The 61,675-nt window shown below is 34.1% G+C and overlaps 7 protein-coding genes across 10 annotated transcripts; 4 read left to right on the forward strand and 3 right to left on the reverse strand.

Moving 5' to 3' along the window:
- The first annotated feature begins 5,562 nt into the window (after window positions 1–5,562).
- On the forward strand, window positions 5,563–8,579 carry LOC133293021 (uncharacterized). The gene is made up of 6 exons (XM_061491535.1): window positions 5,563–5,636; window positions 5,746–5,870; window positions 6,232–6,328; window positions 6,436–6,545; window positions 7,618–7,692; window positions 8,331–8,579. The coding sequence occupies exons 1-6, from the start codon at window positions 5,567–5,569 to the stop codon at window positions 8,379–8,381; spliced, it is 528 nt and encodes a 175-aa protein (XP_061347519.1). The 5' UTR covers window positions 5,563–5,566; the 3' UTR covers window positions 8,382–8,579.
- Window positions 8,580–11,177: 2,598 nt separating this feature from the next.
- LOC133293035 (uncharacterized) lies at window positions 11,178–12,581 on the forward strand. Its single transcript, XM_061491549.1, has one exon. The coding sequence runs from the start codon at window positions 11,178–11,180 to the stop codon at window positions 12,579–12,581; it is 1,404 nt and encodes a 467-aa protein (XP_061347533.1).
- A 6,183-nt stretch (window positions 12,582–18,764) lies between these two features.
- Window positions 18,765–21,947, reverse strand: LOC133293036 (putative leucine-rich repeat receptor-like serine/threonine-protein kinase At2g24130). Its single transcript, XM_061491550.1, has 2 exons — window positions 19,439–21,947; window positions 18,765–19,198 (listed from the first exon to the last, which is right to left on the reverse strand). Exons 1-2 carry the CDS (start codon window positions 21,945–21,947, stop codon window positions 18,765–18,767), a joined length of 2,943 nt encoding a protein of 980 aa, XP_061347534.1.
- A 2,348-nt stretch (window positions 21,948–24,295) lies between these two features.
- On the forward strand, window positions 24,296–37,747 carry LOC133292967 (DNA-directed RNA polymerase 3B, chloroplastic). 3 transcript variants are annotated; one of them, XM_061491463.1, is made up of 20 exons: window positions 24,296–25,074; window positions 26,054–26,257; window positions 26,341–26,474; window positions 27,596–27,665; window positions 28,183–28,241; window positions 28,573–28,690; window positions 29,367–29,480; window positions 29,728–29,859; window positions 30,126–30,542; window positions 30,892–30,942; window positions 31,820–31,890; window positions 32,241–32,325; window positions 32,436–32,588; window positions 32,948–33,022; window positions 33,179–33,268; window positions 34,154–34,201; window positions 34,282–34,396; window positions 36,274–36,377; window positions 37,180–37,260; window positions 37,351–37,747. In XM_061491463.1, the coding sequence occupies exons 1-20, from the start codon at window positions 24,370–24,372 to the stop codon at window positions 37,366–37,368; spliced, it is 2,844 nt and encodes a 947-aa protein (XP_061347447.1). In that variant the 5' UTR covers window positions 24,296–24,369; the 3' UTR covers window positions 37,369–37,747. The 3 variants fall into 3 exon arrangements, 2 of the variants coding, with proteins under 2 accessions (XP_061347447.1, XP_061347446.1); XM_061491462.1 differs by having other exon boundaries at window positions 37,180–37,747; XR_009748999.1 differs by lacking the exons at window positions 34,154–34,201; window positions 34,282–34,396; window positions 36,274–36,377; window positions 37,180–37,260; window positions 37,351–37,747 and having other exon boundaries at window positions 32,436–32,620; window positions 33,179–33,223.
- An 8,406-nt stretch (window positions 37,748–46,153) lies between these two features.
- LOC133293037 (photosystem II protein D1) lies at window positions 46,154–46,825 on the reverse strand. Its single transcript, XM_061491552.1, has one exon. The coding sequence runs from the start codon at window positions 46,823–46,825 to the stop codon at window positions 46,154–46,156; it is 672 nt and encodes a 223-aa protein (XP_061347536.1).
- A 404-nt stretch (window positions 46,826–47,229) lies between these two features.
- LOC133293018 (autophagy-related protein 11) lies at window positions 47,230–53,996 on the forward strand. Of its 2 annotated transcripts, none has more exons than XM_061491532.1 (5): window positions 47,230–49,194; window positions 49,695–51,381; window positions 52,270–52,490; window positions 52,990–53,203; window positions 53,581–53,797. In XM_061491532.1, exons 1-5 carry the CDS (start codon window positions 48,251–48,253, stop codon window positions 53,644–53,646), a joined length of 3,132 nt encoding a protein of 1,043 aa, XP_061347516.1. In that variant the 5' UTR covers window positions 47,230–48,250; the 3' UTR covers window positions 53,647–53,797. The 2 variants fall into 2 exon arrangements, with proteins under 2 accessions (XP_061347516.1, XP_061347515.1); XM_061491531.1 differs by having other exon boundaries at window positions 47,236–49,194; window positions 53,436–53,996.
- Window positions 53,997–55,144: 1,148 nt separating this feature from the next.
- Window positions 55,145–59,371, reverse strand: LOC133293038 (uncharacterized). The gene is made up of 6 exons (XM_061491553.1): window positions 59,248–59,371; window positions 57,896–58,128; window positions 57,634–57,807; window positions 57,402–57,508; window positions 56,632–56,966; window positions 55,145–55,581 (listed from the first exon to the last, which is right to left on the reverse strand). Exons 1-6 carry the CDS (start codon window positions 59,369–59,371, stop codon window positions 55,145–55,147), a joined length of 1,410 nt encoding a protein of 469 aa, XP_061347537.1.
- Window positions 59,372–61,675: the final 2,304 nt, after the last annotated feature.

Here is a 61,675-nt window from a genome sequence, read left to right on the forward strand (position 1 = left end):
TAAATTGTTGAGTGAGACTATACTAATAATTTTATATATATCTAACACAGTCCAACAATTCGGAGAAAATATTATAGGTGTGCTCCCCCTGACAATAATCCCACAAAAACTCACCACTCAATATGGACTTTCAGATAGCCCGGAGAATGTGGAACCAATACAACCTTACATATAAAAAAAGAAGATAAGTAGCATGTTTCAAGATATTATGGGTAGTTATATAAACGTTTTACAGAAGTGGCGGTCAACTGAACTTGTTGTAAGTTCCTTAAGAATAAGAATATAGCTAGCTTGGACAGTATTCCTAACTTTGGGCTAGGCCTTGTGTCAGGCGGGGCAAAGGGAGCCCATAAGGGGACCATCATCAATGAGATAAGTTAAACTAATTACATTAAGTGGATCCGACACCATTTCTCAACCTAAAATCTTAAGACATTGAGTTTATGAGTCATTTCACTTATATAGACTTTACTTATCCTGTTACCAACCAATGTGTGAAACTTGATCACACTTGAATAACCCAACAATCTCTCCCTCAAGTGTGAAATCTCACATTGATATGCTCCCCATCAACCGAGTACCCCAGACTCAAGTACTCAACCCTCCTCTAGACAAATACCTGGCTAGCTAGCCCGAGCTCAACCCGGCTCTGATACCATTGCTAGGCAGGCTAGGAAGAGCCCATGGCTGGGGACTACGACCAATGGGCTAAGCTATTCCAACTACAACAAATGGATCCGACACCATGTCTCAACCTAAAACCTTAAGGCATTGGATTCATGGGTTCTCCTACTTTTTATGGTCTTCTCTTAGCCTATTACCAACAAATGTGAAACTCCTCCGCATTTAAATAACACTACAATCCCTCCCTCAAGTATGAAACCCACATTGATATACTTTCCCTCTTTCTGTGTACCCCTGGCTCAAGTACTTAACTCGCCTCCAGCCAAACACTTGGCTAGCCCGAGCCCAACTCAACTTTAATACCATTGTCAAGTGGGCCAAAAGGGGCTATGGCGGGGACCACCATTGTCTAAGCTAAACCAATCACACCAAGTGGTTCCAACACCATGTATCAATCCAAAATCTTAAGACATTGAGTTTATGGGTCCTTCCACTTATATAGACCACACTTAGCTCATTACCAACCAATGTGGAACTTTACCACACTTAAATAACCCAACACCTAGTAAATGAAAGGTGTGTCTAATAAATAAATGTGATCAGAGGCTTCAATATGGAGAAGTATTAAGGTCTCTTTTGTATGAGAGAAGTGTCATGCAAGCTCGGAGAGTAGGGAATTACCATAACAGGTTAAGCTAGCTAGCCGAATATTAATAAGTGGATTTGACATCATATTTTAACCCAAAACCTTTATATTATTGGGCTTATGGGTCCTCCTACTTATATGAATTTCACTTTGTCAATTACTAATGAATATGAGATTTAATCACACTTGAATATCCTAAAATGGAAGCCTATCTGTATACCCCATGCCTTAGTACTTAAGTTGGCTCTAAATACCACTTAGGAGAGCCTATGGCGGGGGGTCATCATCAATGGAATAAACTACACCCATCGTACAAAGGGAATTTGATATCGACCATGTCTTAACCTAAAACTTGTTCTAACTTAAAACACGTTCGGTATATCTCATCAATGGCGGAGCCACGTTGGCTACAGCTCGTGCCTTGGCCCCGATTGATTTTTAAAAGTTAGCCACATTTTAGACATAGCTAAACAACTGTAGCTAGCAACGTTTCAAAAATTTAGTGTTTGACACTGACTACATTTTTTGGCCCTTACTTAGTTACTTTGCTGGCTCCACCATTGTCAAGGGTTTCAAGATCGCGTTTAAGATCGTAGGATCATACAATCCTATGATTTTTTTTCTATCCTAGCAATCCAAATCACTAGTGAGATTGTCCTCCGCTAAGATCGTGTGAGATCGACGGTAAAACTGTCCAATCGATGGAATTGCTCGATCCCACCATTTTAACGATTATGAAAAAATCCCCACGATCAGAATCTAACGACTAGAGATGGGAGAAAAATATCCACAGATAAGACCTTGAAAAGTGAAGAACAAGAGGAAACTTTGCAAGATGGGGATGGAGAGGAGAGCTTCCAGGACTTGAACATAGCTCACACCAGTCTATCACCATCTTCTCTCTGACAAGCTACTACCTGAAACTAGGGCCGGCAAAACGGGCTCGGCTCGGCTCGGCTCGGCGGGCCAACCCCGTCCCGCCCCGCCTAGGCTAATTCATTTTTTGGCGGGTTAATAGTGGGTCGGGCCGGCTCTCCCACTTTGCCACCTCTACCCGAAACAAAAACAACATAGATCCATAATTGAAAACTCCAACAAAATCATTTTTTTTTGCATTCTGAGCCGAAATCATGTAAGAAAAGTGAAACCCCATTAAACAAAAATGGCAACAAAGACAACACAAAGCAGGAGAGATATGGTACCTTGTAAAAGGACAGTGTGAAAAAGGTTTTTGGAGAAACTCCGAGAAGTGGAATTAGAGATGGAAGCAGAGGAAAAAAAAGAGGAAGTGAGGGAAATGTTCCTCATTTTGGAGAGAAAGGTAAGCCATGAGCATGAAACTGCTGCCATTGCTGTGTGTGTGTGAGCACAAAGCTCTTCAGTTTGATGAGTCTCTCTTTTTTTTTGGGGTAAAGGACGAGTGTCTTTATTCGTTGAGGTGAGGGTATGATGAACATGAACACTTATTTATTAATATTATTTAATTATTTTTTTTATAGAATTCACTCTAAGTATAATAATTTATAATAATATTGATTTAATTTTTTTCCAGGTAAACATATTGATTTAAGTTTAACTATATAATAATAGTATATTAAAAATAATAAAATTGTAACAATGGAAGAATATATATTTTTATACTTAACTAGAAAATTAAAAAATTATCAATTAAGGATTATGTGATAAATTATTTTTTACTTTAAATAAAAAGCTCAATATAATGTGATTACATGATGAATAATTTGATCATTCATATGATTTTAATATTTTATATGCATAAGTACGATCTTACTATCCGTATTAAATTTTTGATTTACGATTTTTTACCCCCTCACAAATTTATTGATCTTAACGACATTGGTCACTATGGCTTATACTTCGTAGTTAGATGATACATGACTAACTATCATTGCTTAGAATTTCTAAACGTGTTTATATTCTCCTGATAAATAGAGTCTGTGAATATAGTGAAATATGGCTAATATAGCTCACATTTGTTGAACCAAATCTATGTCTTCATCCCTTCTTCCCTTCTTTTTATGGCTAATATGGCTAATATAGTGAAATCAAACAAGCACTTAGTACTCCCATGTGAAAAATAAATTATCACGGATACCAAACCAGAAAAATGGAATTTCAGAAACCCTATTGAGATCAAACAGCCCTTGAAGTCATATAAATGGTAGAATCTGCTAAGCGGGGTGCAAATCATGGTCTTGTTATCTGGGTGGGCCGAGGCTCAAAAATCAGAAAAGAGAATTACTTGCACTGATTGTCATTTTAAATTTTATACCTGAATTGGTACTTTCTAATTATTAACTGATATGAAATCTTGCAACTTGTGCTTAGTTAGTGTCCACAATTTTATCAGATTGCTTGCACTGTATGACTATAAGTATGCGGTCTTACTGCGCTTAACACAACGTACACACCGTCATGAAATGGTAGTTTGTACTTTTTTTTTTTTTTGTAAATTGTGGTAGTTTGTACTTTGCAGCTATATTGACATTAATACGGAATACGAAAAGATACGTCATACGTTAATATACATTTTAATATTAAATAATATTTTTAAGGGTTTGATGTTTATCATTTTAAATGACATAAGTTATGTCATTTTAGAAAAGAGATAGACACAAAGAATAAAAAATCATGGAGGAAAAAATGAATGATTTTTTTAATTTAAGTTTTAAATAAAAAATTTTATTTTGTGTCTATTTCTATCTTAAAATGACCTAACTTTATGTCATTTTAAATGACAAACACTTTTTCCTATTTTTAATATATATAATATAGCTTATATTTAATATATATAGCAGCTCATAATAAATTATATAACTAACCAAATATTAAAATTCCATAACATAAATATAAAACAAAAATAAATTTTCATATATTGTTAATTTTTCATGTCAAATTTTATAATAAATTTTTTTAATTTATAAATTAATTTTTCATATTTAGTTAAAAAGATAAAACTAAATAAAATTTGGATCTTAAAAAAAAATTTGCCGAAAAACATTGATCACTTGTTAGAGCGTTGATCGCGTATCAAAAAAATATTGACCATGTGTCAAACAAACGTATGTCGAAAATGTCAATGTCCGACACACATTCCCCCCCCCCCCCAAAAAAAACACGTGTTGGTGCTTCCTTAGTTTGTAGTGTAGTTTATAATCCATCAAATGTCATGACTATGCACGATGGATAAATACCAAGCTACGGAATAGATCATCTTATGTTAAAATTGGAAATAGATTCTCTAACGTGGAAAAGTGGTCACGTAGTCATGTTATTTGATTACAACCACTCATTTAAAAATTACACATTTTTCTCTCTTATCTCATTATCAATGAGTGGTTGTGATCAAATAACATGATCACATGACCATTTTTCCACATGAGAGGATCCATTCTTGTTAAAATTTCACATGACCGGTTCATATGAAATTTTTCTGTCTATTTCGAAAATAGACCCTCTCATATTTTAATTAACATGATCATATCATGTAGAGGAATTTTAACCATATCAAGGAGAATTAATAGTGATGATTTTGTAATTACTAATCTTCATATTTTTTTCTCTCTTTTCTTTCATCATCGTCGATCCATCTTTATATAATCATATTAATTAACATATAACAGGATCCATTCTCATTTATCTCTTTCTTTACATATATTAAATAAGTGAGATGTAATTATCATTATTAAAGAAAGAGATAACAAAAAGAGTGGACCCACACCAACAAAGTCCAGCACAGTTGGTAGATGCCTTGAGAAACCAAAAAAGAAGAAGAGAGGACACACAAATTTTATATGAGGTCGTGTGAAATTTAGGATCCACTCCCACCGGGCTATGCTTTAACATAAGGAAAAAGTATTTGTCATTTTAAATGACATAAAATTATGTCATTTTAAGAGAGAAATAAACACAAAATAATTTTTTTATTTAAAAATTAAATTTAAAAAATCACACACTTTCTCTCTCCCATAATTTTTATTTTTTGTATCTATCTCTCTCCTAAAATAATATAACTTATGTCATTTAAAATCACAAAACACCAAACCCTTAATATAATTACTTCTTGAACAAAAGTTTTTTAAATGGCTGCTAGTAAAATAAGTTTGCACCCAATTTACAATAAGGGAGGGGCATGCGAGCCGAGCCAAAAGGGCAAAATGGACCTTTTGATTCATTGATGTGAGCGTAGAAAGTGGTTGGCGGTTGGCGAATGGCACAATGCATAACTCGTTTCATTTCCTTGTATTGTGTCTGAGTTGAATCTTGTTGGTGGCGATGGGCAACACATCCTCAATGCTGACCCAGTACGACATCGAAGAGGTCCAGGAACATTGCAAACACGCATGTAATTCTAAACTTAACATCGTTCCTACTTGTACTTGTACTTGTTCATTTCATTTCATTTTCATTTTCATTTTTATTTTTTTGTTTTGATCGGCGTGTATGTACTGTAGTCACGCAGCAGGAGATTGTTTCTCTATACAATCGGTTCTGTCAGCTCGATCGTAATAACTGTGGTTTCATTCCTTCCGATGAATTCCTCACCATCCCCGAATTCGCCGTTAACCCTCTCTCTCAGGTCTCTCTCCCTCTTTTTCATTCTTGTCAGAGATACATAAAAAACCATTTAAGTAACCTCACTCTACTGCTTAAACTTTTGGTTTAACTGGTTATTTACATGATATTAAAAGTTTAGTGTCGCCCCTTATTTAATTAATAGTTAATTAAATCATGTGGAGTTTGTTACGAGCATGTGTATTATCTACCTTTTTAAATTCAATGGACTCTTATGTAAGGGCGCATACTAGAGAAATATATAATTCATTATATAAAATTATTGATGTTCCTTGGTTTAATTGTTTAAATAATGAATGCCAACAATTCTCTCTGGAAATTAGAATGCCAATGAGTGATTCAATTGAGTGTTAATCATATGACAGAGCTTGTTGAGGATGCTGGATGGCTTGAACTTCAAGGAATTCGTGGCCTTCTTGTCCGCCTTCAGTCCCCGTGCCACTCTTCAACACAAAATTCAATGTAATATATTTAATATCCAATATGAAATGCCTTTTTTTTTTTTCTCTTAAATTCATTCGATGCCTGCAGAAACAAAAATCAATAGGGTTGTGGTGCTTGTTTTGTAGTCATTTTCAAGGTATATGATACGGACTGCAATGGAAAAGTAACTTTCCATGACATGTTGAGGGCTTTAAGAGATTTGACTGGACAATTTATGTCTGAACAACAGAGAGAGGTCACATTAAATTACAACTCTCTTCTGCTTCTGCTATGTTGTAATTTTCTATTTGTTCTCTGCATTCTATATAGGAATTCAGCCTTTCAACAGAATACACATGTTCTCATTTATTATTTTGCCCACGTAACATTACATCAAGGGAAATGCTTGAACTTTTACTGTCTAATTTTGTTCCATTGAAAGCGATTTTGGGAATTTGATTATTCAAGGGATCAACAATGCCAGTAATAAGACTGGATATAAGAAGAGTGTGGACCAATTTATGAAATCATATGTAAAGAACCTTGAGGTCACCACCCCAAAAGCTAGCTCAAGGGGTAGGAGTGCCCAAGGCCTTATAAAGGCCATATTAATTGTCTATCTAATCAATGTGGGACTATATATCTCAACACGCCCCCTCACGCAAGAGCCCTTTAGGCTAGAAGCGTGGAAATTGCACAGGCCCATTTCTGGTTTACCTTTTTGTGCTTTTTTTTTTTTATTTTAATTCCACTTTTTTAAAGCGGGGGGACGGTGAGGCTCTGATACCATGTAAAGAACCTTGAGGTCACCACCCCAAAAGCTAGCTCAAGGGGTAGGAGTGCCCAAGGCCTTATAAAGGCCATATTAATTGTCTATCTAATCAATGTGGGACTATATATCTCAACATCATACTCCGATAATCTGGAAAACTAAGCAAAAGACAATATGTTATCTCAAGGAACTAATTGCACTTTTAGGTCTAATTGCACTTTTCATCCCTTAAAAATATAAGGCAAAGGGTGTTTCCTAGCTTGCAAATTGCATGTATTACCAGGATAAAGAAATTTTCATCAATTATTTTCTTATAAAAAAAAGCATAGAATTGTATGCTTTCTTAACCAAGAAAAGTATTTATATGAAACGTATTATCTGTGTATATATTTGTATTTGAAAATATGTAAATGAAAGATGGGAACAGACATTTTGTTGGAGAATATCAGTTTTGTTGATATTATTTCCTCACACTTCAATTGCCAATGCTAATGAAGGATGATTTGCAATCTGCTTATAACGCCTCTGATGTATTCTGTTTCCTTCGAACATACAGGAAGTTCTGACACAGGTTCTTGAGGAAGCTGGCTATGAAAAGGATTCTTTTTTAGTCTTGTCTGACTTCATGAAGGTACTGAAACAACTAATATCTAGCATGACTTTCTGCGCTGGAATTCTTAAGTTTAATTTAGATAAACATTTTAATAGGAAAGTGGCAACTAAGGGATAGTGCATTGAATCTTTCATTTTATTATTTTTGTTATTTCCCTTTCATATCTATTATGATCGTAATCAATTCCTTCAATGCCTAAAACCATTAATGAACAGAGTTTTGAGGAAGGAAAGTAAGTATTGATATAATGATGAATTAATGATGTCAAATTGGAGCTCTATTATGATGATTTATCCTGATAATTAGCAGGTAAAGTTGTCTATATGATTGCATAATACATTAGCTTGCAGTGGCAAGGTCACTGACTATCTTTACTGTCAATGTGTTAAACCAACGTTAGTATCTTCATTTGAAACATAGGTCATAATTAGCAAAAAACTTATTCTTGTCTTTGACAATGAGCATTGCTTTTTCACATTCATGACTTTTTGAGGGTCTTACAACTGAATTCACGCTCATAATTGTTTGAGGGTCATGCATCTTCACACTCATGCTGGTTTTATACCATGCATCACTAAACACTGCTATCTGCTTGATATTTGTTAGTGTGCCATCTTTCATATGAGAAATGCATGACCGTCCCTTTTTGTTGATAGATTCTTGGCAATTCGGGTTTGAAGATGGAAGTTGAGGTTCATGTGGATTAGAATGAGGATAAAAATTGCCCTAGAGTATAATATACAAAAAAAGGAACTCGCTGTCCTGCTTTCCTTTGAGTTTGATGAAGGAGATTATTGATTCTGGTATTTAGTTCTTCCTCTTATTGCGTGTTTGGATTAGCTTCCTGAGAGAGCTTTTCAAAGAAAAAACGATTATTTTCCCAGAATTAATCTTTCCCAAACACACACTTAGTGGATGATAGATTATATTTTGAGAGTTTAATTACTTCAAAACAAAATTATGGATGATATAATTGTTAACAAGTTGCATTCAGCATTGGTTATTTCTTTTTGGAAATAATGTTTTAAGTAAATATGAGCTTTTTTGTTGTTGTTGTTGGTGGAGCACAGAAAGGATATGTATTTCCTTTTCCAAAATAGAAAAAAGAGGATATAAAAGGAAATACCTATAAAGGTAGGAGTAGTGTAAATATGTTATTTTTTTTCATATTTAATAAACGATGTACCGAATGTTCGGTACATCTGTATTAACGAAAATATTTTCTTGTTGGTGGGTCAACTATTAAAGGTCTGTTTGATTGTGTTCTGGTTTTTTTGTTCTTAAAACTATTTTGTAGAATAGTTATGGAAACAAGTGTTTTCTGTATTTTTTTTGTTTTGAAAGTTAAATGTCAAAACACAAAACAAAAACGTCTAAAACATGTTTTCTAAATATAATTCTAAAAACCAAAAAAGAGTTACAATTTTTATTTTTATTTTACAAAATAGATTTTATCAAACAATTTTTTTTGTTCTGAAAATTAAAAAACTGTTTTTAGAAACAGAATTCAAACAGGGCCTAGGTTTGCTGTGAAGTTTTAATGTTTGATAATTTATACTTTTTTGAACTGGATTTGGAAGGTTGTATTTCATGTAACTCACTTGGATTTTTTTAAATAAATTCCCACGTTTCCTTTTCCCTCTCAGATTACAGATACCCAGAGCACCTATCAGGACAAATTTTGCCATGCAAGACTTTACGATACAAACATCAATGTGATAGTTACTACATAATTCGCTTTTCAGAGCATTCGATAAAATTAGAAACGATATTTATAACGAGCTACATAATTTTCAATAACGTTACACTTTTAACAGGTTAGTTATGTTTGCTTTAGGCTTATTGAAGTCCAAACTTTACTGAAGTATTTAGTAAGTGGTTGCACATTGTTCAATTTAAATAAAAAGGTGCATGTCTTAAATTTATATTTTTGGTTTACAAATAGATAACTCCTTTTTTTTTCTAATTAAGAAGGAAAAACCTCCCTAGCATGTCCCTGCCTAGAATACACAGTGCAACCAAAGTATATATTAAAGTATTACGATAAGAATTTAAGATAATATAATGAGAATATCACCTGTCTCTGGTCAAAGGATAAGATAAAACTGAGCACTTGAATTTCTTTGTAATAATGGATTGGAAATAATATAAAATAGCTGAAGCGAATGAAATATTTTAAAAAACGTGTCATTGTTACCTAGAATGCAATCTTTATTTATATTTAGAGATAGAAAGAAATACATTTATGATCAAACTTATATAAAGTTTTTTGTGATGTTATTTTTCAATAAAATATAATAAATTTATTATTTTTTCATCACCTCATTTTTGTTAAAAATTTTCATAATTTAATTATAAAAAAGTTCACATATGATATTTTGATTAAAGAATATTACTAGATTTCTAAAATTTTCCATTTAAATTTTATCGTAATGATTCTGTTTGAAGCATGAGGAGTGCAACAGCATGAGGGGTCATCCATGCGCGTGTTGGAGTTGACTTGACAGAATTAATACACTCCAAATGAGGTGGTCGTGGCTGTGCCTCATTGACTCATTGTAGCCGTTGGAAACGATGCTTTTGACTCGAAAAAACGACTTTTTGAAACCCCAAAATGAAAATTATTTAAAAAAAAAAAAGAATCGAAAAGAAGGGACTACCTACGAGTAACAAGCACTTGCGGGAAAAGAGAAGAGACATGGGCCCTACAACGAAAGGATGAATCAGCGCCTGATTGAGAGAATTTAATAGAATAATAATAACAAGACATAAACGTTAATGGATTATGATTTTGTCTAATAACTGTACATAACGAAAGTCGCTCTCTGTTCTTCTCCTTGTAATCCGGGTCAGGGGTGCGTCCTCTAACTGAAAAAAAAAAAAAAAACTGAAAACCCAGCACAAAAAAAAAGGTTTCATTTCTTCTTTTTTCTTTTTCTTGGTTGTGTTCTGTAACCTTGCTAGGTAGATTTATTTTCAATATATTTGATTGTTTTGTATAGTTATGTAACATGTCGCTGTGCATACTAAGCCACCCTTTTCTTACGTTTTCTCATTTTTATTTTTTTTTCACCAAACACCTATCTGCTTCATGACTTAGGTGAGATGCATCTGTGTTTCTTGAAGGGTAAGCTCTTTTTACCTTTTCTGGTAAAAACAAAAGTTTTCCCTTTGAGATTTTCTATTTGCCTCAATTTGTTTGTGATCACCAGATAGGTAGATAGATAGATAGATAACCTTGTTCTCATTTACTTTCGGTTGTGAAACGCCATTCCTCTTTAGTGCGCAGTTTCATTAAGGTAAAATATCAATGACTTGTATCTGAAAAACTTGATTTCTTTTTCACATTCATCATTAGAGCCATCCTGTTCATTTATTAATGAAATTGATCTCATTCTTGGGGGGCAAAAAAAAAAAAAAAGGGAATAAGATTGCTACTTTCTGTGTTCAGGAATAAGTGAGTGCTTAATAATTCAATCAACTGTGGCATGGTAGAAACCAGCATGGCTGAAAGGGATATAATAGCCATGAAGGATACACTTCGTGCCCAACAACAACTTCTGCAGAAGCTGTATGCGGAGCTGGATCAGGAAAGAGAAGCCTCGGCAACTGCAGCAAGTGAAGCTATGGACATGATACTGCGCTTGCAAGGAGAAAAGGCTGCGGTGAAGATGGAGGCGAGTCACTATAAGAGAATGGCAGAGGAGAAGATCGATCATGCTGAAGCCACTCTTGAAATTTTTGAAGACCTTATGTATCAGAAGGAAATGGAAATTGCTTCTCTCGAGTTTCAAGTCCTGGCTTACAAACACAAACTTCTGAGCTTGGGGTGTGATTTCAATGCAAGTGAGTTTGAATTTCCTGAAGACCTGCTGGTGGTTACAAATGATCAAAACAATGAAGAAAATGGTCAAAGTAGCACTGTAAGAAGGCTAAGTTCATTGCCTCCAATTCAGTTTAAGAATACCTTGAGAGCTCCCAGAAAGAGAGAAAGATCATCTAGTCCCATTCCAGTTCCAGTTCCAGATGTCATTCCAAGAATGGTGGATAGCAGTGACCAGGAAGTTACTTCCACAAGCTTGGATTTGCCAAGAAAGTCCATAGACTATGAGTATGGAACCCTTGATTCATACTGGAACCAGATCAAAAGGTTAGATGAAAAAGTGAAAGTGATTTCAGATTGTAAAGAATCAGGAGGAGAAAAATGTGCAAACCTGAGAAGTAGAAGAGGGGTTTCATGTTCACTATTTTCACAAGCAAGCATTGAGATAGCCTGTGACCAAACAGATAGACTACCCCCTAGAAATTCAGATAAACTAAATCATCGTGAAGGTACACAGGATAGAGTTCCCTCCGGCTCGGTTAATGTCCATGATGTATTTGAAGTCCCACAAACTAGTGAAAAGCATAAAGTCAGTGAACATGGGAAAAAAAGACTTGAGAAATGGATTTCAGATGCAGATAACAGGTTAACAAAACCAGACTCGGTGTCTGTGGAAATCATAGAATCACATGTTAAACATGACATGGACAAGATAAAGAGCAAGCTTAGCACACATCATGAAAGCAAATTACCTAGTCCCAAAGATATGAAGACCATTGTTTGGCAGAAAAAAGAAGGGATGGATGTGGATTGCAATACTCAAGCTGAGTTTCGGAAGTTGCATCAAAGAATTGATCGGCTTGAGAGGGAGAGAGTTAGTTCAAGGCAAGAGATTACGCATGAAGGGGATGGGGAAGAGCATTTGAGGTTGTTGAAGGACATACACAATGAAATCAAATCAATACAATCAGAGATGAGGAGCTGGAAAACCAAAAATGCTGCAACTAAGGAGGATATTCCTTTGGGTCCTCTTCAAGAGGTAATGTATACACTGGTGCTTTTGCCTTCTCTTTTGAGAAAATAATTTCCTGTTGCCTGCAAATTTCTCCTTTCCTTGATTTTCCCATATTGATGCTAGTTATTGTTGGATAATATTTTACATGTGGGGTTCAGGGTATGGGAAATTTCGTTAATGCTACGAGAGTACCTAACTCGGTACTCCCTTTTACCAAAAAAGGAAAAAAAATTCAATTTTAACTCTTGCTTTTCTTTATAATTTCCTTTATGTTCTAAAAATTCCCCCCTTTTAGTATTGGATGTACCTGCAATAGTTGTACTTGTACCGAAGGTTTTCTTCAGGGTATGGGATAATTGGGACGAGCTTTTGTTTCTTGAATTATTTGTGTTCTTCACCTACCTTTGAAATAAGAGATTTCAATTTTCTATGAACAGGCAATGTTAAGCTTTTGGATTTGATCAAGTAATTACAGAATGACCATCTCAGACAACCGATTAATTAACTCAGTGCACCATGTGGAGGTATGTATGCTTTGTCCAAAAAGAAGATTGTGTGTGCGGTAAAGGCAGGTAGAATAGATCTTCTGAGCTCAATTTTAGTTACTGAAGAATGTATACCTTTACATAATTCCATATTATACAATGGGCACTAGTATGATGGTGATTTGAAATTTGTGTGGTTAAATATGGTGATTTGTACACATGACTCGGTGGATTAACAATGTCTTGCAAAATCGATGTTATATGGTGTTTTTATTTTTATTTTTTGGCCCTTATATTTGAACTTAAAGGAAATAAATGTTTCATGAGCTATTCCTTGATTTTCTTTCTAATAGTAGAACCTTAATGCTTATTCTATTTTTCTAACTTGACAATGCTGGTTATATCACTAGTAAGAGAAAATTCACGAGATTTGTCATTATAGATTCACAGCTCCTTTTGCTAATTCTTTGCCTGAGAAATGCCATAACACTGACTTTTGATTGTGCCTTCAGTTGATGAAGAAAGTTTTGCTTAACGGATACACAATAAACACAGATTTAAAGGCTATTTCGCCAATCATCTCCAATAAATACTTCGTTATACATATCTTGCTCTGTTTCCTTCTCTCTCTCTCTTTTATTTTTTGGAAACGGATGATAATGCCAACTGAATGCGTCAATAGAAAATAGAAAATATTGTAGTGGATCCAAATTTTTTATTTGGATTCATTCCTAGTTGTCTGGGTAAAGTCTGGGATATTTGAAGGATGCTATTATGTTTCCATAAGATTCTCAGAAAGCCCAATCCAGTTGTTTCTGCACTGGAGTCCAAGCCCATTTTCCTTAACGTCCCATGTTTCCTGCTCTTTCTATGCTTCTTTTTGTTAAGTACATTAGATTAGAGTTGTATGCTGCTATTGTAAAGTTCCTTAGTTTTATTTGCTGCTTGGAATGTTTTAACCATTGAATTAACATTGGTAATTGAGTTCACCATCGTTTAAAGACATAACATTTTCCCATCCTCATTTAAAAAAGTCTCAAAATATCATATCTTGATTATATCTTAAATAGTTTAGATTACACTGGAGGATTTCTTAGGATTAGTTTCTTTACTTATATATATTTCATGATTTATTTTCTTATTTTAGAAGTCTACAATTTAGTATAAATAGAACTTACTATTTTGTCTTTTAATTCACTTCTTATCACATCAATCACTTTGTATTATATTGCAAAGAACCAATTTAACCCAAAAGTTTAAGCTCCCGACTCGTGCGGATCTTAGACCGGACGAAACACTGCCACACTTTGCCTCCTGAGTTCGAGGGTAGATGACACAGTAGGGGCTCGAGGGAGGGCTTCAACCTCCTTCCTCTAAGGGTTCCAAATCCAGGGACACCCAAACGTTGCCCAAAAGGGTAACAATCATAGCACTCAAAGGAGCTTAGGACTGAAAAGTCTTAAGTTACTTACTTCTGGGTTCCGCTTAGGGCCCTGAATCAGGAACCCCTAGAGGAAGGAGGCTTCACTCGAGCCCCCATTGCGTCATTTACCCTCGGACTCGGAGGCAGAGTGTGGCAGTGTTTTGTTCGGTCTAAGATTTGGACGAGTTAGGAGCTTAAACTTTTGGGTTGGATTGGTTCTTTACATGGTACCAGAGCCTCGACATCATGGGTTCGATTCTCATTTCCCCCATTTAATTAATAATTAATCAAGTCTTGTGGAGTTTCTTAGCATAGGTAGGAGGTCCTGTGCATTATCCACCCTTCAAGTCCTGTGGGTTCTCATGTGTGGGGGTGTGCTAGAATAGTATAAACCATTAAAAATGCCATCACTTAATAGCTTAAGCTTTTGGGTTGAATTGCTTCTTTACATGGTATTAGAGTCTCGGTGTCACAAGCTCGATCCTCACCACCTCATTTAATTAATAATTAATTAAGTCTTGTGGAGTTTCTTAGCACATGTAGGTGGACCTGTGCATTATTCACCCTTTAAGCCCAATGGGCTCTCGTATGAGGGAGCGTGTTAGAGAAGTATAAAAACAATTAATGTAGCCCCACTTAACAGCTTAAGTTTTTAGGTGATGGTCTTTTTAATGGTTTGTATTATACTTTAACATATCCCTTCACACGAAAGCACACTGCACAAGCCCGCCTATCTGTGCTAAAAAATTCCACCAGACTTGATTAATTATTAATTAAATGGGGGGAGATAAGGATCGAACTCGTGACATAGAGGCTCTGATACCATGTAAAGAACCAATTCAACCCAAAAGCTTAAGTTCCCGACTCATTCGGTTATTAGACCAGACGAAACACTGCCACACTCTGCCTCCGAGTCCGAGGGTAGATGACGTAGTGGGGGACTCGAGGGAGGGAGTCAACCTCCTTCCTCTAGGGGTTCCCGATTCAGGGCCCTAAGCGGAACCCAAAAGTAAGTAACTTAAGACCTTTTAGTCCCAAGCTCCTTTGAGTGCTACGGTTGTTACCTTTGGATTGGGAACCCTAAAGGAAGGAGGTTGAAGCCCTCCCTCGAGCCCCCACTGTGTCATCTACCCTCAGACTCGGAGGCAGTGTGACAGTGTTTCGTCCGGTCTAAGATCTGGACGAGTCGAGAACTTAGCTTTTGGGTTGAATTGGTTCTTAACATGGTAGCAGAGCCCAGGTTCGATCCTCACCCCTCATTTAATTAATAATTAATCAAGTCTTGTGGAGTTTTTTAGCATAGGTAAGTGGACTTGTGTATTATCCATCCTTCAAGCTCAGTGAACTCTCGTGTGAGGAGGCATGTTAGAATAGTATAAATCATTAATGTAGCTTCACCTAACAACTTAAATTTTTGGTTTGAATTGATTCTTTACTTATATCAAGATACAAATACAATATTATCGAGTCTCTATTTTTTTCCACCTGTACCTAAACCCCTATAACTTCAACATCATACACAAAAGATGAGAACTTTGTTTTGCTATCATCTGGCCCCACATGAAAACTGCCGCCAGTATCCTTCTATTGTACACGAGTCCAGTTTATGTCTTTTGTCTGTAATTTGTTTCTTTAGGAGAAAATTAAAGCAATAGCTTATGATAACATTTAGCATATCATTCAACTGTTTATCATGTTACATGAAGGAAGATACTGTCACAGTTAACCTTATTATTTCCTCCTTTGGCAGTTATGGTCCTGCTAACATGATAGGAGATAATATTTTTACACAAACTATATCATGTGCATAGATACCTAACTCAGTCTCTAACTCTCTATTGATAAGATTTTCTAGCAGCATGAAGATCAAGAGCCGCTAGGTGCGGGTGCATGTACCTAGCCTTGTTTATTTTATTTATTTATTAGGGTTCTGCACTATTTTATAAAATACTAGTATTGAAGAACACGCTGAAGGAAATTGTTGCATCATATACCTCTATCGCTAATAAATCAACCTGTCATTACTCAAAATGGTAGCGGATTATAAATAATGCTTCAATTCATGAATTCAATAAATGGTACTCTCTTGGAAAATCCCAATGATGATTTCAAACCACGATATGAAATGTCCATAGAAGATGCGTGATGCACTTGGATTGGGATGAAATGGCAAGGATTCAATAAAGTTGTTAAACAATTTATGATAAAGCTAATATGAACTTCAATTATTGGAATTTTACCAGATAGATTTATGTAGAAATATCTCGTATCTATCTATCTATCTACATTAGGAAGGTTGTATACTTCTGCTACGAAATTATTATTTTCTATTTTGCGTAAATTACGTATGTATTATTGATTTGCCCTGCTTTAGTTTATCTTGGTAACCTGGACACTAAAAGCAACCCGAGTTTGAAGTTGATAGAAGTAAAAGGTTACTTCATTTTGCAATTTGCACTATGTCAGCAAGTGGCCCTGGTGGGTAAAACAGTGTTCTTGGATTAGCAATTTTTATTCTTCTCAAAAGGAAATCTCTTTTGGCATGGTTCAAATTTATTCTTTCTGTAGCTTTTGCTCAATTATAAGGTTTCTGGGATGCTTATTGATCAAAAGACCTGCTAAACATCTTCGCCCACTACTCAAAAAAGATTTTTATGGGCATGACGTAATTAAACGTTGTAAAGATAGCAGACCCTTGAGGGCCTTTAGGCAGCATATATTTTATTTTTGTGCGCTCTTAATTCTGGCTTTTCAAGTGGAGAATGATTAAGAAACAGTGGAGACTTTTTGTAAGGAACATCCTATGTTCCTAGTTTTCATCTAAGACAAAACTTGAGAAATCAGAAACCCTAGTCCCACCCCCCCACGACCTAAAAGTAGTAGTTTATGGTGTTTTTATGACTAAATAAATCTATTTCCACACCATTTTCACCTACCTCTATGCTTGCTATACTAAGAATTATAATTGTTTATTTATATCATGCGAGCTGAGATGGTAACTTTGCTCGTTAATACTCGAGATTACTAATTAAGCTGAAAACACAATTTCTTAGAAGTTCCACATGTTTGGTGGTTAAAAATAATAATTAAAAATTGAATTATATAATAACTTGAATAACAAATGAGCAACCAAATGATGGTAGCTTAGTTGATGCATGAGAGTTGAGCAGGTGGGGTGAAAATATGTATTCGATCATTTCCATTACTATCTTTGGAAGGAGTTTAAAGCTTTAATCCTAGAGCTGCCCTCAACAGGATTGACTCCCGTGAATGATACTTGTGGTTTATCTTTAAAAAAAAACAATTAAGCATAATTCTAGACTAATAAATAGCAGAGGAATTAGAATTCTGCATAACATGGACATTTGCAACACCATATCTTAATTTAAAGATTAAATATCATTTTTGGTCCTCAACAAAATTCAAAAAAAATGCTCGCTTTAGTTCCTAGCAAATAAAAAGACTATTTGTGGTCCCTAAGAAATTCAAAATTGACCTGTTTAGTTGAAATCGTGATCCCTTACAAATTCAAAAAAACCCACATTAGTCCCTTAAAAGGACTAAAATAGATCCACTTTGAATTTCTTTTTTTTCTTTTTTTTGAATAACCACTTTAAATTTCTTAGAGACCACGAATACACTTTTTATTTAATAAAAACTAAAACGGATAACGTAAAATTTGCTTCATCACCGAAAATGGTATTTACTATCAGATAAAATAAAAGCGAGAGATTCACTCTTAAACCAACGTGAAACATAAATTCCTAATAATACCTCCCTTTGACTTTCATTGTATCACCGCAATGCCTAATAGCACAACATGGCTTAAAGAAAGTATAAAGATAGAGGTTTGGATATAGCATTGCTTTGACCTCAACTTGCACAATGGAATGAGAAACTTGTCAGGGGTAACGATTCTTTATTTTTTTTCCTTGCTTTGAATCTCGTGTCACAACTCACAGTGCTTTGATACCCAACTCCTATGTGAGTGTTGCAGAAAGACAACAGAAATCGTTATGCCAATTGGCTTTTAAGTTTTTACTTAACGCACGGTGACATTCACTGTAATATAATAATCTGAGTCAAGCATCACTGTCTCTAACTTTATGTTAATTGAAGGTTGATATCTGGCATACCAAGTGATAAGCATTCATTACGTAATCTTGCTTTTGATCTCTGCCAAGGACAAATTTACCTACTGAAGCTAGCAACCAATCATGGTATAGCGGTTTTCTCAAAGTGATAAAAATGTTCAACCGCATGTTTCACTCACATTAGAACACAATCATTTCAACGCATACTCAACCAAAAAAAAAAAAACTTGGGACTTTTTTAATTAACTATTTACTTTTCAACTAAATTATCTTCACTGCAGAAAGAATTAATCTTGGAATCATCTTCAATGAGAAGAAAGGTTGAATTAGTGAGGTAGTCCTTCAACATCCCCATTTCTTGGGCTACATCCAACATGCTTGGTCTTGTTGAAGGATTGTGCTGTGTGCAGAGTAGCCCCAGCTCAACGAGTTCCAATATAACATCTTGCAAAATTTTGTTATGATGGCTTGGCACCCCAGAAGGAGAAAACCTTTGCAGTGCTTGTTCAACAATGTTTTCAAGCTTGTGTGAGTTTGAGTATTGTCTCTTAACCCACTCATGCAAGCTAGAGCCTTCATGGATGAGAACATCTGTGGGGCGTCTACCTGTCACTATTTCTAACACAAGTACTCCAAAACTGTAAACATCACCCTCAGTTGAAGCATGTTTTCCCATTCCATATTCTGTCACATCCAAGAAAAACAAGTGAGAGAATAGTGAGTTCTAAAGCACAAAACTGTTTGATAAATAGCAGAGAGACTAAAAGTTACTTCGGAATCATATTCATTGCCTAATAAGTAGTGTCTCATAAAAAATATTTGTCAATAAATTCTATATTCAAGTTTCTGAAAAGTATCATTAATAAATAACAATACTGACCGTAGTATTAAAAAATATTGGATCACAATTCGTAGAGTGCATACCAGGAGCTATATAGCCAAGGGAGCCACACAAGAAGCCATTTGTTGAACTGAAAGATGCTGTGTCACTGATGGAAGTACTCTCATCACTTTTTAGAAGCCTTGCAATTCCAAAATCAGTAACCAAAGCTGTGAGATCATCATCAAGGAGTATATTGCTCGGCTTAAGATCACAGTGTACTACTTTGAACGGAGAGAAATGGTGCAGATAGGACATTCCCTCAGCTACATCACTGCAAATCTTCACTAATTGAACCATATCCAACCTCTGGCTTAACTCATCGCTTGGATAAAGGTGCCTCTCAAGGCTACCATTTGACATCAGTGGAAGAACAAGAGCCTTAAATTCTGGCTTACTGCAAATTGTGATGATCCTTATTAAATTTCTGTGCCTGATCTTCTTCAAGATTTGACATTCCCTTCTAAAGCTCCTTGAAATCTCACTAGCTGTTGTATCTAGTACCTTCACTGCTACTCTTGTATTATCTAACAAGACTCCTTTGTACACTCTTCCAAACCGTCCTGAACCAATTAGGCTTGAAGCACTGAAGCCTCCAGTGGCTTCTCTAAGTTGTGTATATGAAATTCTTGGGAACTTGAGCTCTTTTGTTTCCTCTTCTTCTTCATCTTCCAAGTCACTTCTGCTGCTAACAATTGCCAATCGCTTCCTCACCATGGAGTATTTAACCATGCACAGCAAAGGGGTGCCAAATAGTAACACAGGTAATAACAGGAACACCAAATGATAACTGAGTTTCTTATTATGACAGCGTTGCATGCCTTTTATTGGGCCACAAAGACCATCGTTTCCAAGGAAAGAGTCTATGGTAAAAGACGAAAATGCTCCCTTGTTTGAGACATTCCCTGAGAATTTGTTGAAAGAGAAATTGAGTTTCTTGAGAGAGGAAGACAACTGAAGGGAACCTGGTATTATCCCTGTCAATTGATTTGAAGACACATCAAGTGCTTGAATATAGAGCAATTGGCCTAATGAATCAGGGAGAGGGCCTTCTAAGGAGTTACCAGAAAGGTTGAGGTACTCCAGTGCAATGCAACTTTCAAGTTGTGGCGGGATTCTGCCAGAGAGATTGTTCTTGGATACATCAATAGCTAGCACCATGTCCATTTTGCTGAGTTCAAATGGTAAAGGCCCATGTAAGTCATTGCTTGATAAATTCAGGTAAAGTTTCAAGCTAGTCAAGGCTGCAACTTCTGCAGGAATCATCCCTGTGATCTTGTTGTGAGATAAATCTAAAATCTCCAAATTGACACATTTTCCAAGACTAGGTGGGATTGTTCCAGAAAGCTGGTTGTCGTAAAGTAAAAGCCTTCTTAACTGCGGAAGGTTTGCAAAACTATCTGGTATTGAACCAGAAAGCTTGTTTCTTGACAAATCTAGAAGACCAAGATGCTGGATGTCACCAAGGGTCGAAGGAATCTCACCATGTAGTGAATTATTTGACAAATAAATTCTCTCTAGCCTACCCATCTGGCATAGGCCGGGAGGGATTGATCCATTTATTAAGTTACTGGACAACTTCAAGAATGTTAGGTTGACAAGGTTGGAAATGTGCTGGGGTATAGAGCCATATATGAGATTTTCTTCTAGGTGAAGTTGTTGCAAGCTAGTAGGAAGATTGCCAATAATATGAGGCAGTTTCCCTCCAAGATTGTTTCCCGCCAATTCGAGTACTTGAAGGTTAGATAAATTCATTAAGGAAGCAAAGAATGGTTCAAGGTTGGTGTTGTCATCATGGCTAACAAAGTCATTATATGAAAAATAAAGGAATTGTAATTGTGGCCAATTATGTACAATCTCAGATGGCAGCGTTCCACTCAACATATTTGACTCCAAATCAAGCCATTTAAGTTTGGTGGAGTTTGAAAGAGCTAAAGGAACTTGGCCTACAAGCTGGTTAGACCAAAGTAAGAGGAACCTAAGCTCTTTAAGGATGCACTCATTGTTCAAGGGGATTTGTCCCCCTAAGGAATTGTTTGAAAGGTCTATGTAACTCAATGATGTCACATTGCAGAAAAGTGATGGGGGAATCTCTCCCTTAAGCTGATTGCTTCCCATGTCAAGGTAGTACAAGTTCTGAAGTGAACCAAACTCGGAGGGAATGTTCCCTTCAAGAAAATTCCCAGACAAACTTAGTTGTCCAAGCTGAACTAAATATCCTAGTTCTTTTGGAATGTGACCCACAAAAAAATTCCCAGAAAGATCAAGAATTTGTAAGGAAGAGAGGTTAGCAAGAGCAGGGGAAATGGTGCCTCCCAGTGACTTTCCACTGAGATCAAGCTCTATGATCCTGTCACTTGCATTGTTGCATCTCACACCTGACCAATCACAAACATAAACACCCGTTGACTTCCAACTCTCTAGAGCGTTTTCAGGATCAGAAACAATGCCTGACATGAATGATATAAGTGAACTTTTACCATTTATAAGGCCAGCATTTTCTTCCCCATAAACTCTAGAATGAACGATGTCTATGTAGAAACATAGAAACATTGTAATAAGTCTAAAGAAACACATCATGAATCAATATTTTTTGTTTTCAATCTGAAAATAAAAGGAAAATTAATGAAGGAAAGGTTGAAAACCAGAGAAAGGATATGAAGGAATTCGGGTATCAAATTAGGTTCAATGTAGCTCAATAAAAGGAGGAGCACACTAAGAATTTGAAGGCACAAGGAAGCAGCAATGATGGAAAAATTATGAACCTTGTGCCTAACTGCCGTTGAAGCACCAAACGTACGTTTGGTGCCTACGATGTTTGACTTTAAAATTTACGTATCTAAACATGTGACACATGAGCAACATTATGCGCTGTTTAGAAATCGTGATGTACTTGTCAGCATAACAGGCCTAACTTTCAATTTTTTTATTAATGAAACATTATGCACATTTGCTTCTTAGATTGAGTTCAAGTAGTGGATGCTGTGCTGTTAACAAGGATAATCTTGGTTAATGGGCACGCTTATAAGGGACTGTGATTGTGTGTTGACAATGTTAATGTTGATATTTTTGTCGGATGCAGTGATATACTTGGTTCGCTTTGAGCATTATTGGTTTATTGATGTCAATTGAAGAGTATATATGATGTGTGAAAGGATAACGCCTTTGAGTATATATGGCTAAAAATTAGCCTGAATGCTTACTGGTTTATAACTAATCATGCAAGTTATCCTCTATATGTGAAGGATAATTCATAAAAAGAGAAGTTCAATACTAGAAAATGTGCTGTCCTTTTACTTTTGGTAGGGCAGAAGTGGATGAAAATATACTAATTAAATTAGCATGTAAACATGTTTGGCAAAGATTCAATGAATTTATCCATAAGAAATTAGGTTGAGCAAATGCTAGCTCACAAACATAATCAATTAGTATTTTTAAATTGCAAAGTAACTGGGCAATCTTATTATATGGCCTAACTCAGTTCACCCAAAAAAATTATGTTTGGGTTTAAAGTCAAGCTGCATAATCAAAGAAAGGATGAGTCGCACCCTCGGGTTATTGGGTTGGACATGTTTTTGAAACAAAAGTTAGACGAGGGAAAATGGGTTTGATGTTTTATCTCCTACACATATATAAAAATATGTAGAGCTCATGTGAGACCATGTAAAAAAAAGAGAGGGAACAAAAATATAAGCCATACATTCTTTTATGTGTATATAAGAAATAATTTTATTTTTTACAATAAGAGAAATATTAAAATTGGGGTAGACATGTTCTCAAAGTAGCTTCTTGTCCTAAAACTGGGGCAGACACTTTCTCTAATAAGTAATAACTCTAAGCAATGGGCTGGACACATAATAGTGACAGTGGTGGCAAGTATGTTAATATGCTAATGTAGGATGATACATGAATATTATAGTTATGTGAATTTTTTTTGTTTAATTATGAAATACAAAATATAAAATAAAATAAATACGTTATTGTGCCAGCTTGATTGGCGCAAGGCCAACAAAATTGGATTGACAAATTGTGAGTGTGCAAAAGAATATTAACAGACCTCAGCCCAAATAAAAAATGCCATGATTCACAAAGGACAAGCCCGAATAGATTGAGCCCACGACAGCTCTAAGTGTTCAGAGACTGTTATTTTATTTTTTTGTAAACAATTTTATTTTGTTTACATAAAAATGGAACTTAATCAGATCCTAATCCCACAATTTCATTTTTTTAGCTTATTACTATAATTTTCTCCACTAGCTAGGCATCTATATTCTCATTTTTTTTTCAAAAATGAATGAATTTAATTAAGGTAGCGTTTGGTTCAGGGTTTCTAAATATTTTCCTATGCATTTGAGGTTGGGAAACGGTGCAAGTCATGTTTGGTGGAGAAAATTGTTTTCTCACAACACCACATTTGCATAGCATTTGAAATTTGCTTGCAAAAAACATTGTTTAGAAAGATAATTTCGAGATAGTATTTGTGGTTGTCTGGAGCAAAAAGGGGAAGTATATTCACATTAAAATATCCAACAGTAATTCACATTCAAAAAGTAAAAAAAAAAAAAAAAGGTATTTTAGTATTTTTAATCAATTTTCTCATCAATATTTTAACTACAATCAAATACACACTCAGAAAATTTAACTTAATTTCTTCAGTAATATTTTCGCGTACCAAATAACTTTTTTTAAACTTTTCTACTAAAATCATTTTCCAACAATTTTTTTAATAATTTTATTTTCCTAGTGAAATTTTTTTTCTCCGAACCAAACACGACCTTGAGAAGAAACAAAAATAAAACTTCGAATAAAGACATGAAGAGTAGTAGAGAGGTTTAAGGTTTTATGATACATCCTCTTCCTTCGAAGGTTTCTCTCTCTCTCTCTCTCTCTCTCTCTCTCTCTCTCTGTCTCTCCACCCATAACAAGGAACTGATTGGTGATGCTCATAGCCATATAGAATAGTTTTGCATTCACAATGACATTGAGCTCTCAGCTTCACAACACTAGTACTAGGGGAATCCATTTTCCCATTCAAAGAAAATCCCAATCTCATAAAAACCTTCACTTTCTCTTTCTCCCAAGTACCTCCACTTGTTCTTTTCCACTCACCACCAACTCCCCGAAAACTAAATTTCATCTTCTCTCAGACTCAATCAATGATAATTTCGTCCAAGACCTCGAGATTTGTCATGCACCCGTTAATGGGGTTCATCAAATAGAGGCCCCTAAACCACCCCAGAATATTCTCATCCAGGACCCACCTTGGATGCAAGAATGTAGATTGGTATTGGAGGATATTGAGAAGAACAAGTACAATTTGCTGAGGAGGAGGCAGATTAAAGAGGAGACTGAAGCGTGGGAGAGGATGGTAGAGGAGTATAGAGAACTAGAAAGAGAAATGCGTGAGAAGAACTTGGCTCCCAATTTGCCTCATGTCAAGGCTCTTTTTTTGGGGTGGTTTGAGCCCTTTAAGGAAGCTATAGAAGCGGAGCAGAAGTCACTGAGGTCCAAGAAGCACAAAGCAGCATTTGCGCCCCATATTGATATGTTGCCTGCAGCTAAAATGGCTGTTATTGTCATGCATAAGATGATGGGATTGGTGGCTTTTGAGCATTCCCACGCTGGCTGTGTTTTGCTTGTTAATGCTGCAGTTCAGATTGGTATGGCTGTAGAACAAGAGGTACATGATATAAGAATCTCCTCTTTCTGGAGTTATCTACTCATTTTATTGTTTCATTTATGGTAAACAAGGTGCTCTATTAGTATCTGTTGGGCATATGTGTTTTTGACCTAGTTTCTAGTCTATGTGTAGTAGTGCTGAGGGGCTTTAATGAATTTTATTTTAACCTTATTCAAGTTTTTTTTTTTTTAATGGAAAAAGGGAAATGGGTGAGTTTTAGCTTATCATGAGTGCCAAATCTTATTCTTCATCCTGTTCGGACAAAGAATAGTAAAAAGATAAGCAGTGAGGGATTTCTGAATGGCCTATATGCATGTTTACAACATGTGGCCCAAAACTTAAATGTTAACTAATGGTTTTGCCAATGCATTTTGAGTGGTGCCTTGCATTGAATTTTCATTACTGTTTTCTCCCAGTAAAAAGATACTGGCAGGAATTTCTGTTTTGTTGAAGTTTCCTTCTATGTCTCGTAGTTATCAAATGCGGATTGCGGCATATCGCGGCTAACCCCGAAAAACGCTATAGCGTTATAGCGTGTTGCGGAAATAGCGGAATAGATATATGACAGAAATAATGACAAAAAGAAACATTTTTTAAAGGCAGAGATAACATAAGTGACAGATAGAGATGCGGATAAACTAAAAAACCCTTAATTTTTTTTCTGTTACACATTTAAATTTAGGACAAAATTGACATTTTGCCTTATGACAGCAATATGGCCGCAAATGCGATCGCAATGGCCGCTATTGCGTTCCGGTGCGGCATGGTTTCTTGCGGCGAGGCACCGCAACGCCCTTGCGACGCGGCTCGCGACGCTGGTGCGGCGCAATTAACTACTATGCTATGTCTTTGCATCACTTTTCTTGGTTGTTGTCGTTGTAATGTAGCGTTGATAGTGATGTAAGATAAGAAGTGCATCCTTCCTCTACTGGTTTCATTTCATTTATATATCTGTTGTAATTATCTTATTGTATTTCAGGTTAGAATTCATAAGCTCCTGGAAAAAACTAGAAGTCACCGGAGTAAGAAAACAGAGGCTGGTGGTGAAGACGGTTTGAATAATGATAAACAAAAACTAAGGAAACACATTAATGGTTTGATTAAAAGAAAAACACTGAAACCAGTCCAGATTCTATTGAAAAAAGAAGGATTTAGCCCTTGGGGTCGTGATACCCAGGCTAAGGTTGGTTTGAATGTCTATGTGTAATTGTTTTCTATTATTTTTATAAATGGAATTTAATGAATGAACTCTATGAAACTATGCAGCTGGGAAGTCGATTAATAGAATTATTAATTGAAACAGCATATGTACAATCTCCAGTTAATCAGTCTGCTGATACTCCACCTGATATTCGGCCGGCATTCATGCATAGATTTAAAGCTGTATCAAAGAATCCTGGGTGAGGCTTCACTTCTTTTTTTTCTTTTTTCTTTTTAGGTTTAATCAATATATTTATTACTTTAGGACCTTGATCCCTGACAACTAAATGACAGTGTCAGATTAGAGAAATTAGTGATTGGCTGTTTATTGAGGTAGGAGATTATTTGAATATTATGATGCTTTAATTCAATAATTATTACTTTAGGGCCTCCCGTAATATGATGCTTATATTCTTCTTTCCTTTTATTGCTCTCTCTCTCTCTCTCTCTCTCTCTGACACACACATACACATAGACATGGAAGCGCACATGCATACTCACTGACAGACAGATGCCGTTTACCTTCAGTTTAGAAGGTATTGTGATGGAGTATGACCGGATCTTTGCTTAAGGAAAATCAACATCAACAATACCTTTATCTCAATCTAATTGGGGTTGGTGGTAGATGAAACCAAATGAAAGATACAAAGGGATAAAAATAAAAATAAATAAAATAATAATATATATAGAGAGAAACATAGTAGTTAATTGCGCCGAATAGCGCTAAGAGCCGCTCCGTACGGGCGTTGCGGTGCCTTGCCACACCGGAACGCAATAACGGCTATTTCGATCGCATTTGAGGCCAAATCATGGCCATATTGCTGTCATAAGGCAAAATGTCAATTTTGTCCTAAATTTAAATGTGTAGCATAAATTTCTTTAGGGGTTTTTTAGTCTATCTGCGTCTCTCTCTGTCACTTCTGCTATCTCTGCCTTTTCTTTTTGTCATTATTTCTGTCATATATATATTCCGCTATTTCCGCAACCGCAACCCGCTATAGAGCAATAGCGTTTTTTGGGGTTGGCCGCGACATGCCACAATCCGCATTTGATAACTTTGAGAAATATAAAAGTAAAAAAAAGCGGTTAAAAATAAAATAAAAATAAGAAATAAATAAATAAGTAAGAGAAAAAAAAAGATGGGGATAAAAGCCCCACATTTAAGAGAGGCATAATATTTCAAATGTCTGTATGGTAGATCTTTTAAAGCGTGAACAACTAAATATCTCCAAAGATTCAGTGTTTAATGTTTTGATGAAAGTGCCTTCATTTCACACTCATGTTTTTATTATTATTTTAAATAACTGTTTGGTACTTGTAGGCAAAAGATTTTGAAGAATTATGGCGTTATAGAATGTGATCCCTTAGTCCTTGCTGGGATGGATAAATCTGTAAGTTGAGAAATCTTTCCCCCCACCCCCCCTTTGTTTTAAAAATTTAAAATAAAATATTATGGCCACTTGAAGTTGTTCTGCAAAGTTGTAAAGGTTTTCACTGTAGCCCACCAAGCATGATAGTAAAGTAAATCCATTATTATCTCTTTTGAACATTTTGTTACTCCCCTCCTCCTACCCTTCCCCAAAAGAACTTGCATTTAGGTGGAGGTAGGTAGATGAGGATCTTAAAACCTTCTCATTGCTTTGCTTAAACATCTTGCTGAAGATTTTGTGCTTTAAAGAACTTCCTTGTGTTTTCCTACTAGTGCTGGATAAAGACATGAAAATTTTGGGTGAAATCATTAAACTTCCACATACTATTCTTTTATTTTAATATGTTTGTTTTTAAGCATGCCATTAGGTCTATTCAATTAGATACTTCTTATCCTTTCATGATTATTAGCATGCACTACCTGAAATGGATGTATCTTGAGTTGCTTACTTACTAATCAATGCATTTGTTTTTTTGCAGGCTAAGCATATGTTAATACCTTACATGCCAATGTTAGTACCTCCTAAAAAATGGAAAGGGTATGGCATATGGAGTGGGTCATACTGGTATTGCATGTTGATAAGCCTGCATTTGGTTAGATTTTATGTGACTATAGCATGATTTATTATGCTATGTTCCTGCCCTTCTCAAAACTGAAGAGGGAGGAGGGCAATTAATCTGAACTGAAGAATGAACTCTTAGCTATTTCTTTTGAATATGGTAACTAACTTGAATGTCGGAACAATATGGATGGTAGTAGAGGGTGCAAGTTCACTTTCTTCTCTACAATCCTTAATGTTTGTAGCTCTTCGCTGCCTCTCTCTCCTTGCTTGTGTGTGTATGTCTAATATCTTATGACGATCTGTCCAGGTATGACAAGGGTGGGCACTTGTTCCTACCATCTTATATCATGCGTACTCATGGATCCAAGATGCAGGAAGATGTAATGAAGAATGTTAAAAGGACACAAATGCAAAAAGTTTTTGAGGTATTATATGTATATTTTCATTTCCCTTTTTCATTACCTAGAAAGGAGTGTGGCAATATTCCATAAGATCTAATAAAAAATTTGATGCAATATTGTTTGCATGATATCAAAGTAGTGACTCCAAGTTTCTTCTTATTAAACATTAAAGTTAATTTATCTTAACTTTCAATATTTGTAGTCCTCTACATTTAAAGGTGCTTCAAATTTTGAAGTTTGAATTGTATCTAAAATCTTAAGGCATCATTCTTTCTAATTTTCCTTGTAAAAAGGCATAATTCTATTGGCACTATTGTTTCTTGTTTCTTTAGTCCGAATTTGTTATTGTTCGAGATGTAATACAAAAACCATTAATATGTTATCACCTAACATCTTAAGCTTTTGGAATAGTTGGTTTATGACATGTATCAGAGCCTCTATGACCAAATAGTCTGGAGTTCAATTCTTGTCACCCTATTCTTTAATAAAAAAGTCGAATTTCAGCATAGGGTAGGTGGCCTGTACATTGCCCGTGCTACAAACCCAAAAGGTATCTTGCATGAGGGAGTGTGTTAAAGATGTAATATAGAACCTTTCATGAGTCTTCACCTAATAAGCTTAAGCTTTTCAAAGAGTTGGTTCATGACAATTACTATGCATCTGGTAATAAGTTGGAAGCTTTTTAATGATACATTTGCAGGCCTTGGATATACTTGGCAACACCAAATGGCGAGTAAATAGAAGATTACTTAGTGTTGTGGAGTCCATCTGGGCTGGAGGAGGTAACATTGCAGGCCTGATTAATCGTAAAGATGTAAGCACAAACTGATAAACAACTTTTGAAGACATATTCATATTGGATATTTTCCTATTTACCTATTGCTTTTGAAAATTAGACTGCAAAGTTAAATGAAAAATGGCTTTTACATGAAGTAATTATATTCACCTCTATATTTCCACCCTTTTCCGTTAAGCTTGAAATGTGATGAGTTCTCAACATTACCCATTTTTATGTAATTCATCTTTCATCTTGCCTACATATATTCTTAATTGACTTGTAGGTTCCTATACCAGAGAGGCCACCTGTAGAGGATTCAAAACAAATTCTGAAGTGGAAATGGAGAGTAAGGAAGGCAAAGAAAATTAATCTGGAGAGGCATTCTCTAAGATGTGACACTGAACTTAAGCTTTCTGTAAGGTCTCCCCTTCCATTGACAAATATCTTTCTATGCTATATTTGAACCATTAAAAATTCCAATTTTACTTGCCACTTAAAGACCTATTGTCTTGCCTTTGTCTTGCAGAATAGAATGTTGGTCAATGTAACCATAGTTAGACATTTATATTGGTTCCATTTGATCATGAGTTACATAATATCAACTAACTTTTGTATAATCGTGTTCAAATATATCCCATGTTTCACTAAATGAAAAATAATTACAAAATACATCGGAAACAGGTTGCTCGAAACATGAAAGATGAGGAAGGCTTTTATTATCCCCACAATCTTGACTTTCGTGGCAGAGCATATCCCATGCATTCTCATTTGAATCATTTAAGTTGTGATCTTTGTCGAGGATTACTTGAGTTTGCTGAAGGGCGGCCTTTGGGAAAGTCTGGACTACAGTGGCTGAAGATCCACTTAGCGAATTTGTATGCAGGTGGTATTGAAAAGCTTTCTTATGATTGTCGCCTAGCTTTTGTAGAGAATCATCTTCATGATATATTTGACTCTGCTGATAACCCAATTAATGGAAATCGTTGGTGGTTAATGGCTGAGGATCCTTTCCAGTGCCTTGCTGCTTGTATTAATCTGTCAGAAGCCTTAAGAAGCTCATCACCAAATTCTGTTATCTCACATCTGCCTATTCATCAGGTAAATGCTTCATTGGAAGCGTAAATGAGCTGTTGTTATAACTTTTGCAGAGTTCTTTTACAAGTATCCCAATTGTCTCCAAGCTCTCCTATAGACCTGTTCGTAGAAAATTTTGTTAGATCTTAAGTAAAAATTATACTCTATCTAAATGGTAACATACAATCATAAGAAAAATCGAACAAGGAAAGAAAACTTGAAATTTGGTACCAGAACACTAGAAATGATACCACTATAGGTTCTTCATATTGCAAATTTCTCTATCATATTTATTCATCTTTCAATTTAAATGTTTTCTTTATCTAATATTTAAACAAAAATTGTTAGTAACACTGCCTGATGGAATTTTTAGGATGGTTCCTGTAATGGCTTACAGCACTATGCTGCTTTGGGAAGAGACACTGTAGGTTTACTTATATCTCATTTCTTTAATTTTCAATCACTTATCACTTTAATATAATATGTGTTTTCTTTATTAGATTAATATACTTCCTAGATTTAGTCATCATTTGAGTATGATTTAATTTTTTATAGCTTTCTTCATTATTTTTCCTTGAGTCACTACATTTGGAAATATCAGTATTATTCTGATGTATTGAGATAACTTCTTTCTATTACTCCCACAGCATCATATTAGCACTGCTTCTTCAATATATGGAAAATGTTCTCCTTATTGTTTGAATTGTTTTGGGTGCTTTCAGCAGCTTTGTTACCTTCATATCTCCATGTTTTGGTAAATTATTCAATAGTACGACTTGTAATTTTACAAGTTATGGCACTCTTATCTTTATAACAAATTAATTGCTTTCCCATTCTCCCAATTTTCTATTATTAATTTTAATGTCAATGTGCACCGGACCAGCCTTCTGGCTTATTATGTTGTGGGGGATTAATCTTTCTTTTTCCTCTCTGGCGTGTGTATTTAAAGTTAGATGTGCTTTATATTGATGTTCTATTTTCCTGACATGTGAGTCAGTGATCTCTATCTCCAGAACTAACAGATGATTACAATACTTAATAGCTAACTATATTTCTACAGCAATTAAAGGGTTTGTTAGCAGTTAGCACAAAGTCATTCTAAAATGGCTAACAAAGCAAAGTCAGTGCAGAGTTCATTAACCTGTACTTCTAACTACTCATGTGCTCCCTTAGAAAGATTGAATCTATTGCCTTCTGTAACAAGGGTAGTTTAATTGATAAGTTATTCCACAATATCTTCTGTTGCTGATAAATTTCGTTGGCGTTATTCTCACTTTACTGGAATAAATGTGATTTATCAGCTAGAGGCTGCTGCAGTTAACTTGGTCACCGGAGACAAACCTGCTGATGTTTACTCAGAGATTGCTGTTAGGTATGTTAAATACATTATCAGCAATTTCTTTGTTTTGCATTCGAACTTCTGTTTCGTGCTATATTATTTTGAGCTCAAAGCCTTTCACCCCATTATATTATTGCCTTGCTGAAGTCTGAATGCAAAATGCATTGCTTTCATAGAAATTAGTGCATTTTCTGTATTTATCAGTTATAGTTAACTTTTTGGTTAAATTCTGTTACATGATGACCTACTTTGTTTAAGTATATTATCTGACAGATGGAATTTCATGATCCATCACCCCATAGTGCTAGGCGTACAATTGACCTTGTCCACTTCACTATGCATAATTAATATTTTATTTTCATTTGACTTGTATATATGGGCAGGGTTCGTGATATTATGAGAAGGGATAGCAACCGAGACCCAGCTACTTATCCAAATGCTTTGTTAGCAAAGGTTTTGATTGATCAGGTCAATGTCGATTTTAAAGTTTCAAAGTTGTGTTAAATGATAAAATTTATGCTCCAGCAGTTGTCTATAATCTCTTTTTCTTAACTTACCTAAGTCTTGGAAGTTTCCAGATTGATAGGAAACTCGTCAAACAGACAGTGATGACTTCAGTTTATGGTGTTACTTTTGTTGGGGCACGGGAGCAAATAAAGAAAAGATTAGAGGAGAAAGGCCTTATAACTGATGAAAAACTTTTATTTACTGCAGCTTGCTATGCTGCTAAAGTAAGTATCAGCTTCAGCTACGTTATATGGAGGTATTTTGCCTGTTAGAGGCTGCAATGGATGATTTGATGTGTATTTCTTATCATTGCATCATGAGATCATTCCCTGTTGGAATACTTGATAGTACCCAAAAATATTCTTTGTAAAATATTATTTTTAAGACCTAATCACCCAGATAAAGTGAATTTAAGATGGAGTCACTTATTTCACATTATAGTTTATTTAGTTGACTATCCAAGTGTCCCGTTCCTAATGGGTTTGGTTTGATCAAATATAGCAGTAATATATGAGTGAAAATACATCTGAACCAACATTCTAAGATACAATTTACATTACACTTGTACATTATCATTATGTAGGTGACATTAACTGCCCTTGGAGAAATTTTTGGATCTGCACGTGTGATTATGGGTTGGCTTGGTGATTGTGCAAAGGTTAGGTCTCATCCCATGATGGACTTTAAATGATACTGAAATCCTATTGGTTTTGGCACTCTTGCACGTGAGAATAAGCCTATGTATCTGTGCTTGCCTGCATGTTTGCATGTTTTCTTTCTTTTCCTGAATGGTGGGGTCTGGAGCTTTCTATAGGTGATCACTTCTGAAAACCAGCCTGTTCGTTGGACCACTCCTCTTGGTCTTCCAGTTGTACAACCATACAGTAAAACTGAACGTCATCTGGTAAGTGTATTTATATACAAATGTTTTTTCCCCTTTCCTTTGGTTTTACAGTTATTAATTTATTTAACAGTGACAGGTAAAAAGTAATGTACTAAATGTACAATGTAAGATAGCCACCTAAATGGTTAAAAGGATGACTTTTGTAAAAGCCCACTAAAATAAGTAGGTAACTTTGTGACTAGATGCAATAGATTGATGCATTTACAAATTAACGTGGATCGTTCTTTAACATGTTGCTGCTATCATTTGGCTGCAACTCCTCTTGTCCTCCTCCTGGTCCACCACCTCTCACCTGTAACAGGTCTATCGCAATCTTCAAATCTTCCAAAAGCTTAAGTTGGTAGGTGAAGAGACATAAATGATTTTATATAATATATCTTGAACAGTCTCTATAGATGAAATGTTTCTTATATCACATCCTTTTCGGTGGCTTATTAGAGGAGTGCAAAACATTGTGATGTTTGGTGATTATTTTATCCAAAAATAGCTCAATTGTGAGACACCCAAAAAAGTTCTTCGATTAGGCAATACAATGGAGATAGATAAGTCAGTTAACTCCAGAATATGTAATAATAAATTAAGGATGGGGATGTCAGACTCCATTGCATTTGGAATTATTTGGATATTTGACCACCTGATATTTCCTCGTAAATGTCTAGACCATTATAATATTTTGTGCTTGACTACTTCTCATAGCACAGCACAAAGATTGAGAAACACTAGTTTTCAGCAAAATAGATTTCTAAGGGTTGTGTATTTCATTCATAGAATTGGCAGTAGAAACCCATGACAGATACCAATAGTTATACATTTGAATCAAATTATATAGTTCTTAAAGTTTTTGACCCATGTCAAAACATGAACAAATCTAACCATTGACTGCAGATCAGAACATCTCTTCAGTTTTTGGCTCTGAGGCGGGAGGGTGATGCAGTAAGTGTATATAATTCTCTTTTCTCCAGCTTCCCTTTCATTCTGAACTACTTTCATTATTTAAACTATCTGTATTCCAGGTAGATGCCAAGAAACAGAGAACTGCATTTCCTCCCAACTTTGTACATTCTCTGGATGGTTCACACATGATGATGACTGCTCTTGGCTGCAGGGATGCTGGCTTATGTTTTGCAGGTTTTAAGACATCATTTCACCCACAAAGTCATAAACATATGCAAAACTTCCATCTAAAGTCAAAAAGATATACAACATAGATTAATATTTTTTTGGTTCCAAGGGAGGCAGCGTAGACCTATAGGAAATGGGGGAAGGGGGGTCAGAAGTTCATGTCTGGGATCAAACCCATGTCCGGTGCTACATGAGCTCTTAGCTCTTTGACCAGTTTATTGGTCTTTTAAGTGCATAGGAATTGTCTATTTTGATAGGCTCCATTTTTCTCTTTGGAATCTTTGCTTAATTGTTTCTGGAACTGGAAGGTGTAGGGATGGAGTTAGAAGCACTTACTCTAAAATTGTGAAAGATTATCACAATTTTAAGGGAAAGTGCAGTTCAGTGATGTATAAAAAGGCTGTGCTGAGGCCCCGTAGTCTTACATCCTGGGTCCTGTCCAATGCAAAGATGCAATGCATCCTGCAGCCTTGAGGCGCTTATTCCCCTCAGCAAAATCTTATATAAAATCACTGATGTTCTTTGGAGTCCTCGGTGAATTTTGGATTTGTCCTGAGTTTGGAGCAGTTTTTATTGATTAGTTTTTGAGGCTCTGGTTTGAGCAAGGGAGGCAAAGCCTTCTAAAGGTGTGTTATATAGGCATCTATTTGGTATATTTAGCTGGGGCTTAATGATTTTCTGCCCATATCTTCAAGACAGATTTCTGTCTTTTCCAAATTTTGACTTATATTGATCTTTTTGGCTTCTCTTCGGTGTTCAACTCTTTGGTGTTTTGAAGAGTTTTCCTTGTCAGACTTGGAAAGAGATTGAAGAGCTTTACTATTTTGATGTGTTATTTTGCTTCTGTCAGTTTTCCTTGTTAACTTGCTTAGGATGATTTTTTACTTTTCACACTTAGTAGTCTTGGTTTCTATCTTTGGTTCCTTGCTATTTCCTGCCCTAATCTTTTAGTGCGATTCCATTTTCCTGCTTGATCTTTGTATTTGAGCACATTATCCAATAATTTGTTTGTATTATTTTCTTTAATAAAAAAGAACCGGATAATTCTTGCTTGCTATTCTGGTTGATTTTTTAATTAGGGAAACCAATAGAATTGCTTATTTGCAAAATTCTTCTTTGATTCTTAAAATTACTTCTAGAATTGCTTTTTTGGTTTTTCACTCATTGAAGCTTTAATTTAGCAAATGTGGGGTGGGATTGGTTCTAAATTTATTATTTTTTCGTAGTTTGTAGAGTTGAAATGTTATTCTCCTTTTTTCATTTTGGGGTTACATTAGAAGTGAAAGCTCCTGGATAGAAGAGGGGGAAAGGTTGCCTAATGGAGGAGCTAACTTCCAACATCAACGTCACCCATCTTTTTTCATTTTCTACATCCCAAACCACTCAATTTGTCATATGCCAGTTGTGGGTGTTAGCTCAATTGGTAGGGATTGAGCTGTGTATGATGCAAACGTTCTTTGCTTCAATTCCTGCTGGTAATCTTATTAGGCATCCACTGATTGCAGTGTGTGCCTAGCCTTTGGTTGTGGAGCAACCTATCCACGTCCTAAATTTTTATCTACCAAAAAAATGTCATATCATGTTTGTGACATTTTCCGTAGAATCTTGCTTTGGATCAATTTGCATTTATATTTTTTTGTTTTTACATAATCATGTTGGAGGTTATGATACTAATGCTCAAGGCGCATCTAGATTAGTAGCCACTGCTGTTAAATCTATCTTTAATTATCTGATTCTGTTGATGTAGTTACACTCAACTTTCACTTTGTATGCTCAATTTTGAGATAATTGGTGGCAGGACGAGTCTATTAAAGAATTTTATTTATTTATTTATTTTTCATGCATTTTGGTGCTTAATCTTTGTGAAATAAATGTTTATGCAGGAGTTCATGACTCATTTTGGACACATGCATGTGATGTGGAGAAAATGAGTCAGATTCTTAGAGAAAAATTTGTCGAGCTTTATAGCATACCAATACTTGAAAATGTAAGTTCTTTCTGTATCATGAGAAACTCGGGCTTAGTTTATAGGAATACAAGCAGAAAAGTTTTTTCTTGTTATCAAATATGAAAGCTCCTGTAGGCCTTTTTAATATCATTTCTGTTGTGGGGAAAATTAAAGAATTTCTCAATCTAAAACTTGAATTATCACATGAGAGCAAATTTTTTTTTTTGGGAGGGGGGTGATAAAAAAGAAAGAGTGACTTACCCTTGATGCAAAGGCCAGTAGGACAAAAGGCATGGATTTAGCCTTAGGGACGTGCCCTTTCCATGTAGTGTTATTAATTGAGGGTGGGAGGATTATGGTCTGAAACTCTATACCACATGGGCAACATACTTTTTTTTTTTTGGATACAATTTGGGGCAACATACTTGTACCATAATTAATAACTCATCCACTTAAAAGCTCAAGTATTATAAGTTTATTGCCAAAGAATAGGTTTAACTTGCAGGGAAATATTCAACATGAACTTATAGAATTGTGGAGTCTATTTAATATTTATTTACTTAAAATGGAACCAAGTTTATATGGACCACCTCTGCCTTTCCTTTACCAGGAAGCTTCTCCTCCTCCTTTGTTCTATTACAGATAACTAACAGAGAAACAGCTATATATTTTTGCAAGAACTTTTTGTCCCTAGACTGTTAGTGTACTAGCATCACATCTAAGTTCTAACTTTATACTAAAAACATCAGGATCACATTGTCCCTCTTTAATTCAAAGCTTTTGCATTTTGGACCAACAGAGGAAGGAAATAAAACAACCTCATTATTTGATTTGTTGACAGTTGCTGGAAGGCTTTGAGACATCATACCCTGGATTAACTTTCCCTCCACTGCCACAGAGAGGTGATTTTGACTTGCGAAAGGTTCTTGAGTCTCCATACTTCTTCAACTGAGCATTTCAACTATTACAATGGAAGCATTGTTACCTTAACTTCTAATGCAAAATCATTCAGAAACTTCAGAAGTTGTGAGTCAAAGAAAGATCCAAGGTTGCTTCTGGAAAAGGCCAGGAATGAAGAAAACCGGTTCCAAATGATAGATTCGTGAAGCCTCTTGTTATTAAAATGTTCACAACAGTACTTCTTTGGTGATCTAATCAACACAAGGTTAGTTTAAGAGGAGACTCAAGCTTTGATCATCCCTTAGATTTTTATAATCAACATACAGAGAAGGGAATTATCCATGAAATTTTAATGTTGGAAATTTCCGTCCATTAAATTGAGTTAGAATGCTTGAAGAGAGTCTCATTTACAATGCCGAGATAATGGCCATAGCTAACCTTGATAATGTAAACCAACTTTTTTCTGTTTACATGTATTATTATGTATTACTAAATAGTTGTAAAGGTCCCTTAGGAGTAGAAAGAATTATTCATTTTGTGATTTGTACATAGAATTATTCATTTCTATTTACTTTAATTATAAATTTAAATTACATTAGCAATATGAAGACTTGGTCAAGTGGCCCAGCTATGGTCATGAGCTTTCATAATAAACCCAATTGGTTCTGTCATTTTGAAGTTAATCATACTGTAAATCCTACTATCAAAAAGTTCAAATTTAAGAATAGGTAGTAATTTTTTTTTTGGATAAATCCCGGGTATATTTTATAGGAGGCAATTCTTATAACTTTTCTATAAATTCTATCTAAAATTATTAATTCATTTTGACCTTTGAATAGAAAAAATATTTAATCACCTTAAAATTTCATCTACCAAAAAAGAAGAAGTTTGGAATCAAATATTGTATGGATTGATTTAATTTAATTTCTTTTTTGGAAAGTTATAAAGTACAAATGAAATTGATTTATAAATATTTTTTATTTTAAGTTATGAACAAATAAAAATTTAATCAACTTCTATTAATTAAATTACTGAAATTTGATCAAGCTTGATTTGATTTTAGTTGTAATTCGAATTAATATTTCTATCTTTATTAAATAATCAATCTAACTTATTAAGAAATTGTAAAAAAATAAATTATTAATATAAGCTATTTTAATCAATCTTTAATTCATAAATATGAAATTTGATTCACAAATTAATCAAAATATATTTTATAATAAATTTCAAATATAAGAATTAGTTTTCAAATCAAGTTAAATCATTTTCAATTTTTAATGATTCCAAACAAAAAAAGGTATGTTTTTCTCATGTTATATGAGAAAAAACATACCTCTTATATATTCATCAAAAAATGTGCCTTGAATTTTATTTTATTTTATTTTTAAATTGGGTCCCATATGTTTTGTGTCTACAATATAAGGGAAGTTGTTTTATGTGACATGAGAGTCATTTTTCCCCAAACATAAAGGTTAAACTCTCTTCTCATCTTTTATGATGATGGTAACTATGTACATGTTTGGATCCTCTTATTTTTAGTTTCTCTTCTCCTTATAAGTATAAGTTAGGCTAAATAGATTTTGAGAAAAACTCTTATAATAAAAAGCACTTTTATTATAATGAAGTAAAAAAGTCAAAAGCTAAAAACTCCTAGGAAGAGCTTTTTTTAAGCTTTTATCAGCTTTTCTTGAATTGTGTACTTTTTTTTCAAAATGAAGAGTGTCATAGAAAGAGATTCTTCTTGAAATGTGTACTTTTAAACTAAAATTTTTATGTAATCAACAAACAGTTTTAACTTTTTTTTAGCTTTAGCTTAAAAGCAGCTTTTAGCTTAAAAAAAGATGATCCAAACGGACTCTGTACAGTATATTGCCTATCTCTTCCTTATAAAAAATCCTCTTCCATTTTACTATTAAATTCAAAAATAAAATGTGAGTTCCGAGGAGATCAAGATCCTCTGAATGAGTAATTAAAAAAAAAAACTAAATTAAAAAAGCTTTGTTGGTAGAGGTTATATTCACTTGATAATCTCTCTTCTAAAGATTAATTTTCAACTATCGATCCGGGATACCCTTGGAGCAATAAAAAAAAAACTGAATTTTTGGCATGTAAGAAAGGAATCTAATCTGAGCTTGAGCTCACTCTACATATCGATCAAATGAGCATGTGGGCTGCCACAGATTCTATCAAGTGGCCCTTTGTGTCTATGCTAACTTTGAAATTCTTACTAGCTGCTATATATATGCAATTATGTGGTGGCCCTTCTCAGTCTTCATGTCACTCCTTTTAGGGTGAGACATCACTGTCTTATATGGCAAGTCCCCATGTGATTGCCAATAGCCCTTGTAGTTGATTGATGGTAACCAACGAGTCCCATCACATCCTCAATCGAATTCAACCCAACAAAACCTCTGTGAGTGTCACTCCTATCTTTTGTGCTTTGTGAACATCCATATATCCATTTATTTTATCCTCTCTTTCATAAATAAAATATCTCTGTTTTTCTTGTTTTGCATAGTAGAAAACTAATTAGTAAAATAATCAAGAGCCACCTAACTGTATGGAATAGCGCTTTAAAACAAGTTTCAATGGATATTAATTATATAGCGGAATAATGCCACCCATTTGGAGGTAAGCCTTCAGGATAAGGTTCAATAGATATTAACCGAATAATATTATACAACATAATGGGCTAATGGCATATGCGATTTGATAGAGAGAAGGATTCGGTTGAGATTACATAAATATAATGACCCAATTATATGATTTAGAAATGCATATTGCAGTATCTTTTTTAGCCTAACAAAATATTTGATAGTATGTGCTGATGGAGGGATGTGTATGATCATATATATCTATATCTGCATATCAATATCTGTATGTATATGTATATCAACCTTACCATGGGTCTACATGAATGGGGGAAAGCAAAACCTTTCGTAATGAAACTCATGCCTATTGGTGTCACTTTTATTTTTTAAAATCAAATTAAATATACTTTTCTACAATAAAAATGACGAAAACTTTGTAATTTTAAATTAATTATAATTTTTTATCATATATATTTTCTAATTCTGAAATATTTTATAAAACCTTTTTATATCACTGTTTTAAATTTTTTATATATACCATTTTCAAATTTAAAAAGAGAAAAAATATTATATAAAGTTCACGGGAAGAAAAATGATCCATCTTGCTATTCAGTTATAAATAATCATATGGTTAAATTGCTACGTGATTAAACAAGCAAGATGCCGTGTCTACTTTAAGAATGAGTAAGAAAGAAGCTTTAAATTTAATTATGTTCTATCGGTTATAGTTAGCCGTTTATTCCCTATATTTAATCAAAGCCTTTATAAAGACTTTATAAGTCTTCATACGTTACTGTTACCGATATATTGAACCAAAGTCTTTGCAAGTCTTCATACAATGTAATCTTACACGAGAATAGTGTAATCTTCACCGGTTAAAATCGAGATCTTAAATAAATAAAATCGAAAAGGAATTAAAAAATCATAAAATATAAAATTATAATGTAAAAAAATCGTAAAAAATCATAAAAATATAAAAACTTTTGAAATATTAGTAAAATAGTTTTAATAAAAAAAAAATTACAAAAACATAAAATTATAGTAATAAATCAAAATTTTAATAAGAATGATGTTCACACTATTCATGATATTTGACTTTCCTTTCAAAATAGACTCGTTTTCTGGATGCTTTATTAATTGCCAAACTTTTCATTTCTAGGTTGTTTCATTCGGAACATGATCGAAAATGAGTTTGTTACCACCGTTCAGAGTGTTAAATTTTAAATTTAACACCTCATCTGATAGTCATTAGATTAAAAAAAACAATAGTGTCACATGTTTGCAGATCAGAGTCGTTGATCTTTTTTTATCTAATGTCTCTCAGATATGGTGTCAAATTTAAAATTTGACACTGATGTCAAAAGATCCTAACTTATATATATATATATATATATATATATATATATATATATATATATATGCCAAGATTACAAATCAATTAAATATGCCAAGATTACAACAACAACAAAAAATTAACTATGCCAAACTCTTTACAACAAGCATGAATTAATTTAAACTAGTTATATTATTTTAGGGATTTTATCGAACACGTTAGTTTTCTTTTTTTCCTAAAAAACATGGCCATGTGCCGAATATTTGGACTAGCCAACTAGAAAAAGAAAAGTGCAAGTGCAACTACGTGGAAATTGGTGACTCCGTTCCTGGTTTTTGTGATCTTATCCTCAGATATAATTACCATCATGTGGCATCTGATTCACATTCGTATGCACAAAAGAACATACCTTTGAATTTAGCATTAACATGTTCTTGTAATCTGCGAAGCTTCCAGGAACTTAACCCTCAAGTCAATTTCATCGCGAATCATGCACAACTTCTTTGTTATTATTAGCAGAGAGGAGTTTGAGGTGACGGTTAGAAGCTACACAAATATATTGAGCAGGGAGGCCAAACTCTCTCTTTTTTTATTAAAAATAAAACATGAATACTTTACTTAAAAATAAAAAAATAAAATAATCATACATCTAATGTTATTATAATTTAAAATATACAGTAATTTTATTTTATTAGAATTTGAGAATAAACATACTCTTATTTGTTTATTTTAAAAATTATAAATTATTTTTTAATAAATTAGTAAGTTATGATTATTTTCATAATAAACATTAAAATTAATATTTTTTAGTAAATAAAAGTTTAAATTAGGAAAGTCACATTCCCACACCAACCTAATAAGGATTCAAAGTAGGATTGCATTAATTATTCTTTCTCTCCACATGTATAATGATTTTTTTTTTTAAACAAATTCTCTTCTTCTTCTTTTATATAAAACCACATGTATAATGATGACCTCACATAACTAACGTACTAGAGCATCATCATCATAATAACAATAATAATAAATCTAAAGCACAATTTGTACGTTAACATTTTAATCAATTTGCACCGCCACGATTATATTTACAATTAAATGCCAAATCACATGATTATATATAAATATTAAGTATTTTACCCTTAGCTTGCGTGAGTTATTTAATCTCATAATTTTTTTTTGTAAGTATCTAGTATGTATTTAAATTAACTTGGTTCAGTTTTCTTTTAAGCAATTTTTGTATTAATTGAGATTAAGAAATAAAATTCGACAAGTACTTTTAAGAACCCACATTATCTTAATATTTAGAAGAACTTATTAATTAATTGATTTCTTAACCTTCAAGCCAGCTTGTTTTACTTTAAAAACTGTTTATAATCAAAATATTTTAATACAACTTTTGAATTAAATTTTTTTAAATAAAAAATAAATGGCCAGATTATATTTTTTAAATTTTTATTTATAAATTCAACTATGTAATCAGGTGAGTATACATTCAAATATTTGTACTCTCCAGAATATATAGTTGAGTTTATAAGAATTTGTAAACAAAAATTTTGTAAATATAACTCTTCCTAAAAATAAATTCATTGAAACATAATTAAAGTTTTAAAAATTGTAATAAAAGAGTAATATTTAAATTTTAGCAATTATATAACTTAAATTTATTTTATTTTAATGGTAGTATTTAACTATGTAAATAAAGTGAAATGAGAAAAAAAAATTAAGGTTATTTTGATGGGATATCATCAATTTATATCGGTATAAGAATAATATGTCTTACATTAAATCTTAATCATTGTTTTATGTGTATCTAACAGTTATGATTTATTAAAAATTAATAATTAATTAGTGAATATGACTCAATAAATCATAATTGTTAGATTCACAAAAATTAACGGTTTAAATTTAGTGTAAAATTTATTATACTTGCATCGATATAAATTGATCCTACCCCTATTTTTATTAATATGAACGTGCAAACTAGTAACTTCTTTATGACAAAAATTTATTTAGTCTTTGTTTTTTACAATTTTATTATCGACAAATAACTACTGCTCACCAAAAAAAAAACTACTGCGAGAAAAATTATTATATATACATAAAATTAATAATTAATAGTGTAATTAATTATTTAAAAATGATATTACTTTTTATAATTACTCGTAATCATAATTGTCTCTGACAACATCTTTTATTAAAATTTTAAAAAAGTTAATCTTTGTGACACTAAAATTTAAGTGTAATATCGATGCCAAAGATTCAATTTTACAATATGAACTTGCATAAAAGGAACAACCATATTCCATACAGGTGAAAAAATTATTAAATATTCTGATATATCTACAGTAAAATTAGTTATACATTTTACACTATCTGTGTTATTAGAAAATATCTTTCTTCCCCTTTTTTTAGTTCCGCAATAATAGATTTTGGAGCAACAACACTAATTAGGGGTGTAAATAGGCTAGGCCAGCTTATAAGAATTTACATTTTAGTCTATATTAGGTCAAACTTGGCCTATTATAAATAGTAAAATAGAATAGGATTAGACTTTTAAAAAAACCTATTTAGAAAATAGGCTATAGATTTTTTTGTATATGTCAGGTCTATAAGTCTACAAGCCGGCCTATATCATATTATTTATTTAAAATATAATAAATAAAATTATTATTTTAATAATTTTGAATAATAAAATGATATTATTTTAGTTGTTCTTTTAATTGTTGAATGTTTAATAGGCTTAAACAGGCTAACAAGTCTAGGGCGAGACTTTTATTTTTTAAATATAGGTCAACTAGACTTGTAATTTGAGGTCTACACAGACTAATAAGTCAGACTATACCCAATATTTTTTACACAGACCTGATCTATTTATGTCAAAGCCAAGTTAGTCTATTTACACTCTAAATGTAACATCAACAAAGGAAAAAAATTAAAAAAGGAGAAGAAAAAAGCACACAACCGTAAAAGAGGTATTGATTGCTAGCATAAGCGCTTTACCGTTATAGCTAACGTCTGCCAACCTCGGTCGGATCTACACGGTGCTAGGGTGGGCCTGATGTCTCTCTAAAATATGAAATTATGTTCTATTATATATCATGGTTTGAAAAAATAAAATTTTGAAACTACTTTTAAAGTGAAAGGCAATTGATGATATTCATAAGAAAAATATTATACCCGTTCATTACACTCAATTAGAGATAACTATTATTTATCAGATTCAACCTGCTAGCATATATGACAAGTTTTGTTTTTGGTCTGTTACTCTCCTCAATCAATGTGAAAAGTTGACTTTTCTGTTATATACAAAGAAGAGTTCAGTTAGTAATGCATATTTACTATACCTGTCAAATTTGTCTATAATTTGATTTTATATTGATTGATTATTTAATTTTCTTTTTATAATTTTTAAAAATTTGTACAGATTGTCATATCAGAACTCAGGAGAAGAGTATTTAAGTTTTGACTTTGTTGACAAAGAAAAAAGGTCAATAATAGTTATCATTTATTAGTTGGGACTATATGCTAAAAATAAATATCACATTAATTAATATACTGTCTTTTGTTAAATAACAGCTAAGTGAGAAAATAAGATTATAAAGAAATCAAAGAAAGTGGAATTATAATGCCACGAAGGCATGAAAGTATACACTAAAAATTTGATCCTACAAACAAAATATAGGATCTTAAAGCTAATTCTTCATTGAAATAGAGGGTACATTAGACCATTTTCACCTGAAACAAAAAATTGACATTCCCATCGAAAAATTGACAAAAAATTCTATAATTTTATTAAGTTCTTCTTAACAGATATTTTTATATTCTTAGTATGATCATCCAATCAAAATTGACATTATCTTTACATAATAATAATAATATAAATTTTCATCGTCCATCATATTATTTTTTGCGTCCGCCACTTGCCAAGTTCAGTATTGAAGTTTATTCAATCATTAATAGCAATGCATTATGTTGTTACTTTTATTTTTCAATGGGTTATTGTTAGCACAAAAGTCTACTAAACATTAACAATCTTTAATAAATGAAAGTTTTGAGTATTTTCATGTGTTGTATTAACATGGGTAAGTCAATTATTAGTTAGAATTTGAAAGATTTTATGGATTATCGGAAAAAAGGTTATAATTAGTAGAATCCAGGTATGTTTTATGCAACGTCATTCTAAATATAACTATTAGGCTGACGATATCGAATAAATATCTGTCTTGCGGTTTGTAACTTGCATGCTTAATTAACTCGTGCAAGATAAGCATGTTTTATAATTTCAATTATTAAATTTTTATGGTGCTTTTTTAACTATGTTTTTTTGGGTTAGTTATACCAAGAAACTTTGAGCCACTTCGACATCCGTGTAAAGGTCAAAGCTACTAATTAATGAACCTCTGCAAAAAATTCATCATCCTTTCTGAAAAGATTGATTATATAATGAAAAAAGAAAAGTCATTATTAAAAACTTATTCGAAGTAAAATTATGTTTATTCGTCCAATAATAATACCAGAAAAAATAGAAACTGAAGTTCCTTCGTGTGTATGCAAACCAGAGAAGTCTCTTTCCTTAGGAATATTTTTTCCTTTGTCAATTTAGCATAACTTAGCTGATCGGTATTTGGTATAAGTAAAGATAAACGTATACACCTTACCAAAAAAGATAAATGTATACTTGGTTGTTTTAAATTATAATAAGGACTTTAAATGCATTAAAGTCACAAATTAAAATAAATTTTTTTAATTTTTCAAAATTATAAATATCACCACTTTAATTTTTTAAATAATTTTGACATTGATTTATTTTTTTAATTATAAGAAATATATCAGAATTGTTATTCTATATACAAATAATAAGACTCGGGATTAAATTGATACATTTTTTTATGATTAAGATTTAAAATAACGGTATTTCTAATATCTGACTAATTAAACTAATGTTTATTTTTTTAAGGTAACAAAATTAGTATATTTTTTATATTAAGAATTTAAATTAATATTAAAACTATTAATGAAAACGCAATTGATATTTCTACGGTTGTTGGCATAACCTCCATACCAAGGTTAGCGCGGTTAATAATATCAGCCCAAGTATTAATTACACGACCTTGACTATCAACTACAGATTGGTTGAAATTGAAACCATTTAAATTGAAAGCCATAGTACTGATACCTAATGCGGTAAACCAGATACCTACTACAGGCCAAGCAGCTAGGAAGAAATGTAAAGAACGAGAATTGTTGAAACTAGCATATTGGAAGATTAATCGGCCAAAATAACCATGAGCAGCTACAATATTATAAGTCTCTTCTTCTTGACCAAATCTGTAACCTTCATTAGCAGATTCATTTTCTGTGGTTTCCCTAATCAAACTAGAAGTTACCAAAGAACCATGCATAGCACTGAATAAGGAGCCGCCGAATACACCAGCTACACCTAACATGTGAAATGGATGCATAAGAATATTGTGCTCAGCCTGAAATACAATCATAAAGTTGAAAGTACCAGAGATTCCTAGAGGCATACCATCCGAAAAGCTTCCTTGACCGATTGGATAGATCAAGAAAACAGCAGTAGCTGCTGCAACAGGAGCTGAGTATGCAACAGCAATCCAAGGGCGCATACCCAGACGAAAACTAAGTTCCCACTCACGACCCATGTAACAAGCTACACCAAGTAAGAAGTGTAGAACAATTAGTTCATAAGGACCGCCATTGTATAACCATTCATCAACGGATGCCGCTTCCCATATCGGGTAAAAGTGCAAACCTATAGCCGCAGAAGTAGGAATAATGGCACCAGAAATAATATTGTTTCCATAAAGTAGAGATCCAGAAACTGGCTCACGAATACCATCAATATCCACCGGTAACAGAAAGAGTTATTTACTAAAAAAGTAGGTACAAAATATCTTCGTATCTCCAATAGCAATCTTAAATGATTATCATCACCAAAGTTAAGTTATTAAATGCACATTACGCTTTATAATTCGCCATATAAGACACACGCTGCTTGCTTTTTCGTTTCTTCCAAACGTTTCTGAGAAGAGAGAGAGAGAGAGAGAGAGCTTCTGCTATCAGAGGGTTACTTCCTGCAGAAGGTTCTGTGGAATTTATAATAAACACGGAAAAACAAATTTGTGCAACGAAGAAAAATAAATAAATATATATTATATATATATATAGAGAGAGAGAGAGAGAGATTAGAGAGAAGGAAAAAGAAAGAGAGAAAGAAAAACAACGGTTTTATGATTGTAGTGAGTTGTAAGAAATGATCAAAGGTGGGTTTCGTGACATCTTTGTTGTGCTGCTAAGCCGAGATTCTGGAAGATCAATATCTCCACGTAATCTACTCTAACCATCTACGCTACCACTCCAAGATTTTCCCCTTAAAATAATAACTGTTCCTTCCTTTCATGCTTCCTAATTTGGTTATTTATGTGCTGTCTCTTGTTGGATTCAAAATTCCCCTGATGAACTGGATTCTGGGTGGGTTTGGCATAATTCGGGTTTATTCTTCGCCTTCTTTTTTTGGGTTCTGATTGTTTCGTCATTTTCGCCGCCTGCCTCTTCATACACGCCGTTTCAGTCTCCTCCTCATTGTTGGGTTCGGTGCGTCTGTTTTTTGAGTTGGGTTGCTTTTAACTAGGGTTTTTGAGAGGATCTAAGGTTAAAGTTTTCGTTTTTCCACGAATATCTGTGTTGGGTATGTGCGAAGTTGAGCTATTGTTGCAGCGTTTAGTTTGGGTTGATTGATTTGTAATTTTGTCGTAAAGGGTTTTTTTGTGTGTGTGTGTTTTGTTTTTTCCTGCCGATGGTTGGGCTCGTTTCCAGATGCAGTAATCTTAGAATTTATTAGGTTCCAAATCGATAAACTTCTCCTTTTTTTGGGGTTAAAGTAAAAAAGCTTTTCTGTTATAAAAAGAAAGAAAGGTTAGATTGGGTTGCTACGGTGTTGTTGTTTCAGCTATAGCTGAGAGTTTGACGTGATCCCTTTTATTTGGTCTTGATTGATTTTCTTTTTTGGTGGAAGGAGGTTGTGATTAAGGCCTTGTTGTGTTGATTGGGACTTAGTGGTGGATAAGATGAGTTCCAGCTTGACTGGTAGTTTGGTCCATGAAGGCCAGCTTCTGGTTCATATTGCTGAGAATGGACACTCGTTTGAGTTGAATTGTGATGAAAACACGCTTGTTGAGGAAGTTATGCGGTCAATTGAGGAAGTTACCGGGATTAATCTCAGTGATCAGCTTGTTCTTTGTTTGGATATGAAACTTGAGTCGCAGAGGCCACTGTCTGCATACAAGCTTCCATCTGATGAAAGAGAAGTTTACATATTCAATAAGGCAAGGCTTCAAAACAACTCGCTACCTCCACCACCAGAGCAAGTTGATATCCCCAGAAATTTGGAGCCTCCATCACCATCTTCCTCTCATGATCCACACCCTCTTGATGATGCTTCAGATCCTGCTTTGAAGGCTTTACCTTCTTATGAGCGGCAATTCAGGTACCATTATCATCGAGGGTATGCCATTTATACTGGTACCATGATGAAATATGAGCATTGTGAGAGGCTTTTGAGAGAACAGATGGTCCAAGAAAGAGCAGTGGAGGTTGCTAGGGGTAATTTGGATCAGTACTATCGAATGATAAACCAAAACTATACGGATTTCATGAATCGTTTTATGCAACAACACAGGATACATTCTGGTCTCTTGGTGAATTTTGGGAAGGATGTTGATAAACTCAGATCCATCAAACTTCACCCTGCTTTACAAACTGCTAGCCGCAAATCTTTACTGGATTTGGTGAAGGAAGAAAACTTGCGGAAGTCAGTGGAGATATGCACCAGCTCCCACAAGCAGTTTGAGAATAAAGTGTCACAATTTAAGCAGACTTTTGGGGAAGTGAAGCATCGGGTTGAGGAAGTGTTGTCCAGCAGGGCTTTCTTGCCCATCAAGAATTTAGAACAAGCAATTAAAGATCATCAGAGATATACAAGTGAACAAAAGAGCATCATGCAATCTCTGAGGTTAGTTTTATTTTATTTTTCAACACCTTCTTATATAATTGTGTGCTCTTTATGGCTGAGGAAGCATCTAAGGTTAATGTGTTATCCTGACTTTGCAGTGGCATCCTGTTTTGTAATTTTGTTACTTGTTTCATGAGTTTAATATTCAAATTCTGGTTCTCAACTTCTCATATTTTGTGTTAGTGGGCCTGATCATAAATAATAATGCTCCTCCTCTGCAAAGTTCTTGACCCATTCCATGGTGATTATGAAGCTTGTACAGTTTAGACTTTTCTTTTCTAGTTTTTAGGACTAAGCACTTAACAGTTCACTAGACGGGAAGCAATATGGAATAATACTCGATTCCAGATATCACTTTCTGTACTCGTATAGATTTCTGTAATTCAATTTATACTTATCATTCCACAATTTTATACTTCTTTTGTCTTCTGAGATACTTTCACTATATCAAGCGTTATCAGCACAGCTTATAAATTACATTTTTATGCGGATTTTTGCAGCAAAGATGTTAACACTGTAAAGAAACTGGTGGATGACTGTCTATCCTCCCAATTATCCTCCTCACTTCGTCCTCATGATGCAGTTTCAGCCTTGGGTCCTATGTATGATGTTCATGACAAAAATCACTTGCCTAAAATGCAGGCTTGTGATCGTGCTATTTCTAAGCTACTTGACTTTTGCAAGGAAAAGAAGAATGAAATGAACATCTTTGTGCACAATTACATGCAAAGCATAACTTATGTTTCTTATCTCATCAAAGATCAGAAGCTACAGTTTCCTGTATTTAAAGAGGCAATGGCTCGTCAGGATGGCTTATTTGTGGATTTAAAGTTGTTTCATGGTATTGGTCCTGCATATAGAGCTTGCCTTGCAGAAATAGTGAGACGAAAGGCTTCTATGAAGCTCTACATGGGCATGGCTGGGCAAATGGCTGAAAAGCTTGCTACAAAACGGGAGGTTGAGGTCAGGAGACGAGAGGAGTTTCTGAGAGCACATAGTTCATGCATTCCTAGAGATGTATTAGCATCTATGGGGTTGTTTGACACTCCTAACCAATGTGATGTCAATATAGCTCCATTTGATGTTGGTTTGCTTAATATTGACATATCAGATGTGGATCGATATGCACCTGAGTATCTAGCAGGAGTAACTTCCAAGCTGGAGAAGCATGGAAGCTTTAAAAGTTCATCTGCTTTGAGTAGTGATAGCTCTCAATTGGCTGAGGCTGTAGATATTGCTGTTGACTCAATTGAGAGATATGATTCTGAGGACCTCCTTGATGGCAGTGAGTTGGTAGAAATTGCTGGAACCAGCAAGATGGAAGTTGAGAATGCAAAACTGAAAGCTGAGCTTGCTGCTAGAATAGCTTTAATATGTTCTCTATGCCCTGAGGTAGAGTATGAGTCACTGGATGAAGAAAGGGCAGATAATATACTGAAGAATGCCACAGAGAAGACAGCAGAAGCCTTGCATTTGAAAGATGAATATATTAAACATGTTCATTCCATGCTTAAGATGAAGCAGATGCAGTGTGTGTCATATGAGAAACGTATACAAGAATTGGAGCATAAATTGTCTGATCAATATGTGCAGGGGCAAAAGATGTCCAGTGTAAATGATGCAGCTGACTTTCCCCTTGTGACTGGGAAGACAGATAATTGCAAGTCAGAATATGAGAGTGGTGAAGCCCACATGCCTTGCATATCTACTTCCGAGTCCATGGATGAGGTTTCATGCATCTCAAGTTCCTTGGATGCAAAACTTGGTCTGTTCACTGAACGAATGGGTAAAGCTTTAGATGGGGTGGATGAAAACATGTTTGATTCCTCTGGAGTACAGAACCCACAGTTGGATTCATCTATGATGGAGCCTTATCGTGAAGAAGTGCAAAGTGGTGATAAAGATAAAAAAGATAAGATGGTCGGACAATTGGGCATGTCACTAACAAACAGTTCTACTGCTGAGAGCTTGCCTGTGTCACACGATCTTGTACCTTGTGACTCAGCCGTTTGTCCAGACTTGGATTCCAAAGTAAATGTTGATAAGTTGTTCGAACTGCAAAGTGAACTTGCAGATAAGTCAAATCAATTGAACGAAACTGAGACTAAGCTTAAAGCTGTTTTGGATGAGGTTGCTGTGCTCAGAAGGGAGTTGGAGGCAAGTCAAAAACTGCTTGATGAATCTCAGGTAACAGTGTGTGGAATTGAATCATTGACATCATTTTAGGGTTGCAATTAATTTTATGAGAAGTATTTGCCTGATTCTCCTGAACTATTTATTGCTATCTCTCTGTTTACTATTTTAATGTCATTTTCCAATTCCTGTCCCTGTTTTCTCTTTCATCTCTTACCAAACGTGCATTCTACTGGCAATTCAACTCAGGATGTGTCCAAATTATTCTGTCAGAAGACCAAAAACAGAAATTATAATTTCTGTCATTGTCAACACCCATATCCTTCTTGCTGTATTTTAGTTTTTGTAGATGACTTAATAACGAATTTCCTAAGCATCTGTGTATTGATTGCGTTGCTTAACATAACCATGCTAAGAACAGTTTTATTTGACTCTTAGCAAGTTTACTGTGATTCAAGTTAAGCTCATAAGTGCATAGTCTTCTGTAGATGCATGTTGAAAATATATTGGGTTGAACAGGCATCTTGATAAAAGTCAACTAAATAAAGATTTGTAATTTTGATTATTCTTTATATATTTGGTTGAGTTGTGACACGTGAAGGCGAATTGATTTAGTCGATTAAGACTTCGTTATCTGAAACTTGTGTAGGATTAGAAGGAATCTAGCATGAACTATACATAGTTGAATTTTTATTTTACGAGAGAAATGCTTCATTTTCTTAATTATTGTTGGATCATTAAAACTGTTCCTTCGTGACTGAAAGGTCGTGGGTTCAATCCAGGAAACAGCTTCTTTGCAATTATGCAAGAGTAAGGCTGCGTACAAGGATTTCCTCCACCCCACACTCGCTAGTCGGGTTTAACGGGGAGTGGTTTTTTTTTGTTGGATCATCATTGTGCTTGCCTTTTATATTCTTCTGAACTTTTCCTCTCTCACCACAGATGAATTGTGCTCACCTGGAGAGTTGTTTGCATGAAGCAAGAGAGGAAGCTCAGACACAAAAAAGTTCTGCTGACAGGAGGGCTTCAGAGTATAGTTTACTGCGTGCATCTCTTATTAAAATGCGCAGCTTTTTTGAAAGGCTCAAGACCTGTGTATATTCTCCTGGCGGTGTGGCTGGTTTTGCAGATTCCCTGCATAATTTGGCGCAATCTTTATCCAAGTAAGTTACTTAACAACATGAGGGCCTCTCTCTCAATAATTTTATATCCTCCTCCTCAATGTAGCACCTGTTCCCACTTAGAAACAGAAAAAAGTTCTATGGCGGTCTGGTAGTGACGAAAGTAACTTCCTCACCTGAGCACACGCATTTTAGTAGTAGAGAAATTTATTATTGTTCCTTGAATGCTCTAATAATATATCACATGAAGTTTGATGTTTATGAGATCATCTATAGTAAATGAATTCATTTTGCAATCACTTCATTAAGTTGAGAATTTATACAATTAAGTAAATAGTACTTGCCCCTTTGTAATCTCTCTCCTTGGAGAGGAAAGAGTTTGTCTTCTAATATAAATGATGCACAGAAAAGCTCCTTGCTGTTTGTTATCAAGTAGAGCAGACTAGGCTATTGTTTTAGACTGATGTGCTTTCTGGTGATTTTCTATTTATTCATGAATTGTGACTAGAAGGGTGATTGAAACTCTCTTCTCTCTTTTCAGTTCTGCTAATGACAGAGATGATGATGATATTGCCGAGTTCCGAAAATGTATCCGTGTATTGGCCGATAAAGTTGGTTTCTTATCCGGGCACCGTAAAGAGTTACTTGAGAAGTACACAAGACTGGAAGCTGCTAACGAACTGCTTCGGAAAGACTTGGAGGAAAAAATAGATCAGGTCAAAACTTATTACAATAAGCATCAACTTGAGAAGCAGGTAATTTATTGTCCTTATTTCTGGGCTTCTTGTTTCTTAACAGCATGTGACAATAAATTATGAGGAGGGTTTTTTTTTTTTTACTATGGCTGGTTTGACTTTCCTTGGAAACAACAAGGATAAATGCCTGATGGTTAGCATGAATGATTTTTGTTGTGAGGGTATATAGATGTGAACTGTACCCATTTTAAAGTGTGGACTGAGTTATATTGTGCTTGTGATGTTGGTACAGGCAAATAAAGAGAAGATTTCTTTTGGTTGCCTTGAAGTTCATGAGATTGCTGCTTTCGTGCTCACTCCAGCTGGGCATTATGAGGCAATTAGTAGGAACTGCTCTAACTACTACTTATCTACTGAATCTGTGGCCTTATTTGCAGACCATCTTCCAAGCAGACCTAACTACATTGTTGGACAAATTGTGCATATTGAACGCCAAATTGTGAAGGCAGTGCCCGAACATGGTAGGGCAGAAAAGGGGACTGAGTGGTTGTCCTTGAATTCAGGATCAACTCCAAACCCATATGGTCTCCCTGTTGGCTGTGAATATTTCCTAGTGACTGTAGCCATGTTACCTGATACCACTATTCATTCATCCTCTACTTCCTGATCCTGCATCGTCCTGGCAGATTAGACGTGATGGAAGAATTCAATTGTACATAAAAAACAACATTCAAAGTCCTAATGCTCTTCATGGGTGATCAACAAGTTAACCATTTGTGCAGCTGATGAACCCATTCTCTTTCAATCTCTCCCCTTTGTACATATTTCTACCTTTTTATGATATTGTACAAACTGTGAATATTATTTAGCGCTTGTTTATTTGGACATTCGGTGTTCTTTTTCTTAAGTTCCCACTTATGATTCGGTAAGCAATGTTTTCCAAATCATCATTAGGCTTCATAAAAGCCAGATGGTCCGAGGTCAGAGTACCCCGACACTGACACATTAGGCATTAGCATATCTTTGGATTTGGATTTGGATTTACACGCTATCAAATCTGGTCAAATTAGGTATAAGGTATAGAACATATTTGGTGATATCTTGTATAACAGTTCAACCTTGAAAAGATGAGGGTATTATTAACAGCAAGAATTTTAAAAGTAATCACATTTTATTTAACATAAGGTGTGAAATGAAATTAACCATTTTTGTCTCATTTACAATGAAAAAGGTGTGAGATAAATCAATTGTTCATACATCAATTAATGATAATAAGAGATGAGAAAAATAAATAAATAAATAGTGAAAAAGAATAACCTTTTTTAAGAGTTCAAATAATAATGAAAGTTGTATCTATATTAATAAAGGCATGTGAGATTCATTTTCACCTATGATTTGAATTCAATTAACCTCGGACAAAATCGCCTCAAAAATTTTAAGATGCATCCGGTGTGACGATAGTGCATTTTTACTAAGATATGTAGGCGGATTCTGGGCTCTAAAAAATTTGTATAGGATCCATCTACTTATCCTAGTAAAAATGTACTACTGTCGCACTAAACTTCAGAGGAAATTTGTTCCTTCAAACGATCAGTGTTTAGGAAAAAGAAAAATTAAAAAAAAAACCCTGCAAATCTCATCTTAAGAAAGCCATTAAAGTATCTAAAACCATAAACCTAGGTAGAAAAAAATTTACTTACATGCAGAGAACTAAATACGAGAACCAAAAGGAAAGACCAAAATAGAGTTAAAGCACCTATTAACAGTTTATGCCCTGGCTCTCCCAGGATTCTTCATTAAAAACATTTTCCAAATCCTAGTGTTTCAAGCATCTTGACACGGCTAAATTGCTCCATTCTTGGCCATTTTGAAATCCAGGACATAAGAAAAACTATCTGGCTTAACTGTCACCATCCTTTTCTTCTATGTTAAACAAGAACTTTGAAAGAGAAGCAATTCAAGGAAGATGATGAAGCAACTCTCGACATGCCTGGTGCCTGCTTACCACAAGAACCGTCTCGAGTCATTTTGAGCAGTCTTAACATCTATTTTAATTTTATTGTCCTGCATTAATTCAAGATCATGGCTAAGTTGAATGTTTTTCCCATTATCAGGTCCTTCAACAGCACTTTCCTCATGTGAATTCAGCACAGCTGCAGGGTCCTTCTGCAGAAGACAGCGGAGAGAATTGACCCTTGACATGAGTGATTCTTCATCAGAAGCTGTAACCTGATTGTCACTAAGCAGATACTGTGCAATGTCGTCCAACATTTCCTTGTACTCAGGTCCTCCACCAGAAAAGGGAGTCATTTCTTCAGAAAGACAACGTTCAACCTGATTAATAAAATCGCTTGCTGACATAGAAGGGCGGAGTCCAGGAAGTTTTATCTGATCCCAATCTCTTGGGCCCTTGGAATCAGTTTCAGAATTTGAATTCCCTTCAATTGCATGACAGTCCATGACTTTTATGTTAAAGACAAACAAAACAATAAGTTAATACAAAGCACACCACATGCAGATAAATGTCAGCTTTAGATATCTAAAACCACCAACCCGGATTATAATCCGGATTATATCTAAAACCACCAACAACTTTAGATATTTACAAATAAAAGCACACCATTATGAAGCCATGTACATTCTATATAGACAGAATGTGTAATGATGAAATACACATCATATCCAATTGGAATATAAAGGAAAGATAGACATGGAAAATCTAAATGCACATTTGTAAGATCATAAACATATGAAGCTGCATTTGGAATGGAAAACATCCAGCACAGAATGTGGTAAGTTCCAAGCCCAATATTATTTGATAAATATAAATGTTATGCACAATTTTTCATCCTGTTTTGAGTAGATGTGACAATGATGCTATTCAGCAAGCTAAGCATATTGAACTAATGAAGAGATTGACATGTTAGAACAACAGTTATAGATTTCTGAGCCATCGTTGATTTTTATAATCATATTCATATTTAACAAATGCTGGAGGAGAATTTCAGAATCTGTCAACACTGCACAGCTACTTGCTACCACAAGCCATGTCATTTTATATTTTACTTCCGGTCTTTGAAGTAACTAATTCACAATACAAGTTTTCTTGAAGTTTATGTCATAATTAGTTTCATGGCTGTTAATAGAACATGATCCTAAGATGGCAGATTTATAACTAAAGGCAGAACTCCACCTCCTACTTAATTTTTAAAATGACAGCTCATTCTTTATTGATAAATGCTTAAACATTGACCAGCAAGCAAAGCAAACATGTTTGCAAGAGAAAAATGCATTTTGCAAACGCGAAAGATATATATTATGAATACCACATATGAATCTCTCTCTCTCTTAAACACACTCATGCTCTCTGTTTCTTAGGGAATTTTTATTTTTAATTATTATTTTTTTGGGGGGCGGTTGAATTGATGAATGAAACAAAAGGGCCAATGAACAGGGCAATCAAAACAAGAGCCAAGTCCTTATAATACCTGAACTAGGAGAAGGTGCTTCAAGGGGCAGACAATCCAAGGTAATGCCAGGAGGATCATTGTTTTCAATCTTAAATGACGGTGACAGGGATGAATGGAGTGACCCTATGTCCTGAAAACAAGATGTGGCAGATCCTTTACCATTGACTTGATGCAAATCATGATATTTCGGATTGTCAGAGTTCTCAAAAGCAGCAGGCTGTGTATCGAAACGAGGTGGTGAATTCAAAATCATCTGTGGTCGCTGGCTTAAGAAATTAAGATGTGTGTTGCACTGCATAAGCTTTTCAAAATGCTTGGTCAACAGCCCTTGCCTACATTGCAAAAAGTGCTGCCTACAAAGCCAAAAGATGGAATTCCCAAACATCACGACCAACTAAATTTAAGTGCATAAGATCTAAACATATAGTACCAAACTGTCAACCCAATGCAAATAAAAAGTAGCAAATTTAATCAAGTAAATCTCACAATAAAAACTACTATTCACTATAAATGCTTTAAAATGTACATAAGGACTCCTCTAAAGCCATCAAATGCAACTTGACCTCTCTTCCTCAATTATTTCAATGAGCAACCTTGCTCCTATCTGATAAGATTCTCAGACGTCCAATTGGAAATCAGTCTTTAATTTTTTATAGTGGCTAAATTGAATGCTGGTTCTCCTGCCCGAATTATGATAAATCAGTGAAACTATAACTTTCAATCGGAACCAATGCATAACGGTTGAGCCCAGATCCACATATCAGAGGATAACTGTAAAAATAATATACCTGTATTTGCTAGCATGCCCATCAGTAAAATCTGACGTTGCCTGCCAGACTGTATGCCTTCTAGGCTGAGGATTAAACTCCCTGAAGAAAAGAGGCTGTCTAGCAAGCTGCACCAAACAGAAACTCACCAATAAATAAATGAACACTGAATGCTTACCCATGTGTAGGTGTTTGCATGTTAAAAAACTATTAAAGCAGCTAACATAAACAGAAAAGTAGGGGGATAAATTACCACTGCAGTCAATGAGCTAGGTCCAATGTCAGGACAGTTTGCCTTAAGTGTCACAATATCTGACCACTGGATTTCAATTTTGCTCTTTAGTTCACATCCAAGAAATTCCCAAACAAGCTTCTGTTTAGCATAGTAAAACTTTGCCACTAAGTCGCCCTCATATCTTGATTTAAACTGTCACAAAGAGAATTTTGAGGTAAGCTAAATTCATGGAAAAATAAATTTCCCAAAACTAACAAGACATGGAGTATCCTGAATATACCTCCCATGAACCAATTCTTAAAAGTGAAGCTGTGAAATTTGAAGCCTTAAGCTTGTCAACAGAACCTGATGCAGCAGCACCACGACTCTCCTTTTTCACTCTTGAGCTTAAGCTTTCATTATGTGTATTTGCAAGACACATGCTCCCTTGAGAAAGCTTCATTTGTATCAAATCTAAAAGTGAAGGGCTCTTCCTCAGACGTAAACCCAAAGGGCTAGGCTCATTAAGTATATTGTATTTGGTAGGAGAACGGAAAGATGTGTCATTTGAGGCATTCCATTGCTAAACAATTTGTAATACCATGCACAAGGAGAAAACAAATTCACAAAAGTGAACATTATTAAACATATTATCTTTAAAAAAAAAAAGTAAAACTGTAATATAAGGACTTTTTTTCTGCTCTTGTAATCAAAATGCATGTTCTATAACCTCAGCTATATATTACTTCTGTCAAGAATAACCTGACTCTAAAGGCAACAACTTTACCATAAAAAACTTGTACGAGCTAGACACCAGTTTCATAAAACCATAGAAGCGTGTCTATATGACAAAAAAACATATATTGTCAAAGTTGAGTGTATGCTCAACGAGGCATTTGACCAAAGGAACACTACCCATGCCGTCATTTCATAAGAGGTATTAATATAAAGGGTTTTATTTTTCTTATTGTCTCATGCAACACACAAAAAATGAGTGAGACCCACTAAAAAGAAAGAAAGAGAAAATAAAGAAGCGGGTCCCACTTATTTTTTTTTGTATTGCATGAAACAATTTGTCTCATGTAACATAAGAAAAATAAAACCCTAATATAAAATATTGACACCAAGATAGCAAGACCTTTAAAAAAAAATCCTAAAAGTAAAAAACCAAAAAATAATAACCGAGATCAACTTAGGCATTCATTCCCCAATAAAAATTTAATATAAAACATCACACTTACAAATAGAACCATAATTATTACACAATATATATCATCCTATCAACGAAAAAATTTATAGTTGCACTGAATTCAGTGCGACGGTAGTGCATTTTTATTAGGATATAGAGATGGTTCATGAGGTCCTAAAAGTTTGTGCAAAATCCACGTAAGTATCCTAATAAAAATGCACTATTGTCGCACTCAACTTGCACCGAAAATTTGTTCCATATCGAAACGCCATAACACATCATTTGATTGCTAACTAAAATGGTATTTTTTTTATTTTTTTTTAAAAAGATCACATTCTTCCTTGTCTTTCTCAACAGTAAATATAAAAAAGAACACCGCCTCACAAAAATTTGCTATAATTTCAGTCTCTTTCTTAAGGGACAACTTAAAAAAAAATAAAAATCACAAACCTCTTGTGAAGCTGCTGATGAAAGTTTCAAGCGCTTGTTCAGAGAGGCATGCTCTTCTTGTGCTGGGTCTTCATTCTCCAACTTGTCATGGCATGACGCTGCTTCATTGTGTGAACGAAAGTTCCCTGAAGAATCCATTGGCTGGACCATCAAATTTTCCAGCAAAATAAAATTGATTAGAACTCAATTAGTACAAGAAAGTGATAGAAAATATTAGAATAAAGATAATATACAAGAAAAAGAATAACAACCAAGAAGAGGAGAATGAGGAGGCTTTGGATTTGAGAAATTTGAAATGTTCTATGAATTTATGGGGGCATGGGCGGCAGGGACTATAAATTTGTATTATATACCTTTTGTATCAAAATTCAATTGATTGTTAAGCAATTTCTCAACAAACAGAACTTGTTAGGTTAGTATAGCCTTTTTTACAAATATATAGGCTTCATTTTCTATAAGCCTGTCTATTGGATTTTGTAAAATTTGAACTTATTAAATTTTTATTTTTTTTAAAAAACTTCTTATAAAAATTGTCTTGGATAAAATAAAAAATTTAATATATAATTGGTCAAATAATCTTAATTAAGATAGAATTATTTGATATTAAAATTTAACTATTAATTTCTGTCAATCAATGATTATTATTTATTAAAAATTAATAATCAATTAATAAATTGGATTGACAAAATTTATAACCATTAATTAACAAATATGTTAAAATTTGATACCAAATTTGAAATTTTGAAACAGGTATTAAAAGATTCTGCTTCATCTTAATTATTGAAATGCTTTTTACATAAGATTAGGGGATCAGAGAAATGCACGTGACTACGTGAGCGAGTCAATGATCCGTCAAAAAATTTTAATTATAGAAAATTTTTAATTGCTGAAAATAAGTGAATTCAGAGATGGATATATGTGGGTCCCTACTTTCTTTCCCAAGACGGCGAGGGCTTCGTTTGGCTTGCTCAATTCATTACCGGCTTTTGATTGATAAACGTTTTTCATCTTTTCCACATTCTTATATTATTTTCTACCTTCTTATGCTATGGGCTAACTACATTCTTATATTATATTACTAAAAAATAACGTTATTTGATATAAATAACTTCTTGAGAACATAATCAAGAAATAAAAAATTTATGCTTTCATGTTAATTCACAGAGACTATTTTCGTACCTTTGCATTTTCAAAATATAAAATTCTTAAAACTTTATTATATTATAGAATGGTGCATAAGTCTTGTATTATAAAATTTTAAAATGATTTTTTATGGTTTTCAAACAAAAATAATTTTTTATAACTGATTATTTATGGGAAAAATATTTGTTATTTTAAAATATACAATTTTATGTCATTTTAAGTAAAATTATTATATTTTGTTGGAAATTTACTTCTCTTTTATCTACAATACATTTTTTCTCTCTCTCCTCACCAAAATACAATAATTTCACTTAAAATGACACAAATAATAATGACACATATTTTTTTCTTTATTTATTATGCATTTTATTTTTGAAAATGTCATTCCTCACTTCTTATCTTATCTTACTATATAGAAAGGAGAACCAAACTTTTGAAAATTAGCTGAGGTGTGGCATTCTCCTTAAATCTCAGTTTTCTGTTCACACTAGAGGATGTCTTGAAAACTTACTTTTTTTTTTGTAATAAAAACTTACTTATTTTCGATATAGCGAACAAAATATGTATGTTTGAATTTCTGTTCATACTAGAGGATTCTTTCCGTTTTAATGTAAAAAAAACTTTTGAAAATTAGCTGAGGTGTCGCATTCTCCTTAAATCTCAGCTTTCTGTTCACACTAGAGGATGTCTTGAAAATTTACTTATTTTCGATATAGTGAACAAAATATGTATGTTTGAATTTCTGTTCACACTAGAGGATTCTTTCCGTTTTAATGTAAAAAAAACTTTTGAAAATTAGCTGAGGTGTCGCATTCTCCTTAAATCTCAGCTTTCTGTTCACACTAGAGGATGTCTTGAAAACTTACTTCTCTTCGATATAGTAATTATGTTTACGTGATATAGATATTATAAAGTTCTGACTATAGATATCATAAAGTTTACGTGATTTATAATTTCATCCCTCTCATTCTGTGTGCCTTTTTGTTTATTTTGGCACAGTTTTGATGCGGCAGCCGGTGACACTTTGGAGCAGAAAGAAAATCTGTAACTATGCTTTGGTCGATTTTTTGTAACGAGGAGCTATTGACATTTTCCTTATTCTGTTGCCTATTATCATGTGTTGAACTTTGACAGTGTACCAAGGCCTTAATATTTGTTTTTAAATATTTTGATATCAACTCCGCTTCTTCATTTTTAACAAAGTTTGCAAAAAAAAATTCTTTTAATATTTTGTTATCAGCTTTAGTACGACGTGTGAATTTCTTTAGTACGACGTGTTTCAGTTTTAGGGATGTCATT

Source organism: Gastrolobium bilobum, unplaced genomic scaffold, assembly GCF_033153095.1.
Source record: "Gastrolobium bilobum isolate Gb01-03AN ecotype WA unplaced genomic scaffold, APGP_CSIRO_Gbil_v1 utg3588, whole genome shotgun sequence".
NCBI lineage: Eukaryota > Viridiplantae > Streptophyta > Magnoliopsida > Fabales > Fabaceae > Gastrolobium > Gastrolobium bilobum.

What these genes read in the sequence shown, in the direction of transcription:
- LOC133292967 (XM_061491462.1), top strand. Translation starts at nt 24,370, where the DNA reads ATGACATTGAGCTCTCAGCTTCACAACACTAGTACTAGGGGAATCCAT. An exon ending in GTCGTGATACCCAGGCTAAG is followed by an intron (nt 26,258 to 26,340) that starts GTTGGTTTGAAT and finishes GAAACTATGCAG; the next exon opens with CTGGGAAGTCGATTAATAGA. An exon ending in CCTCCTAAAAAATGGAAAGG is followed by an intron (nt 28,242 to 28,572) that starts GTATGGCATATG and finishes CGATCTGTCCAG; the next exon opens with GTATGACAAGGGTGGGCACT.
- LOC133293036 (XM_061491550.1), bottom strand. Translation starts at nt 21,947, where the DNA reads ATGTTTCTATGTTTCTACATAGACATCGTTCATTCTAGAGTTTATGGG. An exon ending in CCTTGGCTATATAGCTCCTG is followed by an intron (nt 19,199 to 19,438) that starts GTATGCACTCTA and finishes TGGATGTGACAG; the next exon opens with AATATGGAATGGGAAAACAT.
- LOC133293021 (XM_061491535.1), top strand. Translation starts at nt 5,567, where the DNA reads ATGGGCAACACATCCTCAATGCTGACCCAGTACGACATCGAAGAGGTC. An exon ending in CCGTTAACCCTCTCTCTCAG is followed by an intron (nt 5,871 to 6,231) that starts GTCTCTCTCCCT and finishes ATCATATGACAG; the next exon opens with AGCTTGTTGAGGATGCTGGA. An exon ending in TGTCTGAACAACAGAGAGAG is followed by an intron (nt 6,546 to 7,617) that starts GTCACATTAAAT and finishes TCGAACATACAG; the next exon opens with GAAGTTCTGACACAGGTTCT.
- LOC133293038 (XM_061491553.1), bottom strand. Translation starts at nt 59,371, where the DNA reads ATGGATTCTTCAGGGAACTTTCGTTCACACAATGAAGCAGCGTCATGC. An exon ending in GCGCTTGAAACTTTCATCAG is followed by an intron (nt 58,129 to 59,247) that starts CAGCTTCACAAG and finishes CTACCAAATACA; the next exon opens with ATATACTTAATGAGCCTAGC. An exon ending in CTAGCTCATTGACTGCAGTG is followed by an intron (nt 57,509 to 57,633) that starts GTAATTTATCCC and finishes TGTTTGGTGCAG; the next exon opens with CTTGCTAGACAGCCTCTTTT.
- LOC133293037 (XM_061491552.1), bottom strand. Translation starts at nt 46,825, where the DNA reads ATGGGTCGTGAGTGGGAACTTAGTTTTCGTCTGGGTATGCGCCCTTGG.
- LOC133293018 (XM_061491531.1), top strand. Translation starts at nt 48,251, where the DNA reads ATGAGTTCCAGCTTGACTGGTAGTTTGGTCCATGAAGGCCAGCTTCTG. An exon ending in AACTGCTTGATGAATCTCAG is followed by an intron (nt 51,382 to 52,269) that starts GTAACAGTGTGT and finishes CTCTCACCACAG; the next exon opens with ATGAATTGTGCTCACCTGGA. An exon ending in TTGGCGCAATCTTTATCCAA is followed by an intron (nt 52,491 to 52,989) that starts GTAAGTTACTTA and finishes CTCTCTTTTCAG; the next exon opens with TTCTGCTAATGACAGAGATG.
- LOC133293035 (XM_061491549.1), top strand. Translation starts at nt 11,178, where the DNA reads ATGGCTGAAAGGGATATAATAGCCATGAAGGATACACTTCGTGCCCAA.